Raw genomic sequence first — 72,089 nt, forward strand, 5'->3', positions numbered from 1 at the left:
TGGACACACAGAGCCACAGCTCGGGAGCATACCTGCTTGGGTGCCCCCACAGCAAGCTGCTTTCTGTGGGGATGCTCAACAAGAGGGAGGGGCCAGGAGTGCCTGCGTGGGACCCCAGAAGAGGAGGATCCAGGCTGCTCTGTGGAAAACCACTACACAGAGCAGGTAAGTATTATATATTTTTTTTTTAACCACTTGACATCTGCGCTATGGCCGAATGACGGCCACAGCGCGGACCTGAATTCCTGGGAGGCCATCATATGACAGCCTCCCCTGTGCACTGAGACTCAGGTGATCACCGATCTATGCAAGGGGCCAGTCCTAGCCCCATACCATGTGATCAGCTGTCAGCCAATGACAGCTGATCACATGATGTAAACAAAAGATCGGTAATCGTTTTTTTTCTACTCACGCTGACAGCGTGAGTAGAAAAAAAGGCAGATCACCGGCTCAGATGTGAGGGACATAGGTCCCGAAGTGGAAGAGGCACATCTGCCTCATCAGTGCCACCTAATAGTGCCACCTAACACTGCCCACAGTGCCACCTAACAGTGCCACCTAACAGTGCCCACAGTGCCACCTAACAGTGCCCACAAGTGCCACCTATCAATGCCCACAAGTGCCACCTATCAAAGCCCACAAGTGCCAGCTATCAATGCCCACCAGTAGTGCCAATCAGTGCCACCTAGCAGTGCTGCCTATCAGTGTAACTGATCAGTGCCCATCACTGCCGCCTATCAGAAAAATTACCTGTTTTAAATTTTTTATAACAAAATATAAAAAAATAAAAAAATAAAAAAAAAAATTCAGTTTTTTACATTTTTTTTAACAAAAAGTAAAAACTGCAGAGGTGATCAAATACCACCAAAAGAAGGCTCTATTTGTGGGGAAAAAATGATAAAAATTTCATATGGGTACAGTGTTGTATGACCGCACAATTGTCATTCAAAGTGCATCAGTGCTGAAAGCTGAAAATTGGTCTGGATAGGAGGAGGGTTTAAGTGCCCAGTAAGCAAGTGGTTAAACAAGACTTTAACCACTTAAGGACCAGCCTCGTTTTGGATTTTAGGTGTTTACATGTTTAAAACAGGTTTTTTTGCTAGAAAATTACTTAGAACCCCCAAACATATATTGTTTTTTTTCTAACACCCTACAGAATAAAATGGCAGTCAATGCAATACTTTTTTTTGCACCGTATTTACGCAGCGGTCTTATAAGCTCACTTTTTTTGGAAAAAATTCACTTTTTTGAATAAAAAAATAAGACAACAGTAAAGTTAGCCCAATTTTTTTTTATATTGTGAAATATAATGTTATGCCAAGTAAATTTATACCCAGCATGTCACACTTCAAAATTGCTCCCGCTCGTGGAATGGCGTCAAACTTTTACCCTCAAAAATCTCCATGGGCAACATTTAAAAAATTCTACAAGTTGCATGTTTTGTGTTACAGAGGAGGTCTAGGGCTAGAATTATTGCTCTTGCTCTACTGGTCGCGGCGATACCTCACATGTGTGGTTTCACCACCGTTTTCATATGCGGGCGCTACTCACTTATGCGTTCACTTCTGCGCGCAAGTTAGTCGGGACTTTTAATTTTTTTTTATTTTTATTATTTATTTTACATGATTTTATTTATTTTTGCACTGTTTAAAAAAAATTGTGTCACTTTTATTCCTATTACAAGGAATGTAAACATCCCTTGTAATAGAAAAAAGCATGACAGGACCTCTTAAATATGAGATCTGGGGTCAAAAAGACCTCAGATCTCATATTTACACTAAAATGCAATAAAAAAAGTCATTTAAAAAAATGACATTGAAAAAATGTGCCTTTAAGACGTATGGGCGGAAGTGACGTTTTGACGTTGCTTCCACGCAGCAGTGTCATGGAGACGAGTGGGCGCCATCTTAGCCTCACTTGTGTCCAGGCACAGAAGGGAGACAGATGCAATCACCTCCGCCGCTACCGACAGCTCCGGTAAGCGGCGGGGAGCACCGGATCGCGGTGGGAGGGGGGCCCTCTCCTGCCACCGATAAAAGTGATCGCGTGGCGAATCCACCGCAGAGACCACTTTTATCTGAAAGCCAACCACTGCACAAAAACGGGGATACTGGGGTTATGGCAGCTAGCTGCTGCCATAACAATAATATCTGCCGCCAAACTTTGGACGTACATCGGCATGCGGCGGTCGACAAGTGGTTAATATTGCTTTAAGGCTTATAAGGCTTAGTGCTGGGAAAAAATATAACAGCTCTTTAAGGTTTAAGAAAAATCTATGATCACCTACAAGATATTTCTGTTACTTAAATTTGATTAAAAAGCAGCTGTCATTCTTTTCATAGCACAATCTTCATGATTTTGGTTGCCAGAGTTTAACCTTTCAGAACAAAGAAAAAGTCATGTTCAATTTATGGTGTGAAGATCTTTCAGTAAAAGTTTTTTTTTTTTAAAACACAAATCCTTCTAAATATAAGTCAGACTCTTTTTCATGAAAATTCATGGGCCATGTGTGTTGCTGACTGTCTCCTGTTCAATAACCAAGAATGATTTATCTTGTGTATTTTTATAGCATCATTACAGCACTTGTTGGAAAAGCAGTCTCTTTTGTAATGAGTCAGCACTGCTTGAGATAAGCTGTTATTAGTGACAAAACATCGTTGCTTTGCTTGATGGCACTGAATACTGATGATAATATAAAACTCTCCATATGAGTTTTAAAATATTTATAATCTACTTCAACTACAAAAGTGCCTAAGGTCACTATCATTCCATCTTGCATATATAAAACAGATAACTTTTAAGCCCAAAATAATCCAATTTAAATGTGTTTTCAGAAAAAAAAATATTTAAATGAAACTTCTGCAATATATGACTATCAAGTATCACTTTTAAGTTCCCAGAATTATGTCACTGAAACAAAACTTTATATATAATGTATATATTTATATATACATCAACTGGTCATTTTCAATTATTACTGTGTTCAAAATATCATGTAAACTATGTTTGAGGCACAGAAAAAATGGTCCATGTTGTGTAAAAGTGTAGTTTTCTTGTGCAGATTATGTGTATATACGTCTCACATATGTGTTTTGTATTGAAAAGTTTCTGGTTCCTGATTTTGGATATAGCAATTACAAAATAATGTCCTTTGATTGGGAAATTGCAACTCCTTCAGTCATTTTTTTCTTATAGACTATAAGATATACTGTCCATATTGTAATTCCTATCCTGACTCATTTCTTGTCCACCTTAATGCCCGTACACACGATTGGACTTTCAGACAACAAAACAGTGGATTTTTGTTCGAAGGATGTTAGCTCCAACTTGTCTCGCATACACACAGTCACACAAATGTTGGCCAACAATTATGAACGTGGGAACGTGGTGACGTACAACAAGCCGAGAAAAAAGAAGTTCAATAGACAGTGCGGCTCCTTCTGCTTGATTCTGAGCATGCGTGAACTTTTGTGCGGCGGACACACGATCGGAAATTCCGACAACAAAGTTTTGTTGGCGGAAAATTTGAGAACCTGCTAGCCAACATTTGTTGGCGGAAAGTCCGCCAACAAATGTTCGATGGAGCATATACACAGTTGGACTTTCAGCCAACAAGCTCACATTCAACATTTGTTGTTGGAAAATCCGATCGTGTGTATGGTATAATGCCCCATACACACGGTCGGACATTGATCGGACATTCCGACAACAAAATCCTAGGATTTTTTCCGACGGATGTTGGCTCAAACTTGTCTTGCACACACACGGTCACACAAAGTTGTCGGAAAATCCGATCATTCTGAACGCGGTGACGTAAAACACGTATGTCGGGACTCTAAACGGGGCAGTAGCCAATAGCTTTCATCTCTTTATTTATTCTGAGCATGCGTGGCACTTTGTGCGTCGGATTTGTGTACATGATCGGAAATTCAGACAATGGATTTTGTTGTCGGAAAATTTTATAGCCTGCTCTCAAACTTTGTGTGTCGAAAAATCCGATGGAAAATGTGTGATGGAGCCTACACACGGTCGGAATTTCCGACAACAAGGTCCTATCACACATTTTCTGTCGGAAAATCCAACCGTGTGTACGGGGCATAAGAGTTCGGGTGTTCCTGACAAACATTTCATGTTAAAGTATCTCCTGATAAATTTCCCATAATATGAAATGAAATACAAAACACTACTAGGGTGCAGATCTGGAAACTTAGGTGCAGATATTTCATCAATATAGTCCAATAAAGAAACTTTTAAGCATCTGTTAAAACTAAAATATCAGTACTGAGTGGACATACCCTTTAACGCTTTCATGGTTACAGTAACGAATAAGCTTTATGTTTGGTCACTGCCGCCACATGACAGACCATCAAATGGATGCAGCAGTCTCTCATTTATCCATGGTATTACTACCACCTTGGTAGTTACCTGTTGGTTTCTGCTTCAAATTGTAAACCAACTGGAGGGGATCCAGGGTGATGTCATTGACTAAATATGGTCATAAACATATTTGATCAATTATGTCACCTAGGTTCTCTGGCACTGTTGTTTAAATTCCAGCAGTTTTCTGCTGTTATCTATAATGGGTAGAGGAGAGGCAGTATCAATTAAAAAAAAATATATATATATATATATATATATATATATATATATATATATATATATATAATGCCCCACAATGTAAAAATCCAGAGGGATTCCAGATTCTGATTTCCATATCCCTTTTAGGAAATAGAATATTGGGATGAGGTTAATGTCCCCATTAATATGTGGAGAATGTCTTGCAAGCGAGGGGAGGCTTAATCATCCCCTGTCGAAAGGTGCCGTCTCAATGTTTTGGGCATGTGGCCTGGTAAAGTTTGGGTGGTTGATCATTGCTGCTGTTCTCCCTGGCCAAAAAGGCTACATACTTGGAAAAGGTCTGAGTTGAATGTTTAAGCAAACCCCATAATATTTTTTTTTCTCTAAAAGGGCCAGCAAACAATTTAATGATGTTAAGTCTGCTAAATGTTAATAAAATAAACGTATCCAGGAATGAACCTTTGATTGCCAGGAAATCATACCAGGCCATATGCTCTCAACATTGGGAGGGTACCTTGGAATGGGGACAGCAAAGCCTCTCCCCTTTGTATGGCACCTTTTACCTTTTGTTGATGGTGAAAAGGGCCTCATCTACACATCCTGTCCTCCAAAATGGATGTGAGAGCCTGTGGGGGGAACTTATCAGAATATGAAAGCCCCCTTTAAAATAAGGAGCCCCAAATATCTGCCCTATCTGCTCCCATGTGAATGAGTAGTGGGTACATAGTGTTAGGTTTCCACAGCCAACTTACTCATTGCATATTAGATGTGGAAGCCTATGTTGTTGAAGCTGTGCAATTTCCTTGGCTTATATTTTATATTATGCCACACCTTGTCAATAAATAAATCATATTTTTTTAGATACACTCTAGTATGATCCAATTAATACCTTAGTAACCCATTTTTCCTGGTGGCCTATACCAGGTTTTGTTTTTCTGCAATACATATTGGTTATGGTAGCAACACCTGATGTGGTGAGTGATCTATGAGTGACTACTATAATATAGCGGATTCATTTTTGTGACCTTCCCGGTTCTTTGTTTAGTTTATATGCAGCTGGTTCAGATCACCTTTTGATCCTTTCTTACCAGTGTCTACTTTTCATTTTTCTAGTTTCACATTTTCTGTTGAGGGTTTTTCTATACATTCCCAACTTAGGGATGGCATTTGTTCTAGGGGAAGATATTGATCAGGAAATCAGAGAAGCTTTTCAAGACACTCAAATTCCAAATTAGGAGGAGGAAATCATAAACAAATTTAAAGAACATAAAAAGTTATTGACTAGACACCTGAATAAGAAATGCATACATAGAGTAGTACCATGAGGTCTAAGAGACAGGATAGTACCTGAGGTCTAAGAGAAAGGATAGTACCTGCAGAACATCTCCACACAGATAGTTTCTTCCCTAAGTGGAAGGAACTATGTATTAATCATGGGCTAGTGGTAATGGGCCTAATAGCAGAGGAGGAGAAGGTTCAATTATGTCGAATTAAAGAACAGATTGAGGAAAGTGCACAAGGATTAAATGCCCTAAAAGAAACAGAGGATTTCTCAAAATAAAATGAACTTCTCAAAAAGGAGATGGAGAGAGTCCAACTTAATTTAAAAACAACTAAACAAACAAAATTTAGGAGGGATATTAATGACTTTGAAAAAAGATGAGGTCTTTGACCTAACCAGTCGACGAGGAAGGAGCAGATCCTCAAGAAGAGGACCACATTCGCAATCTAGATTAAGACGTGAAAGATCTGTTAGTGATACTGATGAGGAAAATGCTAATAAATCAATGACTTTTTTTAGACAAGGAGGGGGCAGAAGATGCTGTAACCCACATCCCGCCTCCGAAAATACCGTCAAAAATAATAACTCAATCAGGTATCAAAAACAAGGACAAACTTCCAAAAACAGGAAATGAGAGATCACGTACGAGAAGTCAGAAAAAATATTAACCAAGAATACTGCCCTTTAGGAATAGTAAAAAGGGACATGGAGGTTATTAACCTCTCTGATTTCCCTTTGGCCCCAAAACATATCAAACTTTTGCAAAGATGTATGTCATTTTCCCCTGTTAACAATATGGATGACTTTGCAGTCTACAAGGATGTCACTCCTATCCTGAAGAAGGTCTCTTTATGAGAGGAAGGACATCTCTAATACTGGCAAACTGCACCTAGAAATGGATGATCAGAAAGCACTAGAGATTCTAATCGCCTTGCTTGAGGAAAATGAGGACCCCCCCTACAACAAGTAATCCTAGTAGGAGAGTAACTGATCTAAGGAGTAGGGATGAGCTTCGCCAGTTCGCTGAATAGTGAACAATTTGGGGTGTTCGCGGCAAATGCGAAAGCCACGGAACACCCTTTAAAAGTCTATGGGAGAAATCAAAAGTGATAATTTTAAAGGCTTATATGCAAGTTATTGTCATAAAAAGTGTTTGGGGACCTGGGTCCTGCCCCAGGGGACATGGATCAATGCAAAAACAAGTTTTAAAAACGGCTGTTTTTTTCAGGAGCAGTGATTTTAATAATGCTTAGAGTGAAACAATAAAAGTGTAATATTCCTTTAAATTTCGTCACTGGGGGTGTCTATAATATGCCTGTAAAGGGGCACATGTTTCCTGTGTTTAGAACAGTCTGACAGCAAAATGACATTTCAAAGGAAAAAAGTCATTTAAAACTACTCGCGGCTATTAATGAATTGCAGGTCCGACAATACACATAAAAGTTCATTGATAAAAACGGCATGGGAATTCCCCACAGGGGAACCCCGAACCAAAAATTCAAAAAAAAATGACGTGAGGGGGTTCCTCCTAAATTCCATACCAGGCCCTTCAGGTCTGGTATGGATATTAAGGGGAACCCCAGCCAAAATTTTTTAAAAAATGGCGTGGGGTCCCCCTCAAAATCTATACCAGACCCTTCAGGATGAGAACACCGGAGGAAGAACCAGAAGAACCAGAAGAAGAAGAAGATGGAGGAAGAAACCCGAAGGAAGATAGAAGATAGAAGATAGAAGAGAGAAGAGAGAAGAAAGAAGATAGAAGAAAGAAGAAGCATTTAAATAAAGGAATGGTCAAAAACTCTTGTCATTTTTAACATTTTTGACACTTTTTTGATGAAAATGGTAGGCCCTTACCATTTCACACGGGGGGGAGGGCCAGGATCTGGGGGTCCCCTTGTTAAAGAGGGCTTCCAGATTCCGATAAGCTCCCCGCCCGCAGACCCCCACAACCACCGGGCAAGGGTTGTGGGGATGAGGCCCTTGTCCCCATCAACGTGGGGACAAGGTGCTTTGGGGGGCTACCCCAAAGCACCCTCCCAATGTTGAGGGCATGTGGCCTGGTACAGTTCAGGAGTGGGGGCACTCTCATCCCCCCTCTTTTCCTGCGGCCTGCCAGGTTGCGTGCTCGGATAAGGGTCTAATATGGATTTTTGGGGGGACCCCACACCATTTTTTTTATTTTGGTGCAGGGTTCCCCTTAAAATCCATACCAGACCTGAAGGGCCTGGTATAGAATTTAGGGGGACCCCCACGTCGTCTTTTTTTTTAATTTTGGTTCGGGGTTCCCCTGTGGGGAATTTCCATGCCGTTTTTATTAATGAACTTTTATGTGTATTGTCGGACCGGCAATTCATTAATAGCCGCGAGTAGTTTTAAATGACTTTTTTTCCTTTGAAATGTCATTTTGCAGTCAGACTGTTCTAAACACTAATCCATGTCCCCTGGGGCAGTACCCAGGTCCCCAAACACTTTTCATGACAATAACTTGCATATAAGCCTTTAAAATTAGCACCTTTGATTATTCATGTTCGTGTCCCGGAGACTTTAACAGTGTTCGCGTGTTCGAACAAATGTTTTGCTTGTTCGCATGTTCTGGTGCGAACCGAACAGGGGGGTGTTCAGCTCATCCCTACTAAGGAGTATTTCCAAAAAGATGCCACCCTTATCCAAAAATCTGTGTTTAAACCTTTTCTTGGAAATGGTCCAATCAGACCTAGATGGCATAGATTGGACACAAAGAGGCATTGACAATTTAACATACGAAGAAAGACGGGCCCTAAGCAAGCTTAGAAAAGCAAAGAATATCATTATAAAAAGAAGCGATAGGGGGATAACATTGTTATAATGAACGAAAATCTTTACGAAAAGGAAGCTAAACGTTTATTAAATGTTCCCCTAACATACAAAAGATTAGATTACAATCCATTTCTCAAAGCAGCATGACAGTTAAATCAAAAACTAAGGGCTGCGAAAAAGGTTGGTCTTCTTAGTAATCATGAATATGAGCACCTCCTTGTGAGAGAGTTCAATGTGCCCACCTTTTACATTATACCAAAGGTGCATGAACGCTTGCAAAATCTACCAGGGAGACCGATTGTATCGGCGGTACAGGGTCCCCTTGAGAAGATGGGTGGCTATTTTGACTCTTTACTCAAGGATATGGTAACAGAGTTAAAATCATATGTCCTAGATATTCGAAATGTGCTATCCAAAATAGCTAATCTACAGGTGGGGTTAGGTGTGGCTGATAGGTATTGATGTGGAATCACTCTATACCTCGCTCCTCCATACCTGCAGTTGAGGCCTTCCTAGATTTACATTTTCCACAACTTGATCCACAAGTTCCTGGTAGAATTGTTGCACTTTGCATTGTCCAATAATTTCTTCCAATTCTCTGCACAGAACTACCAACAAATAAAAGGTACCTCTATGGGAGCAATGTGGGCGCCGGCCTATGCTTGCCTATATTTAGGCCTCTGGGAAGAAACTGATGTCTTTACCTCGTCGATGTACCAGGACCATGTACATACATGGCTAAGCTACATCGACGATGTATTGGTGGTATAAAAAGGAGATATAGAAGATTTTCATAAATGTGTTGATCAACTCAACAACAGTAAACGCAACATACACTTGACCTACACTTTTGATCACGCCCAGATCTCTTTTCTGGACTTATGGATAGCTATTGAAGAGGGACAATTATGTACACGTATGTTCCATAAAGAAACTGCAGCTAATGCCCTCTTAAGAGCAGATAACCACCATCCCCCTTGCTTAAATGGGATCCCAGTGGGCCAGTTCCTAAGGATAAAAATAAATTGTACTAAAACAAGTGAATTCAGGAAGGAGGAAACTGATATGCATGAGAGATTCCGTGAGCATGGTTACTCTCATGGACAAACCCGCAACCCAAAAAAGAAGGTAGCAGGTCGAAGTAGAGAGAGTCTTCTCTCCATGGAGATTGGTAACAAAAGTAAAGGACTGATAAATCCAAGCCCGGTGAGAATAATAACAGCATGTGGAACACAGTGTGTAAAGGTCTTGGAGAGACACTGCTAAATAGTCCCGGCTTGGCGGCCATAGTGGGACCGGTTCCCAAGATGGTAGCCCGCCAGGCAAAAAATCTGGAGGATATGCTGATTCAATCAGAATTTATCAAGGGACCAAGTACCAAGTGGCTGTCAACATACCCCACAACTAAAGTGATGTTTCCCCATAACAAATGTCAGGTATGCCCCTTTGTGGATAGAACCAATACTTTTCAAGATGCACTAGGACAAAATTGGTATGAAATTAGAGACCTAATTAATTGCTCTACAATGAAAGTGATTTACATGATTACCTGTCCCTGTCCGAAAATCTATAAAGGGAAAACCAAAAGATCATTAAAAGTCAGATTCGGTGAACATCTGAGAGCGTTTAATGAAAAAGACTGAGAAACCCCTAGCCAGACATTTTTCCTTATGCCATGGAGGATGTACAGTAGGTATGAAGGTTAAGGGGATCTACGTCCTTAAATTACATGCTAGGAGAGGTGACTTTGACCGTATACTCCTCCAAAAAAAAGTTTACATTTAAGGGGCACTATGGAGCTGTCATTTGTGATGGAAGTAGTGGGAAGGCAGAATTGTTGTGGCATCAGGCTGTCATGCTGTCAGGTCTATGGGCGCCGCTCATCATGACTGAATTTGGATCTACACTGCTGGATGAATTAATTATCATTGGATTTACATTGTGGGGCATAATTTTTCTTTTTTTTTTGTGCAGGGGTTAATAAAGGGAGTCTTTTCACAATGTCTGTGTTTCATTTACAATTTTTAGTATCAGCAGGGCAACATAATTTTGGCAATGGTATGATTTTAAGGGGAACCCTATGCTTTTTTCCCCCAAAAGTGGCAGTACATATTGTTTACAAAAAATGTATTCTGTCCTTTAAAGACAGAAATAGTGTGAGGCCTCCCTCAAAATCCATACCAGACCCTTATCCAGGCATGCAGCCTGACTGGCTAGGAAAGGGGGGAAACAATGGTGTGGCCCACCCTCCTGAACCATACCTTACCTAAACACCAGGAGGGCACCTTGCAAGACTTCCCCCTTGAAGGGCACCTTCCCACTTGTTGATGAGAACAAGGACCTAATTCCCATATCTGATGATACCAAGAGGATGTGTGGTCTGTGGGGTGGGGGGGATTGAAACCTTTAGAATAAGGTGGCCCCCAGAAATCCAGCCCTCCCCCTACCTGATTGAGTGCGGGTACATAGATTCCCTATGTTACTCATTCACAAAAAAATGTTTTTTTGGAAAAAGTAGATAAAAAGACATACACCATGAAAAAAAAAAAACCTTTATTTGAAAATAGTTTTTAGTTTTTAGGTGTTTTTTACAGTGATTGTAAGTAAATTGTGAACATTAAACTTTGGATTAAACTTTGGATTTTTTGCATTTACTGCTGCACTATGGGCCCTGTTTTATTATTTTGTATGAGTGAGCCCTAATCCTGGAGGATGGAGGATCAGAAAGAGTATGAATGACAGGGTTTACGTGTAACACTCTGGTAAGGTGCATGGTGTGACGATATCTACAGTATACCAGGAGACTGGGAACAATACTTCACGTTTTGGGTACGTGAGCATTTGATGCCATGTGAGTGCACATTTTCAACAATTTTAAAGCGTTATTACACTATTTTTTTTATGTTATATGCGTTTTGTTTGGATGTGGAAGCGACTGAAGTTCATCAGAAAGGATTGTTTGAGGATGCACTTATAATCTGGCCTCTGGGAAGGGATTTAGAGCAGCTGATGCGCTCTCTCTCTATCTCTCTCTCTCTCTCTCTCACTCTTTCTCGCTCTCTCTCTCTCTCTCTCTATATATATATAAATATATACATATATGAGGGGTGTGGTTTGCTTAATCCTCAAGCTCTGTCAGCCCACAGCCTCAACTCAGCTTTCTTTGGGGAACAGCATTGCTATTTAGCCCTAAACATGGGTACAGCTTCCCGTGGTACCTTGGCATCCAGATCACGCTCACCGAGAGAAATCAATGGACGAGGACACCAGAATATCCCGGAGATCTTCCGCTCTCAGAGAGCTAATATGGCAGCGTCCTCCTCAGCTCCCTCACAGGAACAAGACGGGATCACCTTATCTCCTACTGAATCACATCCCCCTCCTATGGCAGCTAGCCAAGAGACACACCAGCAACCAAGCCTTAATGATCTCCGCACAGTGGCGGCAGATATAAAGGATACGCTGTTTGTGGCCATCACTGATCTCCATCACGAAATAGAGGCAATAGCGGGAAGGGTACAGGATGTGGAGAAGAAGGCTGCACACCAGCAGACAACTATAAGGAAGATCCACTGCACAGTGGACACACACACTATGCAACTTAGAGATCTCCAGAGGCACACTGAGGATTTGGACAATGGAGGGAGAAGACATAACCTGAGGGTGAGAGGTCTCCCCGAAAGTATCAGCACAGACCAGATACCCCTCACAGTGACGGCCCTGTTCAATCAGCTCCTTGACAAACCCCGCCAAACGCCCATTAACATGGAGCATATACACAGACCCCTCAAACCGAGAAGGAGATAGTATGACCCCCCGAGGGATATTGTCTGCTGCCTGATAGACTACAAGATCAAGGAAGAAATCCTCAAGAAGGCCCGGAACAAGATACAGCTTGAACATGAAGGCCATGTCATCCACATCTACCAGGATCTTTCGGGTATCACTCTTAGGCACCGCAGAGATCTGCGCCCTTTACTGGAAGTTCTAAAAAATAAGAAAGTCCCCAAAGCCAAATCAATGTCCAATGGTGATTAATCAAAATTCATCGAAAAACACCCAGTGAAGAATCCACCACCTATAAAAATGCACGCTTACCAAAGGCAAGCTATAAACCAGCTTGTATACGGATATTCACTCAATGGGGACAACACATTCGACCTCCTCAAAAGGGAAAGACAAGCAGAAACCCTCCGTCCAGCGGATCAAAGCACTCAGCAAGGGGGACCCAGGGGAATAGAAAATAAATTCTCCATAGTGTAAATCGGTAGATACATTTTATTAAAAAGGAATATTGCACTTACATCAACAGCAAGGATATAAGCATATACGAAGATAAAACAGCCGGCCGGCCTGCATACACCCGTTCAAGACGAGATGATAATCGATGATGTCAGTGCGTCAACCATCCGACGTACGTTTTGTCCTAATAGACGTCGTCGTAGTTCCCATGACGACATCTATTAGGACGAAACGTACGTCAGATGGTTGACGCGCTGACATCATCGATTATCATCTCGTCTTGAACGGGTGTATGCAGGCCGGCCGGCTGTTTTATCTTCAAATATGCTTATATCCTTGCTGTTGATGTAAATGCAATATTCCTTTTTAATAAAATTTATCTACACTATGGAGAATTTATTTTCTATTCCCCTGGGTCCCCCTTGCTGAGTGCTTTGATCCACTGGATGGAGGATTTCTGCTTGTCTTTCCCTTTTGAGGAGGTCGAATGTGTTGTCCCCATTGAGTGGATATCCGTATACAAGCTGGTTTATAGCTTGCCTTTGGTAAGCGTGGTAAGTAATGTGGGTCCTAATGGTAAGTAATGTGGGTCCTAATGGACCCACATTACTACATTAGCAATGGCCTCGACATCCCCTAAACTTAGTACACTTCCGATCAAAATTGTCTCTCTAAATGTAAAAGAACTTAATGTTAAGAGGGAGAGAACTGCAGCTTATTTAATTTTTCATGCTTGTGAAGCGCGGTAATTTTTTTTCATATTTCTAAAAAATAAGGGTATCCAATACCGGTGGAAGTTCCTGTTCGGGCTGTCTGCAACATATCAGGGACGCTCCGCACTGCTCAGATTCCCTGAAGAGCTAGACGCCTTCTGTCACACACTTGACATACCATTTGTGGAGGTACTAAATTGGTACGCAGACTTCAACATCTCCAGCTCACCCACTCGATCACCCGGAGAGGAACCTATGGAGGCGCAGAACACACACTACAGGAGGCCCAGATCCCCCTCGGCTACATGACTCATCCCGCCTTTGATGTCTCAACAACAGCTGCTCCCTTTGCCTTGCAGGGCACGCCGTGACCATTAAATTGACTCCAGGAGATTACTTCAGCATGACCAGTTAAGTTCACAAACCTGTCTCTATCTTATTTCCTGACTTGCCTGTCTTTCACCCTGATAAACCTGTAAGTTACACCCAAGAAGCTGACACTACCGAGGACCTCTTCAGCCGCTAGTACTCTACTATCACATGCAGGCATCACTCAATAGCTAAGGAACTGCTTCCCGACCTATATGACCTAAAACACCACGTTCCCTGTATGATTCACAGAACCATTACAAGCCCCATAAATACTACAGCACTTCTCTGTCCGGATCACACATCTGACCGGCATTTCAGCAGCAGCCCAATACGCCCAATACTTCTTCATACTTAATACCCATACACTTGCCTGTTTATATGAAGTAGCAGTGCAGGGGAGGAAGTTTTTAGAAACAGAAGCCATCCAGACTTGCAGGGGGACCGTGAACCCCAGTGTCTGTCATTCCTTTTAAGTATTGCAAACGTGTCTGCACTGGAAACAGGACACTTGTTGCTCCCTGCTGCCTTGAACCCTGTCTTGGCTCACTCACGCTGGGATCCTGATGATATACCGGCCACTGGGTAAAGAAAAAAAAAAATCTCCTCGGGTTGTATTTCAGGTTAAGACTGCAAGAGCAAAACCAATAGTTTTGATGAACTTAGCCAGATACTGAGAGGTTTTCCAGGCTTAAAACGGTATCATTTATTCATGGTACGGCAAAATGCATTGTGTGTTTCTCTGTGCTATCCGAGTTATAGCTATCAAGGATTCAACTTTATGTGACAAGCCTGCTGACAGATTGCACAGCATATTGGCTAAAACTCTGTATCCCCTACCTAAAAACCTATTACTCTGTAACTAGTATGTTTTAGATGTCCTAAAACTGAAAAATTGTCTCAGGGTGCCATCTAGTGGTGAGAGATGCTCGTTGGCACTCATATACACAGAGATACTGTTAAAAGGGGTAAGCAATCTGACCAGATAATAAGCATGAGCAAAATGTCGGTCCCAAGCGACTATACAACGGTATTGTACCTTATATACTGAGATGAAACAATTCACTGTAATGACATTTCCAATGACAAATGTCTGCACGGCCATGCTCCAGTTCCGCAAAGCATATATATTACAGGTCTTTTCAGGGTCAGTTCTATCTTTCTGTTCCCACATGTTAATCCGATGCCACGTTGGCGAATCTTAGTTTTATGTTTTCAGCTGTGAATTATCTCACTGGGTCGATCACAATGGATCATACAGAATAGGACATTGGTTCGATTCAATGTTAACCCATAGGGTCAAACACTCCATATTAAGGGAGAAACCTGTAGAGAAGATCACATGTCATAAAACTAATGTAGTCTCCCCGTTTAGAATGCCCTGAGTAATACCAACACAATGCTGAGACGTTAAGATACACTTTAAGGACGCAGCCCCTGCACCAACAACGCAGAATACAGATCTCAATAACTCATGCTTAATCTCTACTCCCCAGCCGATTACAAGTGTGCCAAACTGAGGCCAATGGTCTGATGGCACATCTAGACAACCACTTCCTTTCAATCAAACCACCTCCAATACAGTGGCATCCTAAAAGTGACATAACTCTATATCTCAACGAATTCTCCAGACGCCACTGATATCTTCTGGCCTATACATCTCCCTATCTGAACAGGTGAGTGGGCTCTCAACCCCCCACAACCCAACCCTACATTTTACCCAGAATCCCCGCGTCACTTTATACCCCCCCCCGATATTCGAATACGGACTTCAAAAACCACTCTCCCTCTAGGTTATACCTTTTAAATGTTTTTACCTATTAGAGGTTAACCCTCCTATCTGCAACGGCTCTCATAACTTTTGATCCTCCAAGGCCTAATGGACCCACATTACTACATTAGCAATGGCCTCGACGTCCCCTAAACTTAGTACACTTCCGATCAAAATCGTCTCTCTAAATGTTAAAGAACTTAATGTACCAGAAAAAAGATCTCAGCTACTCCTAACTATGCAACGCAGTAAAGCAGATATACTATTTCTGCAAGAAACTCATTTTCGTACCGACTCGACACCGAAATTACAAAATAAATTCTTCCCCATGGCGTACCACTCTACGAACTTCGAGTCCAATTTGGCGCAATTTAAACCCAAACGGCAAAGACTATACTTTCTTTTCGGCACCACGCAACAAATATTCAAGAATAGACTATCTTTTCATTTCGCAAAACGACCTTCCCATCCATCAAAGCACATCCATTGACCCGATGTTTCTCTCAGATCATCACCCAATCTCAATGACTATTGCATTCCTTGACACATATACTTGATCACAGTCCTGGAGAATTGACCCCTCTCTCCTCACTGATCCTGCTATTGCTGCAGAAGTTGACCATCACATTTAACAATATTTTATGGAAAACAAATCTGCTGATACTTCCCCACTTATTAATTGGGAAGCCCATAAATGTGTCATATGGGGCGTACAATCTACAATCACAAATGACACCAATGGCAACGTTTGATCCCCCTATCCCCCCTTCCCTTGCTCAAAGACTATTCAACCCTCACCACGATACTTACCGATACAAAACACCTCTACAGTCCATTGATGACTGCTTACCCTACCATTATAAACATACATGTTAACTGCAAAACCTTTGCCTATAGGTTCTTCTTGATTCCTGCTCTTACTTGACAAAATTTAATAAGATATGTTTACTACTGTATGGTTCATATGACTCACTAAACTATTGTATTGTCTTACATTTTTTATCTTCATAGCGGCTGTGTCCACGATTGCTTACTCTCTGTTGTATCGTTTAAGCTTTCAATAAAAACTTTTACAACAATAAATATATATATATATATATATATATAAGGAGCCTGGCATTAGGCTTAAAGGGACATAATAGGCTATATGCATTTTGCTTGGATCAAAAAGCGATTGGAGTTCATCAAAGAGGATTATTTGAGGATGCATTTATAATCTTACCATCAGTAAGTTACTTAGAGTGGCTGATGCTTATATATATATATATATATATATATATATATATATATATATATATATATATATATATATATATATATATATATATATATATATATATATATATATATATATATATATATATATTATCTCACAAAAGTGAGTACACTGCTCACATTTTTGTTAATATTTTATTTTCCTGGACCTCCCCATGTCCGCCTACTATGGGTCAGCTCCGCCCCCTCTGACCCCTCCAGGACCACCTCTTTTCTAGCCCATAAAAGGGCGGCTGTCTACCCACACCAGTGTCTTTTTTCGTCCTGGCTCCGGACGCCTTTTAAAGTTTAATTTTATTCATTTATTTATTTATTTTATTTATTTATTTATTTATTTATTTAGCCAAGAGTGGTCAAGACATCAGACAGCTCAGGACAATGCTGCGAAAGCATGCCAGGTTAAATCCTACATTAAGCACGCAGTCAAGGAAGGGTTAAAGAGTGTTTCAAGGAATCCTGCTCATCCTGCTGTATCTTCACCATCTGCAGATTCAGATCATGTGTTTTCAGTGCATTTTAACTCTGAAGTCGATAGCGATTCGGATCCATCTGAGGCTGAGATGGTCTCAGAATCGCATACGTTTATTTGTGGCTGTCGACCAGGTCAAGATGACAGCAAAGATAATGGCTCTTTAAGACACAGCAGCCCTTTTGGTTTAACAAGAGATCCAAAGAAGGATTCAGAGAGGCCAGGGCTTACAGACAGTTTTTCAGACAGTGGAGGGGAGTTGGTTCTACTTTCCAGAAACCTTCCAAGCCCAGGGCCTCAAAGCTCCTGGGGCTGTGTTTCCACTGCTGCATCCCCAGAGTCGCGCGATTTACACTGCAACTGTGCTGTGCGATTTGTGATGCAATGTCATTCAACCTGTAAAAACCATGTGAGAACAAATCGCATAGATGTTGGAACAAAGTAGTGCAGAAATCTTTTTTGGAGTCATGGCGACTTAAGTCGCACCGATTAGAACAGGGTCCATTGAAATACATGGGTTTTGACTTGTCATGCGACTTCGCATGTGTCAGGTCGCACAACAACTCGCAGTAGTAGAGACAGAGCCTAAGGCTTCAAATAAAGGTCCTTCTGAAGCTGTCTCCACTTAACCCTCTCAAGTAGGAGCAAGACTAGACCAATTCAGGAGCGGTTTGAGCGGACAAATTACATGATGCCTGGATTGTAGCTGTCATTCTATCACATTATCATCTCGAGTTCAGAACAAGGCCCCCTCAGACCTTGTTCATAGAAATTGGACTTCCTACGGATTTGGAAACGAGGCAATGTTTGCAAGGATATATAAGGGAGCTGTTGGCAGCAAGGGCCATCCTTCCGGTTCCAAGGCACGAATTGGGTCAAAGATTATGTTCCCCCTCTGTTTTTGGTCCCAGAGGCTTCAGGGGGTTTCGGACCAGTTTTTGACCTCAAAGTCCTGAATTCTTACATGAAGGTTCCACCATTCAAAATGGAGTCATTGGAAACGATCGTTTCGGTTGTGGAGTCAGGAGACTGGATGGTTTCCATCGATGGTGGATGCGTATCTTCATGTCTCCATAGACGCATCTCACCATCGCTTTCTCAGGCCTTCTGTGGAAGGCTCTCATTTTCATTTTTAATCTCTCCTATTTGGTCTCTACACGACTCTGAGAACGTTTTTTTAAAGCTACTGTCTGCTGTCGTTGTGACTCTCAGGGTCAAGGGAGTGCAAATATTTCATTATCTAGATGACATGCTACTTCTGGGTCCATCAAATGAGCTCCTTCTAGTTCATGTGAATTCACCTGCAAAACACTAACTCGTTTCAGTTGGTTGATCAACTTTCGGAAGAGCCAGGTGCATTTGACCCAAATAATTCTAAAGAAAAAATTTTGCTAGGTGTGCAAAATTAAATGATATATTGAATAATATATGAATGAAAAACTTGTAAAAAAAAAAAAAACTGCAGCTAGACACTATAACCCTGATAGGGGGCACCACTGAGCATATATAGAGAAAAGTGCAGCGCTGGATGTACAACTAACATTAGCAGAAGAGACCACAGTGCATAGTGATCCACTAGTGGTAAAATAAATCAAAATCATACATATTGTTCATACATAGTGTAATGTAGTAACAAGCTGGGTGATAAAAGAATTCCTGTGAGGATATATACACAACTGTCACCTCCGCAAACTCATATCACACTAGATATTGACGTGCTTCAAAGAATCATATAGTGTCAATAAATACAAATCATATAGTGTCCATAAAGGCAATTTGGTGAATACGCTGTGTAGATGAATCCGTGACTTTCACCGCAATAGACACCCATCACCATAGAAAGATTAAAGGCTTACCAGACAGCCCTTAATAAAAGGCATGAAGACCTCAACTGGGTATTATCCTGTCGGTGTATGGGTCCCGTCCGGAAACGATAAACAGGCGGCAGCAGACAGTCATCCAATGCCTCCAATAGGGAGAGGTGGCTCACAGCGGTGGTAAATGTTAAAAAGAGAGAAGACACTCCAATAATGTGATAAGGTTTAACTCTCCTTTATTAAAATTTGCCAAACAGGCATCCATAAAACATGTTCCTTGCAAGGAATTTAAAAACCGGCTCCAACAGATATCGAACGTCCATGCATGCGCAGTACGATCGTGCGTGTTTACCCTACGGCCGTTTCGTCAGAAATGACATCATCAGTGGCACGCCCACACGTCCGCACATGCGCATTATATACCTGAGCGGCGGAACGAAGAAGTTTAGCCATTGGTTACATAATTAGGATACCTGGAGAGGAAAAAAACTGAAGCAATTACAAGGGCAGTGTTAGGTGCTCATGATGCTAATTAACACAATTAGAACACATAGAGCAACATGAAGCTTTTATAGCGCCATCTTGTAGACAACTTGAATATTGCCTCAGAAATATATTTACAATTTCAGAGATAATAATACTAGATAAAAGGAAACAAATCACTGAAGATCATTCGCATCACCCTTCAGAGGTAAACATATGCAATTGATAGATACTCAATCCAAGGGAAACATCCAAAAATAAAAAATCAGTTGGTATAACATAAATGGGATAATCAGCATTTTATGAGAGGTTGAAAAAGGGAGGTTGACAAAAATGTGGAGTGGGACATCAAAGGGGAAAAGAACTCAACCATTATTGATGAAACAATTGATGTCCCACTCCACATTCAAACCCATAGGCACATGGCAGCCTAATTTGTATATCCAGTTGGTCTCACTTCTAGATATGCTACGTTTGCCATTGCTACCTTGCCAGTGTGGTATATATTTTTCGAGGGCAAAAAATGAGGTGCCCGTGGGATCCCTATTGTGTTTGAGGTCATAGTGTTTCGAAACATTATGTTTATCGAATCCCCTTCGTATATTGGCAACATGCTCACTTAATCTCACCTGTAACTTTCTAGTGGTGCGCCCTACGTATTCTAACCCGCAAGGGCACCTTAAAAGATACACTACATATTTCGTAGTACAGGTGATGAAAGATTAATCAAATGTGTAGTGCCTGTCCCTACTGATGTAAATTCAGTTAATCTTCTCCCCCTGAATGCATTAATACTACAAATCTATCATTTTTTACAGGGATAAAAACCTTTCAGGTCTCCAAAGAAAGTAGGCCTTGTAGGCGGGTCAGGGACATTAGGTGATATGAAATGCCTAAGATTAGAAGCACCTCTAAATAGCACACAATGTTTATCTGCCAACAAAGGTCCTAAAACCCTATCATTCTTAATGATAGGCCAATGTCTTTTAATTATGCGTTTAATGGCCCAATTTTGGCTAGAGTAAATGGTCAAAAAAGCTAAGCCAAAATCCTCCCTGTTTTCCACTTGTGGTGATTTGTCAGTTAGAAGAGTTTGACGATCCCTATTACTCACTTCCATTATTAATGAGTCAAGGGCCTGACCATCATAGCCCTTGTCCAAAAATCTGGATCTGAGAACCAAAGCTTCTTTGTTGTAATCCTCCATATTAGTACAATTGCCCCTGAGCCGCAAAAATTGTCCTTTCGGAACTGCTGAAAGCCAGGAACAGTGATGGCAAGAGTCCAGTGGAATATATCCATTGCTGTCTGTCGTTTTAAAATATGTGGATGTGATAATCCTCCCATTTTCTATAGTTATTTTTAAATCCAGAAAATGAATCTGGGTGGGATTAACCTCATGAGAGAGAACAATGCCTCTATCATTATTGTTCAAAAAGGACAAAAAGGTCAAAACAGATTCAGTGTCCCCGTCCCATATAAAAAGGACATTGTCAATGAACCTTTTCCATAAAATAAGCTCATCACGCCTGTCATGTAATACCACATCTTCCTCCCACTTGGCCATGAACAAGTTGGCCATACTGGGAGCAAATTTTGCTCCCATGGCAACTCCCTTCTTCTGTAGGTAATAAAGACCGTTATACCAGAAATAATTATGCTTCATCGAAAAATCCAGTAGCTCCAACACGAATTTCCTTTGCGTGATTGAGATACCGGAGTCTCGATAAAGAAAATGTTGTACCGCTTCGTGACCTAAACGATGAGAAATGGCCGTATAGAGCGATGCTACGTCCGCGGTTACCAGTAAATATGTTGACTTCCACTCTATCTCACCAAGTAGATTGATAACATGCTTGGTATCTTTTAAGAAAGAGGGGGTCCCCATCACCAGTGGTTGTAAGTACTTATCAATGTACTTCCCGACTCTTGATGTAACAGAGTCAATTCCACTGATGATAGGTCTCCCAGGGGGATTAATCAAAGTTTTATGTATCTTAGGTAATATATACATAACTGGTAACCGTGGTGTCAAGGGTACCAAGTATTCCTTTTCCTTCTTATTCAGAATGCCCATATCAGAACCTTTCTGAACAAGTATTCTCAAATTTTGTTTGAATTTGGATGTGGGATCCGCCGATAAGGGGGAGTATGTCTCGGAATCCGAAAGGATCCTTAACATCTCATTAGAATAAGCTTCCTTATCCAGAATGACAATTCTGAAGGTCCAAGGGATCCAGTCTCAGACAAAGCAGTGATGGCCAGGCCTTCTATGATGCTGAAGGAATCCATGCAGTATCTGAGGGTATCTTATCAGCCACAGTTCCAGTAGTCCCGTAGGTCAGGTATTGCAGAAGGAGGTTTCAATGCAACTTTCTTCTTCAGTGGGATCATCTGCCAATTCTGATAATCTGTTCCCTGGTTGGTGGTCAGTAGCTCGCAATCTTTCTCGCGGAGTTCCGTTGAAGGCCTCAGTGGTGTCGACCAATTCCAGTCTGGCAGGCTGCAGAGCACACTGCCTGGGACAGCAGGTTCAAAGCCAATGGTACCTTTGTGGGGCGAATAGTTCAAATTTCCTGGGATTGGATGCTGTCAGATGCGCTCTTAGTGTTCCAACCTATGTTGCGAGGTCGAGCTGTCAAGATTCTTTTGGACAACAAAACTACGGTGGCTTATGTATCTCATCAAGGGGGCACAAGAAGTCACCCTCTCCTTCAGGTGGCATGTCAATCTTCCTCTTAACTCCCAGGGCCTGGCAATGTTTTAGCAGATCGCTTGAGTCGAGTCTTTGGGGATCACAACAAATGGGGCCTCAACCCCAAGTAGTTACGCAAGATCTTCAGAGTCTGGGGGACGCCTTCGATAGATCTTATGACATTGGAGAATTGTCAACTGCCTTGCTTCTTCTCCCGGACCTAGCATCCACAGGCATTGGGTCAGGGTGCTTTGTCCAGGTCTTGGAACTTCCCCTTGGTGTACGTGTTCCCGCCGCTTCCATCGGCTCTCAAAATCCTGCTGAAAATTCAGTGAGAAAGGGTCACAGCAATAGTAGTCCTACCTTACTGGCTCAGGGAGCTGTGGTTCCCTCTGGCTTGGAGGATAAAGTTGGGCTCACCAATCCCTCTGCTCCCTTGTCAAAATCTCCTTCTGCAGAGTGGGGCCTGACACCCGAACTGCAGGAGGATAAAGTTAATGACATTATTACAGGATCGTCAGAACGAATGTAACCTATCACCGGATCTGGAATACTACGGAAAGGGGTTGGGACCTTGGATCTCCTTCAGTATCTAACATTTTGGAGTTTCTGCAGAGTAGTCTCCAAGGGTTAGCTTATAATTCCCTGAAGGGCCAAATCCCTGCCTTGTCGCCTATGTCATGTACAAGATATGCTCTACATGCGTTGGTGATCTGATTTTTTAGGGGCAGCCATAGAAATCAGACCTCCATTGAAATCGTTTTTTTCCAAAAGAGGACTTAACACTAGTCTTGGGAACAGTGCTGGTTCCTCCATTTGATCAAGCTTTCTCTTGTTCATTATTTCTTTTAACAGTTTTTTGTTTTTGTTTTTTGCTCCGAGTGCACCTTCTCATCTGAAGAACCATATTGTTTGGTGCTCCCAGACAAGATAGTCCTTAGGCCAATACCGAGCTTTCTACCTAAGGTGGCCACATAATTTCGTATGAACTGGGAGGTCATTCTCCCAGCCTTTCCAGCGGATACAGCTGATGATGAGTGGAGTAGGTTAGATCTAGTCTCTGCGGTTTCAACCTACCTGAAATGGACTAAAAGCTTTGGCAAACAAGATCAGCTGTAGGTTTTCCCAATGGGGTCTAAAAAGGGGTATGCCAGCAACATCCAGAGTTGTGTCTTCCTGGTTTGTCAAGACCATACATATTGCAAACAAAACGCTGGGCCTTCCTCCTCCTTCATAGATCAAGGCACATTCAGCGAGGGGTATGGCAGCATCCTGGGCATAAGCGAAGGTCGCCCCTGAGGTAGTTTGCAGAGCAGCAAGCTGGAGCGTGCCCAACACTTTTTTATTAGCAATTACAAGCTCAATATGGCTTGTCCGCCTGAGGAAACATTTGGTTCTACAGTATTACGGCGGTTGTTGCCCATTGAAAATTTTGAGTAGCATTGCATTGAGGGTTTGGCTTATTTTTTGTCTTCCCTCCCTTCTTAATATTGCTTGGTACATCCCATAGTAGGCTGACATGGGGAGGTCCAGGAATAAGGAAAATTGTTATCCATACTTACCGTAATTTTCCTTTCCTGGATCCTCCCCATGTCAGCCAGAGGATTCCCACCCAGTTTATCCGTCGCGAGGCAGGGTTTTTTTGAACACTGGTGTGGGCAGACAGCCGCCCATTTATGGGCTAGAAAAGAGGTGGTCCTGGAGGGGTCAGAGGGGGCAGAGCTGACCCATAGTAGGCTGACATGGGGAGGATCCAGGAAAGGAAAATTACGGTAAGTATGGATACCAATTTTCCTTAGCATCTTTTCATGTGACAACACTGAAGAAATTACACTTTGCTACAATGTAAAGTAGTGAGTGTACAGCTTTTATATCAGTGTAAATTTGCTGTCCCCTCAAAATAACTCAACATACAGCCATTAATGTCTAAACCGCTGGCAACAAAAGTGAGTACACCCCTAAGTAAAAATGTCCAAATTGGGCCCAATTCTCGCAATTACCGATTCTGACTTCTAGCCATTTTACCTGACTGGTGTCATGTGACTCATTAGTGTTACAAGGTCTCAGGTGTGACTGGGGAGCAGGTGTGTTAAATTTGGTGTTATCACTCTCACTCTCTCGTACTGGTCACTGGAAGTTCAACATGGCATCTCATGGCAAAGAACTCTCCGAGGATCTGAAAAAAACAATTGTTGTTCTACATAAAGTTGGTCTAGGCTATAAGAAGTTTGCAAAGACCCTGAAACTGAGCTGCAGCACGGTGGCCAAGACCATACAGTGGTTTAACAGGATAGGTTCCACTCAGAATAGGCCTCACCATGGTCAACCAAAGAAGTTGATTGCACGTGCTCAGCATCATATCCAGTTGTTGTCTTTGGGAAATAGACGTATGACTGCTGCCAGCATTGCTGCAGAAGCTGAAGGTATGGGGGGTCAGCTTGTCAGGGCTCAGACCATATGCCGCACACTGCATCAAATTGGTCTGCATAGCTGTCCTCCCAGAAGGAAGCCACTTCTAAAGATGCACATGAGTGCCCACAAGCTGAAGACAAGCAGACTAAGGACATGGATTACTTGAACCATGTCCTGTGGTCTGATGAGACCAAGATAAACTTATTTGGTTCAGTTGGTGTCAAGCGTGTGTGGCGGCAACCAGGTAAGGAGTATAAAGACAAGTGTGTCTTGCCTACAGTCAAGCATGGTGGTGGGAGTGTCATGGTCTGGGGCTGCATGAGTGCTGCCAGCACTGAGAAGCTACAGTTCATTGAGGGAACCATGAATGCCAACATGTACTGTGACATACTGAAGCAAGCATTAGGTCTCCAGACCTAAACCCTATTGAGCATCTGTGAGGCATCCTCAAACGGAAGGTGGAGGAACGCAAGGCCTTTAAAATCCACCAGCTCTGTGATGTCATCATGGAGGAGTGGAAGAGGACTCCAGTGGCAACCTATGAAGCTCTGGTGAACTTCATGCCCAAGAGGGTTAAGGCAGTACTGCAAAATAATGGTGGCCACACAAAATATTGAACTTTGGGCCCAATTTGGACATTTTCACTTAGGCGTGTACTCACTTTTGTTGCCAGCAGTTTAGACATTAGTGGCTGTATGTTGAGTTATATGAGTCACATGAAAAGATATAATAAAATATTTACAAAAATGTGAGGGGTGTATTCACTTTTGTGAGATATTGTATATGCACAAGGGATTTGACACTGGGTTTAACCACTTAGGGATTGGAAGATTTGCCAATGACCAGGCCATTTTTTGCAATATGGCACTGCGTCAATTTAACTCACAATTGCGTGGTCATATGACGCTGTACCCAAACAAAATTGATGTCCTTTTTTTCCCACAAATAGAGCTTTCTTTTGGTGATATTTGATAAACTCTGTGGTTTTTATTTTTTGCGATATAAGCAAAAAAAGACCAACAATTTTGGAAAACAAACAACATAAAAGATTTATGGCATTTTTATTTATTTTTATTTTTTTACTAGTAATGGCAGTGATCAGCAGTTTTTAGCGGGACTGCAACATTGATGTGGATTGATCGGACACTTTTGACACTTTTTTGGGACCATTGACATTTATACAGCGATCAGTGCTATAAAAATGCACTGATTACTGGATAAATGTCACTGGCAGGGAAGGGGTTAACCCTAGGGAGCGATCAAGGGATTAAATATGTTCCCTGGGAGGTGTTTCTAACTGTGGGGGAAGGGGACTGACTGGGAGTACAGAGAGATCACTGTTCCTAATCACTAGGAACAGACGATCACTCTGAACTCCCCTGTTTGTTTACATTGACAAATCCCCGTTCTGACTCTCTGTGGAGCGTTCGCTGGCCACGTGCATCAGCTTCCCCGCCGTGCCTGCTGTAGCTGTTAAAGGGGTATAGCTATGGTGATTCACAGGAACGAGACGACCTGCTGCCGTATAATGATGACAGCTGTTCGGCAACTGGTTAAAGAGACACACATATACAGATGCACTTTTATGTGTAATATGATTTTGCAGTTGGTGAAATAAGTTTTGTTACAATATCAAACTATGCGGTTTTTTTTTCAATTTTGGGGTTTCCAACACACTGTATTGTGGTGAGGAGGGAAATAATCCATCTGGAGAAAAGGTTGAGACAAACAACGACAGACGCATGTGAATATTATTAAAGGTTTTATTTCAAGATACATGAGGGTAAGAGTACATATATATGAACATATTTGGATCGGACAGAGATTTGTTTGATGTAAGCACAATATAGACGTATGGTTTTTATTGATGGTATCATACATACTTCACCATATATAGTATCTTTTCTTTCAAGATTTCTCACTGATGGGTGGAAAACATCATAAAGAAACTTCATCGGAGGGGATATCACTGGAGTTGTTTTTGCCCATTTTGGACTTGGGAATGTTATAAATCCTTTGGAATGACATTTTTTTGGACTGGGACTTTAGGAGTACATTCTGTTTATTTTTAGTGAGCGCTGTTTTTACCTATAAGAGATTTTGTATGTTTTGGAAAATCAAGCGGCCTTTCTTTTTGCTTTTGCCAAAGTGATGTCTGACCTTTTTTTCTTTTTGATGCATATAACTTGCAGTATTTGGAAAATTGATATGTGAACATGACAAGTTGAAAGTTAGATAAATGATATGGTAGGAATTGTTTAATGTTTTTTTTAGTGTCAAATATATTTTTATTAACAATATCAAATAATATTTATACACAAATATTGGTAGTCAGTTATTGATGACAAAGACATCATTGAGTATTTCTTAGTCCAGTGTACAATGTTTGGTTAAATCTTGTGTGAAAGGGGACTATCATCAACCAGCAATATGATATGGTAATAAACTGTCTATAAAGACCTATAAATTAGTCTAGGAGAGACTGTAATCACTGACTATGAGGTCATATTAGAGTTCAGAAAAGCAAGGAGAAAGAAAAGAAAAGCGGAAGGAAAAAGGAAAAGAGGGATAGGACACAGGGGAAGGGAAGGAGCGTGGAGCAGACCTTGGCACGGCAACAAATGCAAGGAGTATTAAAGATGAACAATTGTGTCTAATCTTGAGTGGTCAATAAAGTTTTCAAGGCGTCTGACGTTGAGTATTCAATCCAGATAAGCCATAGATAATGTTTTTTTTAAATGTAATTAGTTCTTCTGTTGCAGTCCAGATTAATGGGGAAATGTTGTATAGAAGAAACAAGCCAGAGGTTTGATGTCATAATTAGAAAGGACACTTTCATTCAGTGTAGCCATAAATAATTTAGCTTACTGTGGTGCACTCTTGCACTAATCTGTAAATATACATTCTTCTTAAAGAAATAATGGCATAAAACTACAAACCAATGGTGTTGAAATACACTTTTGTACAAATCAAAATGAACAAACATTTACTGTTTAAAAGCAATACAATCACAATTCAACATTTCTGGAAACCACAGCATGGGGTATTAGAATACTCTATTTCTATAAGGAAACTTTAGAACTGAATGGGAAAGGAAAGTCAATCAATGCAAATTTACAATGATGCTCTAAAACAAGGGTTAAACCTGAGGTCAGGTTTTATAATAACACATGAAATCTAATTGCTCTTTATGAATCCCCATGGGTTAATACATGCACCTCTTAAAATGCACATTGGATTAGCTGCACCATTACAGCATTATCATCCTGGGGACCCATTTTAGTGGTTTACTTCAAGACAGAAATGGTGCTGGGCAAATCACTCTTCTTCTTTATTAATCCACAAAGGGTAACAATATTTTACAATTAACAACAAGCAGGCAACAGTTTTGGGTTATTTTGCTAAACCATTTTTCAATTCTATCTTCCAATGCTTTGCAATTCTCAAATATTTTAACATTATTTAACATTAACTCTTAACATGTTTTCTTAAAGTTTCTTCAAAGTTACAGAGTAGACTTGAAAGATTTTTCCCCATACCAATACCTGTTAGTTTTAATGTGACAACAATAAATACATTATCACAGCCACATTCACAAAAATAAGTTTAGAGTAAAGAGGATCTCCAGTCTCCCCCTAAAGAAATCAAAATCAGCAGTTAAAATCAGTGTAGCTGCTGACTTACAGTTGTGTGAAAAAGTATTTGCCCTCTTTCTGCTTTTTGATTTTTTTGTATATTTGTCACACTTAAATGCTATTACAGAAGGCCCACCTTCCCTTTATAAAGTATAAGGAACCTCCCAAGCCCCTTTTATGAATTTCTGTAACTCCTCCCCAGGATAAAGATACTTAGGTTTGGGTTCATGTGCAGTGGGAATTGGTCTGGGGCTAACAGGAGGGGTCTATTCTGTTTTCTCTAAATCTAGGCTGATGTTATCTTCACTAGGAGTAGTGTTTCTAACTCTGATTGTTTTGTCCACTAAAAGTTTCCACCTCTTCTGCATTTCTGAAGTAAAAATCCCATCTATTTCATCTTTAGGTACTCCTGCCTTTAATAGGTCCACCCACATTTTTTTCCTAGAGAAAACTAGCCTGGTTTTCTCTTCACCTCCTGTCTTCTCTACCCCATTCCCTTTCTTCTCTGTAAAAGTTATTTTCTGCTTGTATTCTTCATGTCGGGCCTTGACCTTATCTACTGCCCTGACAGATTTTGTTTTAGTCTACTTTAGCTCCCCCAACTGGCTTAAAAGGGTAGTGGCTTCATGAATCTTGCTGTTTAATCCCAGGCCTCCCAACAAGGACATTAATGGAACCCTGAGATTAAAGGGCACAGACTTCATCAGCTTAGAGCACAGAGCAGACGTAAAGGGTTCAATTACTGGACCCATCTATTCTGGAAACGTATTTAATTCAGTTATACAACCCATCTTGCATAACCTGGAAATATCCTCTCCTATTGTTCTCCAGAAGTAGGTATTTTCCAGGTCAGTAGGACTAGTGTAAATGCAGATTATTCCATCTCTCACAAGGTCTAACAGTGAAAAATTCACATGAAACTCTTGGGCTTTTCGCATTGCCTGATGCAATTGTGGATTATTGGTTAACACTCCCATAGCCACTACTTCCTTACCTGACAAAACAACACTGTCTGCCCCTTCATCCCACAAGTGTAGGAACCAACTCAATAGGGGCTTCCCGGACCTTTGTTTGTATTGTTTTGCCAGCTTGTGGAGTTCAGTTTGTGTAAACTCCCGTACTTCTTCAAATTCCGCATCTCTGGGGTTGTGATAATGCAACTCCCCATCTGTCATATCCTCTCTATCATGTTGCCTTTTCCTATGCTTAGTAATGAGAGGTCTGACACACGTTTTCTTTCCCATTGGATAATCATCATCAGAAATAGGGATGAGCTTCGAGTTTAAGTCGAACTCATGTTCGACTTGAACATCGGCTGTTCGCCAGTTCGCCGAACAGCGAACAATTTGGGGTGTTCGCGGCAAATTCGAAAGCCACTGAACACCCTTTAAAAGTCTATGGGAGAAATTAAAAGTGCTAATTTTAAAGGCTTATATGCATGGTATTGTCATAAAAAGTGTTTGGGGACCTGGGTCCTGCCCCAGGGGACATGTATCAATGCAAAAAAGTTTTAAAAATGGCCGTTTTTTCGGGAGCAGTTATTTTAATAATGCTTAAAGTCAAACAATAAAAGTGTAATATTCCTTTAAATTTCGTACCTGGGGGTGTCTATAGTATGCCTGTAAAGGGGCGCATGTTTCCCGTGTTTAGAACAGTCAGACAGCAAAATGACATTTCAAAGGAAAAAAGTCATTTAAAACTACTTGCGGCTATTAATGAATTGCCGGTCCGACAATACACATAAAAGTTCATTGATAAAAACTGCATGGGATTTCCCCACAGGGGAACTCCGAACCAAATTTAAAAAAAAAAACTGGCATGGGGTTCCCCTAAATTCCATACCAGGCCCTTCAGGTCTGGTATGGTTATTAAGGGGAACCCCCCCGCGCCAAAATTTAAAAAAAAAATGACGTAGGTGTCACCCTCAAAATTCATACCAGACCCTTCAGGTCTGGTATGGATTTTAAGGGGGACCCTGCGCCAACATTTTTTAAAAAATTGGCGTGGTGTCCCCCCAAAAATCCATACCAGACCCTTATCTGAGCACGCAACCTGGCAGGCTGCAGGAAAAGAGGGGGGGACGAGAGAGTAAACCCCCCTCCTGAACCGTACCAGGCCACATGCCCTCAACATTGGGAGGGTGCTTTGGGGTAGCCCACCAAAGCACCTTGTCCCCATGCTGATGAGGACAAGGGCCTCATCCCCACAACCCTTGGCCGGTGGTTGTGGGGGTCTGCGGGCGGGGGGCTTATCGGAATCTGGAAGCCCCCTTTAACAAGGGGACCCCCAGATCCCAGCCCCCCTGTGTGAAATGGTAAGGACCGTTTCACAAAAAAAAAGTCAAAATGTTAAAAATGACAAGAGACAGTTTTTGACAATTCCCTTATTTAAAGTCTTCTTTTTTCCATCTTCTATCCTTTTCTTCTTTCTTCTATCTTCCTTCGGTTTCTTCCTCCATCCTCTTCTTCCTCCGATCCTCAGCTTCTTTCTCCGGTGTTCTCGTCCGGCATCTCCCTCTGCGGCATCTTCTTCTCTTCATCTTCTTCTCTTCATCTTCTTCTCTTCATCTTCTTCTCTTCATCTTCTTTTCGGGCCGCTCTGCATCCATGATTGGATGGGAGGCTCCCGCTGTGTGATGCTTCTCTCTTCATCTTTTTCTCTTCATCTTTTTCTCTTCATCTTCTTCTCTTCATCTTCTTGTCTTCATCTTCTTTTCGGGCCACTCCGCATCCATGATGGCATGGAGGGAGGCTCCCGCTGTGTGACGCTTCTCTCTTCATCTTTTTCTCTTCATCTTTTTCTCTTCATCTTCTTCTCTTCATCTTCTTGTCTTCATCTTCTTTTTGGGCCGCTCCGCATCCATGATGGCATGGAGGGAGGCTCCCGCTGTGTGACGCTTCTCGTCTTCTGACTGTTCTTAAATAGCGGAGGGTGGGGCCTCCTGGGTGACCCCGCCCCCCCTCTGATGCACAGAGACTTGACGGGGACTTCCCTGTGGCATTCCCCGTGACGTCAGAGGGGCGGGTGACCCCGCCCCCCTTTGTGGGGATTGTGGGAATCAACATGGGGACAAGGTTCTCTGGTGGGCTACCCCAAAGCACCCTCCCAATGTTGAGGGCATGTGGCCTGGTACAGTTCAGGAGGGGGGGGCGCTCTCTCGTCCCCCCTTTTCCTGCGGCCTGCTCGGATAAGGGTCTGGTATGGATTTTTTGGGGTACCCCACGACAATTTTTTTTAAATTTTGGCGCAGGGTTCTCCTTAAAATCCATACCAGACCCTTAAGGTCTACTATAGACACCCCAGGTACGAAATTTAAAGGAATATTACACTTTTATTGTTTGACTTTAAGCATTATTAAAATCACTGCTCCTGAAAAAACGGCAGTTTTTAAAACTTTTTTTTGCATTGATACATGTGCCCTGGGGCAGGACCCGGGTCCCCAAACCCTTTTTTAGGACAATACCATGCAAATTAGCCTTTAAAATGAGCACTTTTGATTTTGAACGTTCGAGTCTTATAGACTTCAATGGGGTTCTAACGTTCGTGCGAAGTTTTGGTCTGTTCGCAAGTTCTGGTGCGAACGTACCGGGGGGTGTTCAGCTCATCCCTAATCAGAAACATCAAACTCTATCTCCTCATCTGTCATTTGATAGATGAGGCGATCACATCCTCACAATCATGGTTTTGGGATGTGACAATGGCACACACCCTGGCTTTAATAACAGGTTTATGGCCCTTCTTTTTCCTTAAGGCTCTTGCAAATATCAGCTCGTCTAGGAGTTAAATAAACACACTCTGAAGCAACTGCTAGCTGGTCTTTTAATACCTTAACTTCTGCCTCTGCTTTCTGCCTTCTCTGTATTTCAGTATAGATAGCATGAAGGAAGTACCAACCCACTGTGGACACTGTCCTCTTCTCTGCTTTACTTAAATCCAACCCCTTAAGGCTAAAATCTACAAAATGATCTGAGACTTTATCACCCCAAGTCTTATTCAAGAGAGAAGCATACTTTACAAATTCTTTAACAAGAGGCTCCCACTCATTGTCTCTGGCCCAGATAGGTAAGCTGCACACTTCCTTCTGGCCACCATAACCCTCTGCAGCCTTGCTGTTCCTAAACAGCTTACACAGCATTTTTACCTAGCACAAGCTTCACAGCACACCACAGAAAAACAGGTCTGCTTCAGTTGAACTTTAGCACAATATATCACGGCACAGGAAACAGACCTCAGCAGTGTGTAAATGTGCTTTTACTATTCAAAAATGCTGTATATTAGGAATACAGTACAAGACTGACAGATACCTATAGCAAGATGCCTAGCAAATAAGCAGAAACTATGGTCTGTAAAAGTAGAAATACGTTTAAAAGTTACTTAACTCCGGTTACTGTTCATGATCTCCATTGCTTCTGAAGACCAGGCTCCTTCTTGGCTGGAACAGATTCGAGTGTCATTGGTTCTAATGCATGATGAAGTTCCTCCAGCTTATGCCTGGCAACCTTTATATAGCTCAGGTTGTTTTCCACAACAACCGACTAACAGTCATTCTTTCAGTTTGAGAGACCTTCTCTTACCTGTAGCTAGAGAGACAATAGCCTATTCAAACTGTCAATTGAATACAACAATGGTATTTACGTTCCCATTGTATCCAACAGCATTTGTTTGAGAAGATCTGTGTCTGAATGCTGTTCCAGTCTTAAAATTAAAAAAATCCTATTTTATATCAAATGCAACACAGAAGTGTGAGACCAGTCCAAGCATGGAACTCCTTTGTTTTCACCCTGATGTTTATTTTCAAATGCTTTTACCCTCTCCTGAACCACTCCCTACCCCTCTAAACTTTTCAGTTCTCCTTTTTTACCCTATTTTTCCTCCTATGGTATATCATAGATAGATCATAGATTCTGCCGCCCCCTCTTTGACCCTAATTGCTCGCATTGCTGAGTATATATTGCTTTTCTTGTTTTGACCAAGAAGCATTGGTGCGAAAGCGTGTAGCGTGATAATACTTGACAATGTCAGGGGCCCCAGACCACTGCGAGTTGGAAGGCAGGACACTACAGAACTAGCAGGCTTTATTATGCCGAATAAAATTAAGGAATCAACCTTGGAGAGTTTTAAGCTGGAACATGGGTACAGGGACAGGCAAGGTCTCAAAAAAAGTAGTTCAGGTAGTACAGACATTTTCAAGACATTTATCCTTCCCAACAATAAGATTGGGTATGCATCCAATTGTTTCAGCATTCTCTGGATGCCTTTAATGAGGGAGAGATAATTGGCAGCAAATAGAGAGGAATATGTGGGTATCAGAGTAAAACCTGGTACACGCTATTCGTTTTTTCCTTTCAACCTAGGAGGTTGAACGAAAAAAACTGACAGCTCTGGTCAGAGCCACTATACTAACTATCAAAGTTAGTACAGCAATCACCCCCAGTGAGCTATTATGTTCTGACAGGGGGAAGGCTCCTCCCGCCAGAAACTCAGATCAGCGCTCTTCACCATTGGCTGAGAGCGCTGATCGGGAGGTTACCTCTCGGACGCAAGCCACCAAGGAAGAATGTATGAGTTGCTTTTCTGAAAGTCATAATTTGCCCAATAAAGTAGTTTCCAAGGCATTGTTATCCCTTTTCAAATGAGAACCTATGGATATACATTGGGGGTTATTTACTAAAGGCAAAGCCACTTTTCACACAAGTGCACTTTCAGTGCACTTGAAAGTGCACTAAAAGTGCACTTGGAAGTAAAGTCTCTGTAGATCTGAGGGGGACATGCAAGGAAAATAAAAAACAGCATTTTAGCTTGCACATGATTGGATGATAAAATCAGCAGAGCTTCCACTCATTTCAGATCTACCCCTTAGATTTAGAGCCACTGCACTTCCAAGTGCACTTTCAAGTGCACTTGCAGTGCAAAGTGGATTTGCCTTTCGTAAATAACCCCCATTGTCCTCTAAAAAAGGCTTTATGAGCTTCCCACAAAGTGGTCTCCTCTGAAACAAAACCTTTGTTTAAGCCCTTCTTACATTTTTTGGAGGTTGTAGCCGATAAGGTGATATCTAAAAAAAATAAGTGAGTGGTCAGACTAGGTGAGCAGGCTTATGCCAGAGGACACAATGTTGGTCAGGAGCGGAGCAAAGATAAAAAAATAGTCCAACCTGGAGTACATGTTGTGAGATGGGCAATAAAATGTGTATTGTTTAGTGGTGGGGTGTTTAACCACTTCAATACCAGGCACTTATACACCTTCCTGCCCAAGCCAATTTTCAGCTTTCAGCGCTGTCGCAAATTGAATGACAATTGTGCGGTCATGCAACGCTGTACCCCAATTTTTTTTAATCATTTTTTCCCCACAAATAGAGCTTTCTTTTGGTGGTATTTGATCACCTCTGCGATTTTTATTTTTTGCGCAACAAATAAAAAAAGATTGAAAATTTTGAGAAAAAAAGGTTTTCTGATATGGCTGACTGACGGGCACTGATAAGGTTGCACTGATGGGCACTGATAGATGGCACTGGTATGCAGCACTGATGGGCACTCATAGGCAGCACTGATGGGCACTCATAGACGGCACTATTGGGTACTTATGGGTGGCATTGATAGGTGGCACGGCTGGGCACTGATGGGCACTGATAGGTGGGCACTGATTGGCACGGATGGGCACTGATAGGTGGTCTGTCAGACGTGAGTGAGGAAAAGCCGATCAACGGCTCTTCCTGTTTACATCATGATCAGCCGTGATTGGACACGGCTGATCACGTGGTAAAGAGCCTCCGTCAGACTGACACACCGCACCACTGATCGCCGCGATGCACGCCCCCATGGGTCCACAGTGGCTGTTATCCTGCAGGACATTATAAGACGCCCAGTCAGGATAACTGAACCACCACCTGGCCGTCATTCTGCTATAGGCTGGGTGGGAAGTGGTTAACCACTTCAGCCCCGGAAGGAATTGCCCCTTGTTCACCAGGCCATTTTTTGTGATACGGCACTGTGTCGCTTTAACTGACAATTGCATGGCCGTGCGACATTGTACCCAAACAAAATTTATGTCCTTTTTTCCCCACAAATAGAGCTTTCTTTTGGTGGTATTTGATCACCTCTGCGGTTTTTATTTATTGCGTTTAAACAAAAAATTTCAATTTGGAAAAAAACACAATATTTTGTAGTTTTTGCTATAATAAATATCCGAAATTAAAAAAAAGAATTTTTTTTTCCTCAGTTTAGGTTTTTTTTTACTAGTAATGGTGGCAATCTGTGATTTTTATCAGGACTGCAACATTGCGGCGGACAGATTGAACACTTTTGACACTATTTTGGGACCATTGACATTTATACAGCGATCAGAGCAAAAAATAGCCATTGATTACTGTATAAATGTCATGGGCAGGGAAGGGGTTAACACTAGGGGGTGATCAAGGGGTTAACTGTGTTCCCTATGTGTGTTCTAACTGTAGGGGGATAGGACTAATAAGGGGAGGAGCGAGATTGGTGTTCATACTTAGTATGAACACAGGATCTGTCTCCTCTCCTCTGAGAGAACTGGGATTTGTGTGTCACACACACATAGATCCCAGTTCTTGCTCTATCATGAGCGATCGCGGGTGCCTGGTGGTCATCGCGCTCCCTGGGCATGCGCATCGGCTCCAGGGACATGCAGTGGGAGAGTGCGCGCACCTGCTGTGATGTCTTAAAGGAGCGATGTACAGCTACGGCGATTTGCGCAGCTGTTCCGAACTGCTGCAGTATAACTGCGACAGCTGGTCGGCTAGTGGTTAATACACCAAGAATCTAGAAGGCGGTAAGGCTACTTTCACACTAGGGCAGTGCCCATTGATTCCAATGGCAGGGACGGTGGAGGAGCGGTGTATTCACTGCTCCCATAACGCCTGAAAGATGCTGCTTTCTAATGTCCTACAAGCGCACCACTCCAATGTGAAAACACTCAGGCTCTTACACTGGGGCTGCAGGGGAGGCCTTTTTTAGGCGCTTTAAATGCGCTATTTTTATCCCTTTAGCGCCTGAAAAAGCCCTCAGTGTGAAAGTAGCCTAAGTGCAGAGCAGCTTGCAAAATGAGGTAGACAGAGCCTGCACCTGGTTAGATGGAGTGGAGAGAAATACGGTTTATCTGTCAAAGGCGAGAAAACAGCATTGAAATCTCCACCTACAATCATAATCAATTGGCGAGTCAGAGAATGAACCGGCCAGTGGTGGCCGTTTACCATAGAGCTGACCAAGGACCAGATGGTCCCTGGTCATCTCCATGACCTTCGGAGGCCGGGCGCGACGTTATGACGTCACATACAGCCTCGGCAGTTGTAAACAGTGCCATTGCCTCGGCTGGGAAGCCAAGATCGTTTTTTAATTTTTATTTTAGGTTTTCCAGCCTAGAGGTGAGATCTGGGGACTTATAGACCCCATATCTCACTGTAAGGAGGACCTGTCATGCCCTATTCCTATTACAAGGGATGTTTACTACGGCGCGCTCGCAGAAGCGAAGGTATATGTACGTTGCACTCGCATATATAAACGGCCTTAAAACCACACATGTGAGGTATTGCCATGAACATTAGAGTGAGAGCAATAATTCTAGCCCAAGACCTCCTCTGTAACGCTAAACAGGTAACCTGTAAAAAATTTAAATCACCGCCTATGGAGATTTTCAAGTAGCAAAGTCTGGCCACGAGTGTGCACAGTTTTAAAGCATGACATGTTAGGTATCTATTTACTTGGCATAACATCATCTTTCACAGTATGCAGAAAAATCAGGCTAACTTTAGTGTTTGTTTTTTTTAATCCACAAAACATTTTTTTCCAAAAAATGCGTTTAAAAAATTGCTGTGCAAATACTGTGCAACATAAAAAGTTGCAACAACCACCATTTTATTCCCTAAGGTCTCTGCTAAAAAAACATACTATATATAATGTTCAGGGGTTTTAATTTTTTTCCAGCAAAAAAATTGTGATTTTTGCATGTAAGAGAGAAGTGTCAGAATTGGCATGAGTGGCAAATGGTTAAACTCTTTCCGCACCAACCAGCATTTCATGATGGAATTTAGACCTTTCACATTATGAGACATTCATTTTAAAGCCATAACCTAAAATTAGTAAATAGCACACAGAAGCATGACAAGGTAAGGAGACCTGCCCATGGGGATAGGAGGGAGTCCCAATATCTCACAAAACAGGTAAACCAAAAAAATAACATAAAATAAAAATAAGAGAGAATAGTGGCGAGAGAAAAACAGTAAAAAAAATGTCATCTAAGTTCCCTCCCCACTCTCCAGCCAAACAAGCTATAAAAGATAATGTTTATTAAACCGAATCAAGAATAAAAAGTAACTGCACCCTATGGAGTTTAAACTAGGCCTTATATCAGGCAGAAAAATAGACCAAACAGTTGGCCAAAAACAGTGGCAACATAGCAGGAACAAGCTGCAATCAGTAATGATGAGGCTAAGGGAGGTTGCTTGGAGGAGCATTGTCATTGTGGGGTTGCAAATGACCTCTTTGATTTTGACTTGTCTTGGGTCCAAATCTGGGAGGGAATGGATGGAGGTTGTAGAGTAGAAGGAAGAGGTGGTAAGTCATCCTTTGGGAGGTGAGGTAGGCCCAGGCTTTTGAAGAAGGTTTCTCCTTTGTGAATATCTCGAAGGACATTTTGGATGCCATCTTTAGTAGCAACTAATTGAAATGGGAAGCCCCGGTAGTAGGAAACTTTGTGATTCTGCAGCCAAGCAGTAATCAGCCTCAAATGGTGCCTTTTTGCAAGGGTGATAGGTGAGAGGTTGCTGAAGATCTGAATTCTGTCCTCTTTATAGACTATTTGAGACTTGTGGGATGCTAGAGAAAGGGCCACCTTGATGTCATAATAATTGAAGTGGACAATTATGTCTCTATGCCTAGCTCCAGCCATGGATTTATGAGCCAGGGGACGATGTGCCTGGTCAAGACACCAATTTATTTCTGCTATATTAGGGGCTAGAGTGTTGAATAAGCCCAGAAGAAAAGAACGTAGGTTATTGTCACTCACAGTTTCCGGAACTCCTTGTATGTCCAGATTTTGGCACCGCTCTCTGTTTTCCAAGTCTTCTTGCTGTAACTGAAGTTTGGATCCTGGGTGTTTTCTTCCACCAACATGTGGCCATACTGAACCAAGTCGTCAAACTTAGTCTCTAAAGTGTCAGTACGCTCTCCAAGCTGGTCAATTTCACCCCTCAATTCCTGTGAGATTTTTCCCAATGCCTAAGAGTTAGTGTGGGTTTAATTGGTGAAACAGGGCCTTTACCTTCTCATCCAGGAGCTCTGGTGTTAAAATGGACTGAGGAGCTGGGGGTCCACTGGTGGATGGAGCAGGGATGGACAGATCCTCCACCAGGAAGGCGCCTAGCTGCTCTGCCAGGTCCTCCACTGTAATCAAGTCTGGGGATGCCGGCCTAGTTCTGAATCACTCCATGGTGTAGGCAGGTCGCGACTCCAGTGTTGGGGGGGCGGTCAATTTTTACCACCGCATTTTGCCCATGAAGTGCAAGGATAATTAGAGGTTCACTGGTTCAATTGTAATTCCACTCATTTATGTCATACAGGTTAAGAGTAAATGTGATATAGCAGGTGGTATAAAAAAAGGGATGAGTAATATATTAGGCGCACACATAACATGTGTGTCTCAGATTATTTACCTGTCATAAAAAATCATTTCTTTTATAAACAGACACTGACGTATTTGGAAAGAACATTTCTGACAATAGCTGACTTTAGGCAGAGACCTATACATTAATTTAGTAGGGGACATACCATATTTAACAATCTAGTGAAATTGAATTATATTCCTCTAGTTAAACCAATTACAACCTTTTTGGGTAGATGCAGCTGTTCATTTCCTTGTTTGAATTGTATGAAACATTCATGCCTGATTAGAGGGGAGTGCTTTTATCATACACAGAAGTGATATGCAATTCCAAAAATACAAAAGCTTAGGTACTCCCCTTTATGGCATAAGTATTACACTAGGCATAAGAAGGTGGAGCTACAATTGGTAAAACATTTTGGGGTGGATTTACTAAAGGCAAATGAGACTGTGCACTTTGCAAAGTACTGTTGCAATCTGCAAGTGCAGTTGCTCCAGAGCTTAATAAATAAACAGAAGCTCTGGTATCTTTCCATCATCCAATCGTGTGCAAGCAAAAATGCTGTTTTTTTAAAATTTTCTATGCACGTAATTGGGTATTATTTGAAAAGTAAAGGTTTACCCCATTTACTAAACTTTGGAGGAACTGCACTTGCAGAGTGTAACTGCACTTTGCGAAGTGCACAGTCTATTTCCCTTTAGTAAATCAATTTCTTTGTGTGAAAGAGGTCATACTCTTTTTCAGGTCAGTTATATGGCTATTGATCACTTAGGCATCATTGATGCCTAAATTAAAATGGTTCTAAAGTCAAAACATGTTTTACCTTCATGCATTCCCTGTATTAAGTTAGAAAAATGTCCTACTACTTGTTCCTCCCCATCTGAAACACCTTTCATGAGCTCTCTCTAAATGTAGCGCTGTGTCTGCAGCAGTGTTGCTCTCTTTTCCTTTTTTAACAGGACACAAAGGCAGCAGCAGGAGCCAAAGGCTCCTGCTGCTGTCAGTCAAATTTTGTAAGGGGGAGCATGGGGTGAGACTAAGTACAAGGCTTGCTGAGGGGGTACTCAAAAAAGAGAAGGAGTGGAAAGCACCAGCAGGGGGCTCCAGAAGAGGAGGTAAAGGACCTCTATGTGCAATACCATTGCACAGAGCAGGTAAGTATAAAGTGTTTGCTATTTTAATAAATAAAAAATGTGTCTTTAGAACCGTTTTAAGGAGAGAGGTAAACAAGAGAGCTAAAGTGAGTAAATGACTTAAATACTTTACAACCACTTAGGTTAAATGTGGACTTTACACTTGTTTTTGTGAATATTGATGTGATATTCATTGTTGTTATTGGGAAACATTTTCTGAATTTACTGAAGAAATTTAAAAAGAAAGGGTAAATGTTAGAAATATAATGTGATTTATGGTCAGTTTGTATTTAAGATAATTGGGAGTTGTATGTTTGTGAACACTGGAAAATAGAATTGGGAATGGGTCAGGAAATTGACCCAAAACTGTTGCCTGCTTGTTGTCAGTTTTGAAATAGTGTTATTTTTTGTGGATTAATAAAGAATTAAAGTGTTGCAGCTACTTTGTTTCCTTTGATGCTGGAACTATAGTTTGGTACCTGCTGATGACAAAGGTATAAGAGTGACAGGTTTGTGGTACACCATTTTTTTTAATTCCAATAGTTCTTTATTTGAAAGTTCAGAATGTGTACAAAACACGTACAAATAGATGGTAGAGAAACAACACATTAAAATAGTAAGGCTTGTATATAAGCATAGTTACTAACAAATGCAACATAACAGATAAAACCGTACAGAAGGGATGTGACTAAATTTCTCCCCACCAGAAAGGGGAAAAAGGGGTGGATAAAACCGTACAGAAGGGATGTGACTAAATTTCTCTCCACCGGAAAGGAGAAAAAGGGGTGGGGGGGGGGTAATGCACACAGGGGAAAGGATGGGGAGGGGCAGATATACAGTATAGAGGGCATAAACAGAAGTTTGCACCAGTCACTTATATATTTGCGGAAGCATCATAAAAAATACAACCAGCTATTCTTCACACAGAATTAGAATCAGTCTATCATTTTTAGACCAATCCAAATTCAAATCATTCCAAAAATTTGGAATCCATTAGAAAACGATTAAACAAAACAAAATTAAATGAATTAAAACAAATTCATTACTATTTCATTCACAGATTCAGAGATTTCCTAATCTCAGAATAACCAAAAATTCATATAAATTTACATTCGGACCGAAAGGAATTGCACATGTCTAATGGTGGTAGCTTCCACATGTGCCCAAGTTTTATGATTAGAAGGGTACCACCAGTGTTTAATCTGGTCCAACACACATGCCTTATAGTAACAGGTCTCAATGGGTATGCCCATACCACCATTTTTCTTCTGCCTCATCATTATATCAGCTGAGCATCTAGTGGGTTAATGACCCCAAATTAAATGGTTGAAAAGTCATTGGGTCTTTAACAGAAAAGAACATGAAAGTGAGATAATGAGGGTACGAAATACAGTAGTTTGGGGATTATTATCATTTTAAGGGCTACTATTTTACACAATATGGAGAGTTTTTGTGTATGGAGATTAGCTAATAGTTGGGGGAGCGAGACAAAAAAAGGTTTATAGTTGTAGTGGTAAAGTCAAGAGGGACGTTTTGGTAGTTGTATTTCCAAAAATGTAAGTGAATCAGTGGTCCATGCAAAGGAGAATTGTTTTGGTAATGTAGGTTTGAGTGAATTAGAAATGTTAAGCCCTAGAATATGAGATTTATTTGCATTTAACTTGTAGTAGAATGCCGCACTAAAATAATCCAGTATATTCTGAATTTCTGGTAGAGACATCTAGGGTAAGATAACATAAGCATGACATCATCCGCAAAGAGACTGATTTTGTGCTCAGTACTGGCCATAAAGAGACACTTAATATTGGGATTAAATCTAATACTTTGCGCAAACAGTTCCATAATTAACCACTTAAGGACCGCCTCACGCCGATGTACGTCGGCAAGGCGGCACGGACAGGCAAAATCACGTACATGTACGTGATTTGCCTCCCGCGGGTGGGGGGTCCGATCGGACCCCCCCCGGTGCCCGAGGCGGTCCCGTTTTGTTCCCCGGCGATCGGAGTGGAGGGGGAGGCCATCCGTTCGTGGCCCCCCCTCGCGATCACCGCCGGCCAATGGGAACACTCCTTTGCTGCTGTTTAGCATACAAAGTGATGTCATCTCTCCTCGGCTCTGTAGTTTCCGTTCCGGCCCGAGGAGAGAAGACAGGTATGTGAGTGCACCAACACACACACACACAGTAGAACATGCCAGGCATACAAAACACCCCGATCCCCCCCCGATCGCCCCCCGATCCCCCCCCAATCACCCCCCCGTCACAAACTGACACCAGCAGTTTTTTTTTTTTTTTTTTCTGATTACTGCTAGGTGTCAGTTTGTGACAGTTACAGTGTTAGCACAGTTACTGTTACCCCCCTGTAGGTCTAGGGTACCCCCCTAACCCCCCCTAATAAAGTTTTAACCCCTTGATCACCCCCTGTCACCAGTGTCGCTAAGCGATCATTTTTCTGATCGCTGTATTAGTGTCGCTGGTGACGCTAGTTAGGGAGGTAAATATTTAGGTTCACCGTCAGCGTTTTATAGCGTCAGGGACCCCCATATACTATCTGATAAATGTTTTAACCCCTTGATTGCCCCCTAGTTAACCCTTTCACCACTGATCACCGTATAACCGTTACGGTTGACGCTGGTTAGTTTGTTTATTTTTTATAGTGTCAGGGCACCCGCCGTTTATTACCGAATAAAGGTTTAGCCCCCTAATCGCCCGGCGGTGATATGCGTCGCCCCAGGCAGCGTCAGATTAGCGCCAGTACCGCTAACACCCACGCACGCAGCATGCGACTCCCTTAGTGGTATAGTATCTGATCGGATCAATATCTGATCCGATCAGATCTATACTAGCGTCCCCAGCAGTTTAGGGTTCCCAAAAACGCAGTGTTAGCGGGATTAGCCCAGATACCCGCTAGCACCTGCGTTTTGCACCTCCGCCCAGCCCACCCAAGTGCAGTATCGATCGATCACTGTCACTTACAAAACACTAAACGCATAACTGCAGCGTTCGCAGAGTCAGGCCTGATCCCTGCGATCGCTAACAGTTTTTTTGGTAGCATTTTGGTGAACTGGCAAGCAAGCACCAGCCCCAGGCAGCGTCAGGTTAGCGCCAGTACCGCTAACACCCACGCACGCACCGTACACCTCCCTTAGTGGTATAGTATCTGATCGCATCAATATCTGATCTGATCAGATCTATACTAGCGTCACCAGCAGTTTAGGGTTCCCAAAAACGCAGTGTTAGTGGGATCAGCCCAGATACCTGCTAACACCTGCGTTTTGCCCCTCCGCCGGCCCGGCCCAGCCCACCCAAGTGCAGTATCGATCGATCACTGTCACTTACAAAACTCTAAACGCATAACTGCAGCGTTCGCATAGTCAGGCCTGATCCCTGCGATCGCTAACAGTTTTTTTGGTAGTATTTTGGTGAACTGGCAAGCACCGGCCCCAGGCAGCGTCAGGTTAGCGCCAGTACCGCTAACACCCACGCACGCACCGTACACCTCCCTTAGTGGTATAGTATCTGAACGGATCAATATCTGATCCGATCAGATCTATACTAGCGTCCCCAGCAGTTTAGGGTTCCCAAAAACGCAGTGTTAGCGGGATCAGCCCAGATACCTGCTAGCACCTGCATTTTGCCCCTCCGCCCGGCCCAGCCCACCCAAGTGCAGTATCGATCGATCACTGTCACTTACAAAACACTTAACGCATAACTGCAGCGTTCGCAGAGTCAGGCCTGATCCCTGCGATCGCTAACAGTTTTTTGGTAGCGTTTTGGGGAACTGGCAAGCACCAGCGGCGTAGTACACCCCGGTCGTAGTCAAAGCAGCACTGCAGTAACACTTGGTGACGTGGCGAGTCCCATAAGTGCAGTTCAAGCTGGTGAGGTGGCAAGCACAAGTAGTGTCCCGCTGCCACCAAGAAGACAAACACAGGCCCGTCGTGCCCATAATGCCCTTCCTGCTGCATTCGCCAATCCTAATTGGGAACCCACCGCTTCTGCAGCGCCCGTACTTCCCCCATTCACATCCCCAACCAAATGCAGTCGGCTGCATGAGAGGCATTTTCTTTATGTCCTCCCGAGTACCCCTACCCAGCGAACCCCCCAAAAAAGATGTCGTGTCTGCAGCAAGTGCAGATATAGGCGTGACATCCACTATTATTGTCCCTCCTGTCCTGACAATCCTGGTCTTTGCATTGGTGAATGTTTTGAACGCTACCATTCACTAGTGGAGTATTAGCGTAGGGTACAGCATTGCACAGACTAGGACACACTTTCACAGGGTCTCCCAAGATGCCATCACATTTTGAGAGACCCGAACCTGGAACGGGTTACAGTTATAAAAGTTAGTTACAAAAAAAGTGTAAAAAAAAAAAAAATATATAAAATAAAAAAAAATAGTTGTCGTTTTATTGTTCTCTCTCTCTCTCTATTCTCTCTCTATTGTTCTGCTCTTTTTTTCTGTATTCTATTCTGCAATGTTTTATTGTTATTTTGTTTTATCATGTTTGCTTTTCAGGTATGCAATTTTTTATACTTTACCGTTTACTGTGCTTTATTGTTAACCATTTTTTTGTCTTCAGGTATGCCATTCACGACTTTGAGTGGTTATACCAGAATGATGCCTGCAGGTTTAGGTATCATCTTGGTATCATTCTTTTCAGCCAGCAGTCGGATTTTATGTAAAAGCAATCCTAGTGGCTAATTAGCCTCTAGACTGCTTTTACAAGCCGTGGGAGGGAATGCCCCCCCCACCGTCTTCCGTGTTTTTCTCTGGCTCTCCTGTCTCAACAGGGAACCTGAGAATGCAGCCGGTGATTCAGCCAGCTGACCATAGAGCTGATCAGAGACCAGAGTGGCTCCAAACATCTCTATGGCCTAAGAAACCGGAAGCTACGAGCATTTCATGACTTAGATTTCGCCAGATGTAAATAGCGCCATTGGGAAATTGGGGAAGCATTTTATCACACCGATCTTGGTGTGGTCAGATGCTTTGAGGGCAGAGGAGAGATCTAGGGTCTAATAGACCCAAATTTTTTCAAAAAAGAGTACCTGTCACTACCTATTGCTATCATAGGGGATATTTACATTCCCCGAGATAACAATAAAAATGATTAAAAAAAAAAAATATGAAAGAAACAGTTTAAAAATAAGATAAAAAAAGCAAAAAAATAATAAAGAAAAAAAAAAAAAAAAGCACCCCTGTCGCCCCCTGCTCTCGCGCTAAGGCGAACGCAAGCGGCGGTCTGTCGTCAAACATAAACAGCAATTGCACCATGCATGTGAGGTATCACCGCGAAGGCCAGATCGAGGGCAGTAATTTTTGCAGTAGACCTCCTCTGTAAATCTAAAGTGGTAACCTGTAAATGCTTTTAAAGGCTTTTAAAAATATATTTATTTTGTTGCCACTGCACGTTTGTGCGCAATTTTAAAGCATGTCATGTTTGGTATCCATGTACTCGGCCTAAGATCATCTTTTTTATTTCATCAAACATTTGGGCAATATAGTGTGTTTTTGTGCATTAAAATTTAAAAAAGTGTGTTTTTTCCCCAAAAAATGCGTTTGAAAAATCGCTGCGCAAATACTGTGTGAAAAAAAAAAAAATGAAACACCCACCATTTTAATCTGTAGGGCATTTGCTTTAAAAAAATATATAATGTTTGGGGGTTCAAAGTAATTTTTTTGCAAAAAAAAATAACTTTTTCATGTAAACAATAAGTGTCAGAAAGGGCTTTGTCTTCAAGTGGTTAGAAGAGTGGGTGATGTGTGACATAAGCTTCTAAATGTTGTGCATAAAATGCCAGGACAGTTCAAAACCCCCCCAAATGACCCCATTTTGGAAAGTAGACACCCCAAGCTATTTGCTGAGAGGCATGTCGAGTCCATGGAATATTTTATATTGCGACACAAGTTGCGGGAAAGAGACAAATTTTTTTTTTTTTTTGCACAAAGTTGTCACTAAATGATATATTGCTCAAACATGCCATGGAAATATGTGAAATTACACCCCAAAATACATTCTGCTGCTTCTCCTGAGTATGGGGATACCAAATGTGTGAGACTTTTTGGGAGCCTAGCCACGTACGGGACAGTTTCGGAGGCCATGGAAGGCCCAGGTGGCACAAAACCCCCCCAAATGACCCCATTTTGGAAAGTAGACACCCCAAGCTATTTGCTGAGAGGTATAGTGAGTATTTTGCAGACCTCACTTTTTGTCACAAAGTTTTGAAAATTGAAAAAAGAAAAAAAAAATGTTTTTTCTTGTCTTTCTTCATTTTCAAAAACAAATGAGAGCTGCAAAATACTCACCATGCCTCTCAGCAAATAGCTTGGGGTGTCTACTTTCCAAAATGGGGTCATTTGGGGGGGTTTTGTGCCACCTGGGCATTCCATGGCCTCCGAAACTGTGATAGGCAGTAAAGAGTGAAATCAAAAATTTTCACCCTTAGAAATCCTGAAGGCGGTGATTGGTTTTCGGGGTCCCGTACGCGGCTAGGCTCCCAAAAAGTCCCACACATGTGGTATCCCCATACTCAGGAGAAGCAGCTAAATGTATTTTGGGGTGCAATTCCACATATGCCCATGGCCTGTGTGAGCAATATATCATTTAGGGACAACTTTATGCAAAAAAAAAGTGTCACTTTCCCGCAACTTGTGTCAAAATATAAAATATTCCATGGACTCAATATGCCTCTCAGCAAATAGCTTGGGGTGTCTACTTTCCAAAATGGGGTCATTTTGGGGGGTTTTGTGCCACCTGGGCATTCCATGGCCTCCGAAACTGTGATAGGCAGTGAAGAGTGAAATCAAAAATTTACACCCTTAGAAATCCTGAAGGCGGTGATTGGTTTTCGGGGCCCCGTACGCGGCTAGGCACCCAAAAAGTCCCACACATGTGGTATCCCCATACTCAGGAGAAGCAGCTGAATGTATTTTGGGGTGCAATTCCACATAGGCCCATGGCCTGTGTGAGCAATATATCATTTAGTGACAACTTTTTGTAAATATTTTTTTTTTTGTCATTATTCAATCACTTGGGACAAAAAAAATAAATATTCAATGGGTTTAACATGCCTCTCAGCAATTTCCTTGGGGTGTCTACTTTCCAAAATGGGGTCATTTGGGGGGGTTTTGTACTTCCCTGCCATTTTAGCACTTCAAGAAATGACAGAAAATGTACCCTAGTTTGTAGACGCTATAACTTTTGCGCAAACCAATAAATATACGCTTATTGACATTTTTTTTTACCAAAGACATGTGGCCGAATACATTTTGGCCTAAATGTATGACTAAAATTGAGTTTATTGGATTTTTTTTATAACAAAAAGTAGAAAATATCATTTTTTTAAAAAATTTTCGGTCTTTTTCCGTTTATAGCGCAAAAAATAAAAACCGCAGCGGTGATCAAATACCATCAAAAGAAAGCTCTATTTGTGGGAAGAAAAGGACGCAAATTTCGTTTGGGTACAGCATTGCATGACCGCGCAATTAGCAGTTAAAGCGACGCAGTGCCAAATTGGAAAAAGACCTCTGGTCCTTAGGCAGCATAATGGTCCGGGGCTCAAGTGGTTAAAGTAAATATGACAGGGGGTATCCTTGTCTGGTTCCATTAGAGATATGTATAGTGATATATAATACAGGCATACCCCACTTTTAAGTACACAATGGGGTTTATTTACTAAAGCTGGAAAGTGCAAAATCAGACTCCCTTCTGCATAGAAACCAATGAGCTTCTAACCCCAGCTTGTTCAATTAAGCTTTGGTAATAAGACCTGGAAGCTCATTGGTTTCTATGCAGAAGGGAGCCTGAATTTTCACTTTCCAGCTTTAGTAAATCAACCCCATTGTGTACTTAAAGGTGGGGTATGCCTGTAGCCCCGGGTAGAGAACATTTGCAGGAGTAGAATAGAGACATAATGGTGGACTGCAACCATTCCATAATACAAAATTTAGAGCGTACCTCTTGAATAAATCCCCAGTGGACCCTATCGAACGCCTTCTTCACATCCAAAGAAAAGAGCAGAGAAGGCATTCAAGAGGATCCAGCAAGGGTAATCAAGTTAACAAGACATCTGGTGCCATCTGGAGCTTGGCGACCCAGTACAAAGCCCACTTGATCCAGATGTATGAGGGAGACCAGGTTTTTTATAATCTAAGTGCAAGTAATTTGATAAATATTTTAACATCAGAGTTAAGGAGGGATATAATTGGCAAGTATAGTCAGCTCCTTATTTGGTTCGGGGATGATTACAATCACTGCCCGTAGCATTTTGGGTGGGAAGGCCCCTGAGGTGGAGGCAAGACTGAAGACTGACAATAAGTAGGGAGTCACTACTTTAGAGAGATATTTGTAATATTCCAATAGAATATCCATCTTCACTAAGAGACTTATGATTGGGTAAATGCTGTACAATTTTGGAGATTTCCTGGGAAGTGAATAGTTCTGATATGGAGGAGAGCTGTTCTGAATGAGGATAATTTCACAGCTTGGAGAAATGTGGCAATAAGTTCTGGAGATGGTTGAGGGGTGGAGGGATTATTATAGAGATCATAAAGTGATTGATAATATTCCTCGAAGGCATCCACTATGTCTTTAGTGTTAAATAGCCTACAGTTGGAGTGAGGGCGAGCAAGGGAAGTAATCTTTTGTTTTATTTGTTTGGCCTTGACTTCTCTTGCTAATCTAGCTCCAGCTTTATTGCTTAGGCCATAAGAGCTAGCTTTTAAAAACATTAAATGGGATTCATATTTGCAGTAGAGATCGTAAAGTTTGTCTATCTTGAAGGACAGCTCGAGTAATTTGGGGCTCTGGGTTAGACATGTGAAAAACTGAAAAATTATTATATTTAATTTCTCAAAGATTCACTATGTTCTTTTGTTTACACTACACTACATTCTTTTGTTTACATTCCAGCTCTCATCAGGGAAGCTTGCTGACAGCTCATGACTCATCGGTTGTTAAGGATGCGGCAGCCGGCTTTCTGGCCAGCTCCTTAACAGCCATCTATTCTTCACACAGAATTCAAATCAGCCATTCATTATTCAACAGATCCAAATTCAAATCATTCCAAAAATTTGGAATTGGTTACAAAACTAACAAACTAAATGAATTTCAATGAAATCTATAACTATTTCATTTTGAGATTAATTTGAATACATCTGAATCTCCGTATAACCAAAAATTTGACTGAATTTACATTCAGACCAAAGCAAATTACACATGCCTAGTCTGGGTGACTCTTGTTAGCTTGTTCTCATGATGATATAGAGTGGAGTAAGTCTTCAATCTGCCTTGCCCTCTGCTTTTTTACAAACTTTAATTGGAAAGTTTCAAAAGGTGGTGCAGAGAAATTGGCAATTGAAAAACATCCCAAAACTTTTTTGTACAATAAATAGTAAATAATATAAAAACTTGGCAAAAATTTACTTGAGCTATAAAAAGTGCAATTAGCAAAAACAATAGCAAAAGTAATGCTGATAATAGAATTACTTCATATATAGGTGGTAGAAAATACATCAACATTGATATTGTGAGAGACATATAATGTTGATCATTAGGGATGAGCTTTGTGTTCGAGTCGAACCCATGTTCGACTCGAACATTGGCTGTTCGGTCATTTGCCGAATTCCGAACGTTATGGGCCGTTCGCGCCAAATTCGTGTGGCGCGTCACGGCCCATAATTCACTGCGGCATCGCAGTGCATTGCTGGCTGATGATTGGCCAAGCATGCACTATGACCCACATGCTTGGCCAATCACAGCGCCGTCGGTAGAAAGAGGGTGGCTTTGGCCAATTATGGCTCAGGGGGTTTAGAACACGCCCCACACTATATAAGGCTGCCTACACGGCGGCCCTGTGTAGTGTGTTCCGGCGTGCTTAGATAGAGGGAGAGAGACAGTGTCATTTCATTTGAGTTAGCTAGATTAGGCAGGACAGTCAGTGAGTTAGCTGCACTTATAGTGTATTGTGTATATATATGCATCCCAGGTGTTGCGCATATATATATATATATATATATATATATATATATATATATATACACTGTATTCAGTTTAGCTAGATTCGTTCCTTTTATCTTCTTACTGACAGGCAGGCTTGTCTTGTTACAGTATTTACAGCTACCTGAAGAAAATTGCTGGTGTTCTTTTGATCCTATTAGTACCACAGTCAGGCAGCTAGACTATTTACAGTTAGTGCAGTGCGTCCTGCTCACAGTGTTCAGCTAAAACTACAAGTTAGTGTAGTGAGACCTCTGCACAGTGTTCAGCTAAAACCACAAGTTAGTGTGGTGCGTCCGGCTCACAGTGTTCAGCTAAACCTACAAGTTATTTTTTTGCGAGTTCTGCACAGTGTTCATCTAAAGCTACAAGTTAGTGCAGTGCGTCCTGCTCACAGTGTTCAGCTAAAACTACAAGTTAGTGTGGTGCGTCCTCCTCACAGTGTTCAGCTAAACCTACAAGTTATTTTTTTGCGAGCTCTGCACAGTGTTCATCTAAAGCTACAAGTTAGTGCAGTGCGTCCTGCTCACAGTGTTCAGCTAAAACTACAAGTTAGTGCAGTGCGTCCTGCTCACAGTGTTCAGCTAAAACTACAAGTTAGTGTGATGCGTCCTCCTCACAGTGTTCAGCTAAAGCTACAAGTTAGAGCAGTGTGTCCTGCTCACAGTGTTCAGCTAAAACTACAAGTTAGTGTGGTGTGTCCTCCTCACAGTGTCCAGCTAAACCTACAAGTTATTTTTTTGTGAGCTCTGCACAGTGTTCAGTTAAAGCTACAAGTTAGTGCAGTGCGTCCTGCTCACAGTGTTCAGCTAAAACCACAAGTTAGTGTAGTGCGTCCTGCTCACAGTGTTCAGCTAAAACTACAAGTTAGTGTGGTGCGTCCTCCTCACAGTGTTCAGCTAAACCTACAAGTTATTTTTTTGCGAACTCTGCACAGTGTTCAGCTAAAGCTACCTGTAGAAGGTTGGTGGTGTTTTCCTGATCCTATCACTACCGCAGGCAGCTAAAAAAGCTACAAGTTAGTTTTTTGCGAGCTCTGCACAGTGTTCAGCTAAAGCTACCTGTAGAAGGTTGGTGGTGTTCTCATACTACAGGCAGGCAGTTGATTTTGTTAGCTGCAGTACATATATATATCCCAGCTTAGTGCAGCTACAGGCCATTAGTATGTCTGGAAGGCCAAGAAGGAGAGGCAGACAGACACAAGCCAATAAGAGAGGGCAAGCAGGCTCTGTGTCTAGTGCTGGTCATGGAGACGGTGCATCCTCATCAGCACGTGGCCGTGGGACACGCTTGGCCTTTTTTTCGGCAGCTGGCCGCGTTGAGCCGCAACATGCGGAAGACTTGGTCGGGTGGATGACCAAGCCGTCCTCATACTCTCTCACCCATGCTCAGGGTACTTTGTCTGGCAAAGCAGCTGCCTCTTCCCTCGGCTCAATGTCATCAGTGACTCCTTCCCTAGCCCCGCCATGTCCTCCCGAGGAGTCCCTTGAACTGTTTGACCACAGTGTTGGGTACATGCTCCAGGAGGATGCCCAGCGTTTGGAAGGCTCTGATGATGATACTGAGCTTGATGAAGGCAGTAACATGAGCATGGACAGAGGGGGTGCCCAAGAAGGACAGCAATCTGGCAGTCATGCTCACCTGCTGCAGCATACTGCCAGGTTTGCTCCAGTGATGAGGAGGGAGGGGATGATGAGGTCACTGACTCAACGTGGATGCCTGATAGGAGAGAGGAGGAGGAGGAGGAGGCAGGACATCACCAATGAGGCAGGATGCCCTCCTGGGGCCAGACGAAGGGCAGCACATTGACTGCATCACACCCCAAAGCTCCACATGTGCAGGGTGCTGCAGTCTCTGCACGTTATTCAAAAAGTTCTTTGGTGTGGGCCTTTTTTGAGAAGAGTGCATCAGATCGCACCGCTGCTATTTGCAACATATGTCTCAAGCGTATCTCGCGTGGCCAAAACATCTCCCGCTTGGGTACCACATGCTTGACCAGACATATGTTGACCTGCCATGCAGTTCGTTGGCAAGCGTATCTAAAAGACCCACACTAAAGAACAAAGAAGACCTCTCCTTGCTCCTCATCAGCTGAGATCTCCAACCCCACTATACCTTCAGTCCTCTCTGAGACCTGCACTGAGAGGAATGAAGGTGTAGAATTAGGTGTGTCACAGCCAAGTACTTGTGGGCAATCTGCTTTTGGTACACCGACGTCAGATTGTACCAGGCAAATTTCCCTGCCCCAGCTGCTGCACTGCCAAAAGAAGTTTGCTCCCAGCCATCCACATGCCCAGCGATTGAATGCTAGCTTGGCAAAATTGCTAGCACTTCAACTGCTGCCTTTTCAGTTGGTAGACTCTGCCCCCTTCCGTGAGTTTGTGGAATGTGCGGTTCCTCAGTGGCAGGTACCCAAACGCCACTTTTTCTCACGGAAGGCGATTCCGGCTCTCTACCGGCATGTGGAAGACAATGTCCATGCCTCGCTGGACAGGGCGGTCAGCGGTAAGGTGCATATTACCGCTGACTCATAGTCCAGCAGGCATGGACAGGGACGTTACCTAAGTTTCACGGCGCATTGGGTGACTCTGCTGGCAGCTGGGAAGGATGCAGGACAAGGTGCAGTAGTGTTGGAGGTTGTTCTGCCACCACGCCTCCAAAGTGTCACTACTAATGATTGTGACACACCTCTCTCCTCCACCCTCTCCTCTTCTTCTTCCTCCATGGCCTCTTCCTGTGCTTTGTCCTCGGAACCAGAGGTGCTCCGTAGCCGTTCAAGGGGCTACGCAAGTAAGCAGGCCAAAAGATGCCATGCGGTGCTTGAGCTGGTGTGCTTGGGGGACAGGAGCCACACTGGGGCAGAGGTTCTGTCAGCTATGCAGGGGCAGGTTCAGAGGTGGTTGACTCCACACCAACTTAAGGCAGGAATGGCACCAACCTCCTCTCTGCCCTCCGACAGGGACAAATGACCCATGTGCCCTGTTTGGCTCACGTCCTTAACTTGGTGGTGCAGCGGTTCTCGGCAGGTACCCCGGGCTTACAGGATGTCCTGAGGCAGGCCAGGAAAGTCTGTGTGCATTTCCGCCAGTCATATAATGCCAGTGCTCGGCTGGCGGACCTCCAAAAGGAGTTTAAACTGCCCAAGAACCGCCTAATCTGTGACATGCCCACCAGGTGGAACTCAACGTTGGCCATGCTGCAGTGGCTGCACACGCAGCAGAGGGCCATCAATGAGTACCTATGCGACTATGGCACCAGGACAGGGTCAGGGGAGCTTGTTTTTTTTTCCCACGCCAGTGGGCCATGATCAGGGATGCATGCACTGTCCTGTCACCATTTGAGGAGGTCACGAGGATGGTGAGCAGTGACAGTGCATGCATCAGTGACACTGTCCCCCTTGTCCACCTGTTGGAACACACGCTGTGTGGAATAATGGACAGGGCACTTGAGGCAGAACAGAGGCAGGAAGAGGAGGACTTCCTTAGCTCTCAAGGCCCCCTTTATCCAGACAGTGTTCCTGCGTGCCCGCCGATCACACAGGAAGAGGACGAGGAGGAGGAGGAGGAGGAAGATTGTGTCAGTATGGAGGTGGAGCCTGGCACTCAGCATCAGCAGCAGTCTTTAAGGGATCAGTCCCAAGAAACACATGGACTTGTACGTGGCTGGGAGGCGGTGGCTGCAGACTATGTCGTCCTTAGTGACCCAGAGGACTCCGGACCGAATGCCTCAGCAAACCTACGCTGCATGGCCTCCCTGATCCTGCAAAGCCTGCGTAAGGGTCCTCGTATTCATGGTATCAAGGAGAAGGACCAATACTGGCTGGCAACCCTCCTTGATCCACGATACAAGGGTAAGGTTGCGGACCTTATCTTGCCATCACAGAGGGAGCAGAGGATGAAACATCTTCGGGAGGCCTTGCAGAAAGGTGCAACGCGTTCCCAGAGACTAGGAGGTTACAAACTCCTGTTTCTGGACAACGTGTTGCTGAGGCTTTGGTCAGTCAAAGAAGGAGCGGTGGAGAAGGTGACCGTCTGACCGATGCATTCAGACAATTTTTTGGTCCGCAGCCCCATGGTATGATCGGTTCCAGCAACCATCGCCAGCGTCTGTTTTACATGGTGCAGGAATACCTAGGGGCAAGATCTGACTTGGACACCTTTCCCACCGAAAATCCTCTGGGTTACTGGGTCTTGAGGATGGATCACTGGCCAGAGCTTGCACAGTATGCAATTGAGCTACTGGCCTGTCCTGCATCCAGCGTTCTTTCGGAACGCACATTCAGTGCTGCTGGAGGCTTTGTAACCAATTACAGGGTGCATCTGTCCACCGACTCGGTCGATCGACTGACCTTCATAAAAATGAATCAGTCTTGGATCACCACCAGCTACCAAGCACCTGATACTGATGTAACCAAATAATTTTTTTCAGATCCCTTCAAAGACTGCCTATGCTGATGCTGAGTGACTATCCCTGAGTAATTATCCTCTTCCTCCTCAATGATCACGCTGATAGCTTGTAAGAACATTTTTGGTTCTGGGCGCCACCACCAGTGCCTAAGGCCCAATTTTTCAGCCCCTGTTTAACAGGGGTGTTTAATTACAATTTTTGATGCAATACTTTGCAGCAGGGCTCGTTTCTGCGTTACAACTAGAGTATCTGTGAGGGGTTGCAATGTTGTGGCACCAGCACCAGTGCCTAAGGCCCAATTTTTCAGCCCCTGTTTAACAGGGGTGTGTAATTACAATTTTTGATGCAATACTTTGCAGCAGGGCTCATTTCTGCATTCCAACTAGAGTATCTGTGAGGGGTTGCAGTGTTGTGGCACCAGCACCAGTGCCTAAGGCCCAATTTTTCAACCCCTGTTTAACAGGGGTGTGTAATTACAATTTTTGATGCAATACTTTGCAGCAGGGCTCGTTTCTGCGTTACAACTAGAGTATCTGTGAGGGGTTGCAGTGTTGTGGCACCAGCACCAGTGCCTAAGGCCCAATTTTTCAGCCCCTGTTTAACAAGGGTGTGTAATTACAATTTTTGATGCAATACTTTGCAGCAGGGCTCGTTTCTGCGTTACAACTAGAGTATCTGTGAGGGGTTGCAGTGTTGTGGCACTAGCACCAGTGCCTAAGGACCAATTTTTCAGCCCCTGTTTAACAGGGGCGTGTAATTACAATTTTTGATGCAATACTTTGCAGCAGGGCTCGTTCCTGCGTTCCAACTAGAGTGTCTGTGAGGACTTACAGTGTTGTGGCACCAGCACCAGTGCCTAAGGCCCAATTTTTCAGCCCCTGTTTAACAGGGACATGTAATTACAATTCTTGATCTAATATTTCACAGCAGGGCCCTGTGAGGGCTTACAGTGTTGTGGCCACAACAACACCTAAGGCCCAAATTTCTGCTGAGTATATAGGGCAGGCCCCTACTTCAAACATCTAACTTACAAACGACTCCTACTTGCAAATGGAAGGAGACAACAAGAAGTGAGATGAAATCTACCCCTAGGAAGGGAAATTCTCTCCTGTAAGAGTTAATATGGGAAAAACATTTCTCCTTTCCACTGATGCTTTCCAATCCTTGTTCCACAAAAAAACCCAAATTTTCAAAAAACATTTGTCATTGGGACAAAAAGTGAGGTGAAATCTTCTGAAGAGGAGGACAGACAGCAAAACAAATGTCACAGGGGTGATAACCCTTCCCTATGTTTTCCAAAAAGCTTAAAAAAGATTTTTTGGCTGGAGCTAAACACGTTAAAAATGTACCTGTTCAAAATTACAAACAGATTCTACTTAACAACAAACCTACAGTCCCTGTCTTGTTTGCACTGCCTGTATACTGCTGTTCAGAGTATATAGGGCCTGGTGGCCCCACACCTTTCCTTATTTTAATTTGGGTGCGGGGTTCCCCTTAATATCCATACAAGACCCAAAGGGCCTGTTAATGGACTGGGGGGTACCCATGCCGTTTGTCTCACTGATTTTCATCCATATTGCCAGGACCCGACATTACATTTTAAACCCGCAAGCAGTTTTAAATGAGATTTTTTCCTTTAAAAATTACATTTTGTGCAGGGACTGTTCTAAACACGGGAAACATGCGCCACTTTACAGGCATACTATAGACACCCCCCAGGTACGATATTTAAAGGAATATTTCACTTTTTTTTTTTTTACTTTAAGCATCATTAAAATCACTGCTCCCGAAAAAACGGCCGTTTTTAAAAGTTTTTTTTTGCATTGATACATGTCCCCTGGGGCAGGACCCGGGTCCCCAAACACTTTTTAGGACAATACCATGCAAATTAGCCTTTAAAATGAGCACTTTTGATTTCCAACGTTCGAGTCCCATAGACGTCAATGGGGTTCTAACGTTCGTGTGAATTTTCGGTCCGTTCGCAGGTTCTGGTGCGAACCGAACCGGGGGGTGTTCGGCTCATCCCTATTGATCATCAGGATAATTTATTCAAAAATATTTTATCAAACCAAGGAGCCCATTTTCAGTCGTAATAAGGCATAGCATGATATAAAGTGTGAAAACATTTTTCTACTCTGTTAATGCATTCCACTCTGAGTTTAAATTGAGGGAGTGGAACCAAGGCAGTTCTCCAATGTGCAGCTACCACCCAATAGATGGCCACACTGATTGTGTGAATTAGTCTCATCTGTATAGTGGTAGTCTTCACAATGGGAGAAAACAACAGACAGTGAGTTGGTGTAAGGGAAAACTGAACACCCGTTATTGTGGAGGCAAAGGTGGACAGTTTTCTCCAAATTGGGACAACATGGGGACACTCCCAGAATAAATGGAGAAATGAGAAAGAGGTCTGATACCCTCTAAAACACAGGGGAGACACCGTAGGGAAAAGTGAATCATTTCTAGTTGGGATCTGGTACCATCTTGTGAAAAGTTTTACGGCAGTCTCCCTGATCTTCAGAGACCTCATGCATTTCTTAAGATTATCCAAACATGCGTCCCAATCCAAGGCCTCAGGTTCTAAAGAGCATTCAGATTACCATTTTGACCTATATAAAAGCTTATCAGTAGAATTCTGGTTGTTTAGGGATGAATATATTGAGGAAATGTCACCCTTCCCTCTGGGATTCTCCATACAAATGTATTCATACTGAGTTGGATTTGAGACAGTGCCTATTTTAAAATCAGGTAAGTAGAAGTGTTTTATCTGCAGGTAATGGAAAATGTAATTATTTGAAATTTGAGATTTGGCCTGCGGGGATTGGAAGGAGAAGAACACAGAGGGGGTGATTTACTAATAAGAAGGCACTGCACCAGTTCATACATTAATTGGTGTGCCGGAAAAGTCATTAATCGAACGTGTGAACCAGCACACATTGAAGCGCAAATAGCGATAATAAATACCCGCATATGTAAACTGAACTGTCACTAGGGTAATTGCAGTTTCTCATTGATAATAGCGCACGCCCAATACAATTGGTTAAATTAATCTCATTGGATGTGTCTTGTCAAGAAATTAGTAGGTGTTCTCAGTTAATTAAACCTTTTGATGCTAATCTCCTATTACTTCTAATATATCTTTGAATGTTTTTATATTTTTTTTACCCAAATCTTTCAATACATTGCAAAGAACAGAGAAGTGTTTCTAAACCCAATAAATTAATATTTTCAGATCTTGATCTTTAAAGGTGACCATACACTGCAATCAGTTAGATCTTAAATAAATTATATTTAGTGCAAAAGTCGGTTGCGGTCACGTGACTTTTTCAAGGAAAAAGTCACGTGACCTTGAAAAAGTCACGTGACCGTGACGCAATGCATGGGAGGGGCCTAGGACGCGATCAGCAGACTGTCAGTATTCTAGCTGTGTACTGCAACCACTCTGCTCTCGTCTGTGGCAGCTGACTGCTTTAATATATCTGCATATGCCCTTAGACTATTGGGCGCACGTGAGTGGATCTCATTACATGTTTGCTGGTGTACCTGGTACAAGAAGCATTGCGCAATGATATTTCCTTTTTCTTTTATTTACCTTACATATGATATCTGATGGCGATTACTACATGGGATATGGCTGAAGCTATAGCTAAAGGTTAATGTCGTTCAAGAGTGACAAATTGAACACCAATTAAGCAATTGTAGAGCTATTTTAGAGCTTTGGACACTGGGACTGGATTTATTCCCTGTTTTAACTTGGCTGTCTGATTTTAATTTCTATGCTTAATACCATTAGAGTGGCATATGTTTTCATTAAAATCTTTTGTATAGGATTTTTATTCTCATATTTGTGCACAGGTTGTCACGAATTTTATTGCACACAATTTTTATTGCACTTGTTTGCACAGTAGTTGGATTTATTTTATGAACTGCTGATGTGGGTTATATTATTTCAATCTTTAATTATGTATTTATTCATCTCATCACTTAGTAAAGCGCTTCATACACATTTTACTATTTATAATTTTAATTAATTGTTCAAGTGCGTCTTCCTTTTACCAATTTTGCCTAAATATCGAGTTGTACAGAGATTGGCCAATCAGATTGCATAGTGCATGACCATCTTAAGTGCCAAATTTGGAATGTAGATGTGCCATAATCCATTTGTATTTTCCAAATGATATTTCTTGGACATTATACAAGGCACATGAAAAAACACCTTTTTTCAAGACATGCTAGAGTGATCAGGAAGCTTCAAACTATGGCTCTCCAGCTGTTGCAGAACTACACATACCATGTGGCATTGTAAAACTCTGACATTCACAGACAAGACTAGGCATGATGGGAATTGTAGTTCCTGAACAACCGGAGGGCCGTAGTTTGAAGAACCCTGTGCTAGACCATTAATAAGCCTCCAGAATTGGGAGTGTGGCATCTACCCAACTTCTCTCTGCTGGTGGGCACAAGAACCTACATCTATAGATATATCTATATACACACACACACACTGAAGCAGGAAGCAATATACATTGGCCCATAAGTGAATCTGAAGGAAGTAGGTGTGTGTTTTGAGGCCAAATCATTTAGACATACACACATGACCCACACAAACACCACCCCATGTAAAAATAAATAAAAAATGATCTTAATTTGCAATTAAGGATCATCTCTTCCTCGGGCGTGACCGGATGTTGAGGTGAGGGAGAGCAGCGCAGCCGGACCCAGTCCCCGCTCAGTCCCCGCGCCCATGCTGGATACCGTAGGATAGAGCGGAGAGGGAGACGCCAAACGCCCAGACCACACAGACCCAGATGCGGCCATTGTGATCGGCACTGTGGAAGGAGGAAAGGAGAGCTGGTCTCAGCGCCGGAAAGGTACTCACTCTTGAAGCTCTCCTGGGTAAACTGACAGCTGCGCGCAGATCATGTGAGAGAGAGGGGGGTGCGCTTACCCGGGATTGAGCAAGAGCAGCAGTAGCAACTGTGTGTATTGTGCAGCCCTAAGACGCACCAGCCCTGGGTTAGAGGAGTGAGCAACCTGCACCTGGGAGATATATAGTGTATATTGGAGCTACTCTGTATTGCAACCTGAACCCCCCTCACGGACAGGACATTAACAGCAGCTCATAAGAAACAAGTAGCTCCGCGCTTAGGCAATAAAGGAACTGCAGCCCCCCCAGCACAGAATAACACCTAAGTGAAATTCCAAATAAAATGGAGTACCAAATTGGGGCGATCGGCGCTGTTCTACTGAGTCCAGTCTGATGTGCAAAATCTTGTATAGTGTAAAGAGTAAATAAATAAATAAAATGTTATATATATAGGAATGGTAGAATTTCAAACGTGTGGGAAAAGCATTAGTTGTGTATATGTAAAAAAATGCCCACGGCTATATAAAGTGCAATGTGTGTTATCACATATATTCCAGCACTAAAATAGAAGTGATCCAGACAGAGCAAGGTGAATAAATGAATATGAAAAAAATAGTGATAAAAATACCAAAATTCTTAAAAAATTCCTAGGTGAAAAAAACTTGTGTTAATGTGTACATCAAAAGTGCTAAAACATATAAATAAAAAGCATATGTCCATACGTGCAAGTAATAGTGTTAAAAAATAAATCATCAGTCCATAAAAAATGTCCCCAAAAGAAAAAATCCATAGAACATTCTTCTTAAAGTACAGTATTAAGTCTCTTCAATCACATAACAATACTCTTGATGGGATAAACACTTCCAGCCTTCCAAAGGACCCCCCTATGTGCCCTCACTCACCGGAAGAATTCACCCCTGCAGGGGTATCAAGCCTGTAAACCGTATCCCGCAGCAGTGGTCCGTGGTAACAGTCCTCCGTTCAGATCTCCTCTCCTGGTATCCCGATCACCTCCAGTCACTCCCCGAAAGCAACATCAGATAAAGATGAAAAATATGCCTGTGTATATCAAGATGGTGTCTCCTGTCCAGCAAATATGTAGATTGGTTGTGCCTCAGAGAATGGAATCTCCTCTCCTTCAGCACTTGATGTAGATCCTACATACTTTACCGACTGGCAAAGTCCAGAACTGCTATTGCAGTTAAACAGTCCTTAGTTTCTGTTGCAGGTACATTCCCCTAGCAAAAGGCTTCCAGGCAGGACACTGCTATTCACTGTTGCTGTGGAGGAGTGTAGAGGAGAATGTGGATGGTGGATGGTGTTTTGTTGTGCAGCAACAGTGAATAGCAGTGTCCTGCCTGGAAGCCTTTTGCTAGGGGAATGTACCTGCAACAGAAACTAAGGACTGTTTAACTGCAATAGCAGTTCTGGACTTTGCCAGTCGGTAAAGTATGTAGGATCTACATCAAGTGCTGAAGGAGAGGAGATTCCATTCTCTGAGGCACAACCAATCTACATATTTGCTGGACAGGAGACACCATCTTGATATACACAGGCATATTTTTCATCTTTATCTGATGTTCCTGTCGGGGAGTGACTGGAGGTGATCGGGATACCAGGAGAGGAGATCTGAACGGAGGACTGTTACCACGGACCACTGCTGCGAGATACGGTTTACAGGCTTGATACCCCTGCAAGGGTGAATTCTTCCGGTGAGTGAGGGCACATAGGGGGGTCCTTTGGAAGGCTGGAAGTGTTTATCCCATCAAGAGTATTGTTATGTGATTGAAGAGACTTAATACTGTACTTTAAGAAGAATGTTCTATGGATTCTTTCTTTTGGGGACATTTTTTATGGACTGATGATTTACTTTTTAACACTATTACTCGCACATATGGACATATGCTTTTTATTTATATGTTTTAGCACTTTTGATGTACACATTAACACATTTTTTTTCACCTAGGAATTTTTTAAGAATTTTGGTATTTTTATCACTATTTTTTTCATATTCATTTATTCACCTTGCTCTGTCTGGATCACTTCTATTTTAGTGCTGGAATATATGTGATAACACACATTGCACTTTATATAGCCGTGGGCATTTTTTTACATATACACAATTAATGCTTTTCCCAAACGTTTGAAATTCTACCATTCCTATATATACAACATTTTATTTATTTATTTACTCTTTACACTATACAAGTTTTTGCACATCAGACTGGACTCAGTAGAACAGCGCTGATCGCCCCAATTTGGTACTCCATTAACAGCAGCTCAGCCTGAGGAGTGAGAGAGCAGTCTTAGGGGGAATGAGGCTGAGGAATTTCTGCCCGGCTGTATATGCTGAAGCGATAGGGTCAATATGACCAGAAAGAAGGGGCAGGAGGAGGCATCAGCACAGGAAGGCACAGGGGCCCCCGCACAGCAAAACTCCAAGGAGAAAGGAAGCCAGGTGGCTGCCAAATTAGAACGTTTTGCTCATATACCAAATCAGACTGCTAATCTGACACCTAAAAAGAGCAGCCATGTAGGGGGGATGCAACATCAAGCCGGCCAGCCTGGGAGGAGAAGCTTAGCCCCCACTGGGGGTGCAGTTGCAACTCCGCCGCTAGACCCAGAGGTGAGTGGGGTCTTGGAAGGGGGATTCAGCCCGGGTACAGAGCCAGGAGAGGGCGTATTAGCATCAGTAGCTGAGAAGGAGCCATCATTGAAAGACATTTTCCTAGCAGTTAATAACTGTAAATTATCAATCACTGACCTATCTGTACAAATGAAAAGCATCAGAGATGAATTACTGGCTGTTAAAAATGAAATGCAATGGGTCTGCACCCGGACAACAGCCCTTGAAGATAGGATTAGTCAGATGGAGGATGATGTGTTTCCATTAAGACAAGAAGTCTCAGTTATGAAAAAGCAACTAAATGAATGCATGCAGAAAATGGACAGTATGGAAAATAGATTGCGTAGAGAGAATTTAAGGGTATTAGGCCTTCCAGAGGGCTGTGAAGGAAATAACCCTGTAAAATTCATGGAAGATTGGCTAAAGGAGAGATTTGGGAAAGACTCTTTTTCAGAATTTTTTTCCATTTTTTTCCATTGAGCGTGCGCCTAGTGTGGCCTCCAGGACTCGGTCCCCGGGGGGATACCCAAGACCCCTGATTTTTAAGCTGCTATGTTTTAAGGATAAAATCACCATTCTTGAGGAGGCAAGAGAGATGAAGAATATACAGTATAGGGGTTCAAGGATCTCAATATACCCTGACTTTTCCCCTGAGCTTCAGAGACAGAGAGCAAAATTAATGGAGTGTAAGCACAAACTTCAACAGTTAAAAATTAACTATGCATTATTATATCCTGCACGCTTGCGCACATCAGCTCTGGGGGAAACGAAATACTTTGATACTCCTATAGAAGTAGCAACCTGGTTAGAGAAGAACGAAGGAAGAGTACAGCGAGGAGAAGAAATGTAGAAAAGCGAGAAGATCAGCAGTCAACAGTAGATCCCTTTTTTTTTTTTTTTTTTTTTTTTGGTACGGGACTCTTTTTTTTTTTTTTTGCTGTAATGATGGGTTAAGCAATATGCACATATATACAAATGAAAAGGGGGATGGGGATGTGGGGAATATGTATTTTTTATTGTTTACAAGCACAATGTTAATAATGGAGATAGTTCCCCTCTTATTGGGTCCGGGGGTTGTTGTTTTTTTTTTTCTCATCTCAAGTAATAGGGCCGGTCACAATAGAAGCCATAGGGGTAGGCCCAAAATTGGGCAAAGGGGTAAAGAATAGGTGGTTGGGAGGGGGGGGTGGATGGGCGGGTGGTGGGGGGGTTGGAATGAATGTTATGAGGAAAGGGTACGAGTGGTAGGTGGAAGGTTAAGTCACAAGAATCACAAAAAGAGGTGGTTTAAGTATGTTAAGAGATATAAGGTTACAGGGTCTACAGAATGATGAACGTTGGAGGTGGCTGTAACAGACCCCGGAATTTAAAAAAGCAGTTTACAGTATGTTCTTGGAATGTTCGGGGAGTAAAAGATAACTCTAAAAGACAGGCTATTCTCTCTATGGCAGATAAAGGGAAAGTTAAAATACTCTGTCTGCGGGAGACACACTTGGAAAAAGATACAATTAAGATAATGGATCATAAGAAATGTCAGATACAGTATCACTCTACCCACTGTTCTTATTCAAGGGGTGTGAGTATTTTGATAAATTCAGGGTTGGTTTTCTCCTGCAGCCAGAGCAAGGTGGACGCATATGGACGGTATATTTTTCTCTACTGTTTAATTGAAAATAGTAAATTTGTAATAGCTAACATCTACATCCCCCCCCATTTGGGATGGAGGTGTTAGATGAGTTGACTAGATTTATGGCGGGTTTTCCAGGGGTTCCGGTAATAGTGATCAGTGATTTTAACATGGCTATGAACAATGGAATAGATAGGCTTCAACCAAAAAACATCGGTAGAGGAGCTCCTAAGTGTCCTCTTTCACAATACTGCGATGAGGTGGGTTTGGTGGATATCTGGAGAAGGAGACATCCTGAGGTGAGACAATATTCATGTCACTCCAGGACACATGCCACCCTGTCCAGAATAGATTTAGTGCTGGGTAACGAGGAAGCTTTGAATGTGGTGGGGGAAATAGTCTATGAGCCAAGGGGGATTTTGGACCACTCACCAGTGATAATCGACATAAAGGGAGAGAAGTGCTCTAGTAGAGGTGACTGGAAAGTCAATCCCTTTTGGCTCGAGGTCATAGAGGATACAGGTACCGTTATGGAAAGGTTGGCGGAATTTATAAATTTAAATTTAGGATCTGCTCCATTAGGGATAGTTTGGGATTCCCTGGAGGCCTTTCTCCGGGGAGCCTTAATACAAAAATGTTCCCACACTAAGAAACAATCACAAATGGAAGAATTAAAGGCAAAGGAAAGGGTAAGACGAGCGGAAGAACAGTATGTGGAGTCACCAACCCCACCTAGATATGAGGCGTGGGTGGAGAGGCAAAATGAGTATGGCAGAATGATTTTGAAAAAGATGGAAAGGAAAAAACTATTTCAGAGACAGAGTTTTTTTTTGTGAGGGGGAGTGCGCTGGGAGGACTTTGGCCTTGATTATTAGGGCCAACGGCTCCCCAAGCACAATACCAGCCATTGAAGGGAGGGGGGGAATAATTAAAAAAACTAACCCGGAAATACTAGAAGAATTTAGAGAGTACTTCAAAAACCTATATAGTTCGGCACAAAGAAATGTGGAGGGGGAAATGGGGGACTTTTTTGGGACGCTGAAGTTAACCCCCCTCTCGAAAGAAGATAGGGAAATGCTAGAGGCTCCATTAACACTTAAAGAGTTACAAAGGCTTGTGGCAGATATAGTGAATCAGAAAGCTCCAGGTCCCGATGGCCTACCTATAGAAATATTTTAAAAATATGGGGAGGTTTTACTTCCCATGCTTCTGGAGGTGCTTAATGGTACTACGAAGGATAGTAGACTACCCGCATCTATGACAGAAGTCATTATAATAATCCTGTTGAAGGAGGGGAAAAATCCATTAGATGTGACATCATATAGGCCTATATCATTGTTATGTTCGGACGTGAAGATTCTGGCAAAGGCTTTGGCAACAAGGCTAAAGAAAATAATCTCTAAATTAATCCATATAGACCAAACCGGGTTTATCCCAGACAGATCCACAAGTACGAACATAAGACCGGCATATTTAAACATGCAGATACCCATAGTAAACAGTGGTAAAAGAGCCCTCCTTTCATTAGATGCAGCCAAGGCATTTGATTGCCTGGAATGGCATTATATGTGGAAGGTATTAGCAGAATATCAATTTGGCCCCAGTTTTGTCCATTGGCTGAGCCTATTATATGACAGTCCAAGAGCTAAGATCAGAGTCAACGGTGAGTGCTCAGAGTGGTTTCACTTAAGAAGGGGCACAAGACAGGGGCGTCCTCTATCACCCCTGCTTTTTGCCCTAGCAATGGAGCCGTTGGCTGCTGCTCTAAGGACATATCAGGAGGTACAGGGTTTTAAAAGAAGGAGGGGAGAGGAGAAAATAGCAATGTATGCGGATGATATTTTGTTATTCCTGGGGATACACAGGATTCATTAAGGATGGCTATGGGTATAATTGAGGACTTTGGCTATTTTTCTGGGCTAAAAATTAACTGGGAAAAGTCAGCAATATTGCCAATAGACCCCCTCACGGAGCCACTCCAATATCAAATTAAGGTAGTAAGTCAAATGAAATATCTGGGTATTAACATCTCAAGGGATCCGGAGCAATATATTACAGAAAACCTAGTCCCACTTATGAAAAAACTTAAACAGAAATGTCGGGTTTGGGGACGGCTGCCTCTCTCGGTCGCCGGGCGCTGCAATTTGATAAAGATGGTCTGGATGCCGCAAATCCTATACATCTTACATAACTCACCAGTTTGGATTCCTAAACACTGGTTCAATAAAATGGACAGTGTATTTAGAGAGTTAGTTTGGAAGGGTGGGGTGGCGAGGATTGGCTTGCAGGTGCTTCGGCGGCCGGGAGAGAAGGGTGGGATGGGAGTACCGGACTCGGGTTGCTATTTCCTGGCGTCCCAAATGCAGCATGTGGGAGGTAGTAATAGGCCGGGGAATTGGGTAGCAGGGAATAATGTATTACTAAATGACACTAATCACGATACAATAGTAGAAGCGTTGGAAGAGGATACCTTTGGCACTAGATGCCCCACTACTCGGATGATGGTTAAGAGCTGGACTAAGGAAAAAAATAATGGGTTTTGGGGACTTTTCAGAGTTCTCTCCAGTATGGGAAAATAATAATCTTGATGAACTTAAAACAATGGGGAGGATCGAGGAGTGGGACCGTCAGGGCATTCATTGTTTGTCGCAACTATATAAGGCAGGGAGACTAAAAACATTCCAGGAGTTAGTGAAAGAATATGCGATCCCCAACCGATCATTTTACAGGTATCTGCAAATAAGGCACACTTTAGATGCACAATTTAGCACAAAGGAGCCACTATGAAGTGATATGACCTCTCTGAGAAAATTGGTTAATGGCGAATCTACGAAAAGTTTAATCTCTGATATATATAGAAACCTGAGAGTATCAGGCCAAGAGGGCAGGGTGGAAGATAAAAATAGGATCAAATGGGAGGGTGATGTTGGGCCATTGTCAGATGATCAATGGGAGTATGTTTTGTCTTCTGGGCCCAGGGTCTCTCTCTCTCCATCACAGACAGTCTCTCATCTATATTTGATATATAGGACGTATTTAACGCCATTAAAGCTGTTTAGGATTGGTAAGAGAGCAGGTGCGAAGTGCCAAAGCTGTGGAGGAGAGAGAGGAGATCTGATGCACATGTTCTGGCGATGCCCCAAGTTGTACAGGTATTGGAAAGGTATAGTGGATAATATAAACTCTGTATTTGGGACATCGCTGGGCATGGAAGTCAAGATGTGCCTATTAGGCCTGATGGAGGAACAAGAGATTGTGAGGGACATACAGACCGCAATAGTTAGGTGCCTGTTTCAGGGGAAAAAACTTATCGCTAAGAACTGGCAGAGAAAAGAACCCCCGATGGTCGTAGCATGGATGAAAGAAGTAAGGGAGGTAATTAGCAGAGAGAAATATATATATAAGAAAAGGAGTAATTATAAAAAATTTGAAAAAATATGGAAGTCATGGGTGATCTGGGAGGAGCATAGAATGGATGGTGTGTAGGGTGAATGTGGAGTGGGAGGGTTGGGGTGAGGGGGCGTAGGGGAGGGGTCTAATTAAAGGGTAAAGGAGAAAACATTTTTTCACACTTCTTTGATGATATAGTATGGTTTATAGATGTTCTGAATCGATGTATAAATGGGATAAATATAAGGATTGTATGGATGCTGGCTTTGTTAGCATTTATTTGTGTGTTTTAATGAAATTTTTTCAATAAAAAGATATGAATTAAAAAAAAAGGATCATCTCTTCCTCAGAGAATAGTGAGTGGGGCATGGTGGTGGGAAGAAATTGGCAGCAGTACAAGCAACTTCCTAGAGGGGCGTGATGTCATTCCTGTGTGTTGGCCACAGCTTCCGGAAACCAGATATGTGCAACAAGTACATACCGCCACGCACACAGCAGTCGCGAATCTCACCAGCGGTCACGCATCTAGATGCATTTGGTGCATCTAGCTGAGGGAACCTGATTTTTATGGAAATTAATAGTAAAGCAGATGCAGATTTCCAGGACTGGACTAACAAATGTTTATAGTGAAAGGCAACTAGTGTTTTCTATTAAACAAGGTCTAAATGGGCCATTGACATGAATCACAGTTGAAGGAAAGTGTCTTTGCAAAGATGAATTAAATGAAATCCTTTCTTATTTTTGCTTGGGGATAGAGTGCAGAGGGATTAGAAGTCTTGTCAGTTTTTGGGGATGTCTGCACTTCTGATAGGGAGAAGACACCTCCCAAATTTTGCCAGTTTCTCCTTCAAATCTATTCACTTCCTGTCACATAGCCAAACAGGAAGTGAGGGTAAAACCCTACCAATGTCTTTCCTTGGAGACACACAGGTCAATCTAAATAGTTTCCCCATTAGGGAAATTGCACTCTAGCATTTTGCTGTGTACACCCCATATTATTAGGTATCTTGGACTTTGGGGTTTACTAAAGGCAAATCCACTTTGCACTACAAGTGCACTTGGAAGTACAGTTGCTGGAGATCCGAGGGATACATGCAAGGAAAATAAAAAAATAGCATCTTTACTTCTACATGATAGGATGGTAAAATCACCAGTGCTTCCCCTCAGATTTACAGAGAGTACACTTGTATTGCAGAGTGTATTTGCCTTTAATAAATCCCGAAATACCTAATAATTTGGGGTGTACACAAAAAAGTGCTAGAGTGCAATTTGCTTAATTGGGAACACTAGTTAGACTGACCTGTGTGTCCCCAAGGAAAGACATTGGTAGGGTTTTACCCTCACTTCCTGTTTGGCTATGTGACCGGAAGTGAAGACAATTTTCAGTAAAGGGACACAAAGCCCAACCTAAAAAAATACAAGCAGGGGTTCTAACACTTACTTGGTTTCCCTCAAATGCCCACAATTAGAATAGGATTGTCTTGACCTAGATTTTATCCCTTTCATGACTAAGCCTATTTTTGAAATTTGGTGTTTACAAGTTAAAATCCGTATTTTTTGCTAGAAAATTACTTAGAACCCCCAAACATTATATATATTTTTTTAGCAGAGAATCTAGAGAATAAAATGGTGATTGTTGCAATATTTTTTATCACACGGTATTTGTGCAGCGGTGTTTTAAACGCAAATTTTTGGAAAAGTGACACTTTCATGAATTTTAAAAAATCCAAACAGTAAAGTTACCCCAATTTTTTTGTATAATGTGAAAGATGATGTTATGCCGAGTAAATAGATACCAAACATGTCACCCTTTATAAGTGCACGCACTCGTGGAATGGCGACGAACTACGGTACCTTTGAATTTCCATAGGCGACGATTTAAAAAATGTTTACGGTTACCAGGTTTGAGCTACAGAGGAGGTCTAGAATTATTGCTCTCGCTCTGACGATCGCGGCGATACCTCACATGTGTGGTTTGAACACCATTTACATATGCGGGCGCGCCTTCCGTATGCGTTTTCTTCGCTGCGCGAGCTCGCGGGGACAGGGGCACAATTTTTTTTTTTTTTTTAATTTATTTTTGTACTTTATAAATTGTGTTTAAAATTTTTTTTTTTTTTTTACTTTTATTGCTGTCACAAGCAATGTAAACATCCCTTGTGACAGTAATATGTGGTGACAGGTACTCTTTATGGAGGGATCGGGGGTCTAATACTTCAAAGTATTCAGATCGCTGAAAACGGCGATTCTGAATACTGTGTACTTTTTTAAATTCGGCGTTATTGGCAGCCGAGTAAACGGGAAGTGACGTCATGACGTCGCTTCCGCGTTTACAACAAGAAGGCTGGAACGAAGCTGCTCACAGCTTCGTTCCAGCCCGCCCCCAGCCGCCGAAGGCAGCCAAATGGACACCGGGCCTCCCGATCGCACGAGAGGCCCAGTAACAGCGGCGGGAGGTGGCGGGAGGGGGGGATGTCCTCTCCCGCTCCTCCGGTATAACAGCCGAGCGGCTTTTAGCTGCATCGGTTGTTATACACGGGTAGCCGATCGCCCGCTGTAAACAACGGTACCGGGATGATGCCTGCAGCTACGGGTATCATCCCGGTATAACCCCGGAAAGCCGAGTACGCATATCTGCGTACGGTCGGCGGGAAGGGGTTATTTCAGTGCCCTAAATCAGTGGTTCTCAACCCTGTCCTCAAGTACCCCCAACAGGCCATGTTTGCAGGTTTTCCTTCATCTTGCACAGGTGCTTTAAATCAGAGTCAATGGATTGGTATTTTGGACAGCTATTTTAGCTAAGATAAATTCCTAAAACATGTCCTGTCGGGGGTACTTGAAGATTGAGGCTGAGAATCACTGCGCTAAAGTGGAAAATTGAATACTACCTCTCTGTAATTTTCCTTTCCTGGTGCCTATCCATGGCAGAATATGCACAATCCATGCATATGCTACCATGAAGGCACCAGGAAAGTAGCTTTTAGACAAATCACACCTTTTTTTGTTTTGCCATGCCAACCAGCCTAGTTAAGCTGCAGCTGGGAAATAAATCTGTTGCATGGAAATTGTTAAAAGGACTGTGCCCACAAATGTACAGTCTCTTAAGGATTTAAACATTTATTAGTTACAACATCTTGAGGAAGATTTTGCAAAATAATGCAGCACAAACAATTAAATCAAAGTGAAACTAACAACCTACAAACAACACACATTGACAACATCAAAAATATTTCAGGGAGAAATACCCCCCCCAAAAAATCAAAATAAAATAATAAATACTTGCCCTAAAATACATCTTTTTTGCAAAGATATAAACAAAATACAAAGAGAAAATATATGTGTTCCAAACTGTATAAGGATACCCAAATGTACTCTCTTGACCCACACACCACACACAAGAACTCTGGCCTCTTTTCAGGGCAAGGTAAAGAATGCTATCTGCAAGCTTTATATAACATAGGTTTGTTTGCTAATGAGGCAATTGAAAACACATGCACAGTCCATGAAACACACAAAATGCAAGTTCATCCAGTGTAGAGACATTACTTCAAAGTGGGTACACCTGTTAAGGATGTCCTTAAATTGCTAACCCAAAAAACACACTCTCTGAGCATGCCTAGAAAAATCCAAGTGCTGTTCACACACCAAAAGCCACTTCAAAAAAACAAAGTTCCTGAGCATGCCCAGACCAACCCAAATACAGCTAGCACAAAATAAGCCACCCCCTGTCCAAAATTAAGCACATAATACAGCATGCTACACAATTACAGATGGGACCAACACCCCCCAATCCGGTGGAGGGGCAAACAAAGAGCCTAACATGGGCAAAAGTTATAAAACAAATACCATTTCAGTCTATGGGAACAGGGTGGTTAATTTTGCTGATCCCCACTTGGCCGGCTTATATTGTAGTTATTGGCCTTAAAATGGGTATGAGAGCCCAGGTACCATCCTGAGAGACATATATCAATGTCATCAATTTGGAGAACCCCAAAAACTAAACAAGGATAAGTGCCTTTAAAAATGCAAAATTGCTTAAAAGTTAGTAACTTGGGGGGGCATACTCTGCCTGTAAAGTGGTGCATCTGTAGCATGTATCCAAAATGCTGCTTCAGAGATGTACGGCTTTAGAGAAAACTTAAAAATCTACATTGCAGCTGCAAGATTTTAACCCAAAACAAAAAATAGCCTGCCTCCAATACATACAAGGCCATTTGGGTCTGTTAAGGCTTAAAATGAGAACCCCCATGTGAAAAATACCACCCCAGACTAAAAAAATATTGTGCCCCTCCCACACACTAACAAACCCCTAGCCAAACACACAGCAAGCCAGCCCATGAAAGAGGGGTGGATGTTTAGAGGCAGAAGGGGCTTAGGCAGGCCAAAAGTCAACCACGTTGTTCCCATATTCAGGGGGACAAGGGCCTCTTCCACACCCTAGGCATGGGTTGTGGGGGGCTGCAGGCAGGGGGCTTTACGGAATGTGGAAAGCCCCTCTAAACTAGTGGGTACAAGGTGCTTTGTGGTTGGTATTGGGCTGAGCCCAACATGCCTCAAAGGCAGCCAGCTGTGTTGAGTGCATGTGGCCTTGTATGGTTCAGAAGGGGGTTGGGCGATCACTCTTCTCACCTCTTTCCTAGCTGGTCCTGTTGTATGCTTTGAAAAATGATGTGGTTTGGATTGATGAAGGCAGCTCACAGCCATTTGAGAATGGAGTGGAGTGTGGAGTTTCCCTTTAAAAGCAAATGTTAGCACATGGAAATCCAAGGGACTATAGGGGGGAGACAAGAGCATTGGAGAATGGAGTATGGGGTTCAACTTTAAAAGCAAAAGTTAGCCCATGCAAATCCAAGGGATTAGAGGGGGGAGACAAGAACAT

Source organism: Aquarana catesbeiana, linkage group LG01 (genome assembly GCF_042186555.1).
Source record: "Aquarana catesbeiana isolate 2022-GZ linkage group LG01, ASM4218655v1, whole genome shotgun sequence".
Lineage (NCBI taxonomy): Eukaryota > Metazoa > Chordata > Amphibia > Anura > Ranidae > Aquarana > Aquarana catesbeiana.